The following is a 70,542-nucleotide window of genomic DNA, read 5'->3' as shown; positions in this document are numbered from 1 at the left end:
TCTATCTATCTATCTATCTCATATCTATCTATCTATCTATCTATCTCATATCTATCTATCTATCTATCTCACATCTATCTATCTGTCTATCTATCTCACATCTATCTGTCTATCTCATATCTATCTATCTATCTATCTCATATCTATATGTCTATCTATCTCCTATCTATCTATCTCATATCTATCTCTATCTATCTATCTATCTCATTTCTATCTATCTATCTCATATCTATCTATCTATCTATCTATCTCATATCTATCTATCTATCTATCTCATATCTATCTATCTATCTATCTCACATCTATCTGTCTATCTCATATCTATATGTCTATCTATCTCATATCTATCCTATTATCTCATATCTATCTATCTATCTATCTATCTATCTATCTATCTATCTATCTCATATCTATCTATCTATCTATCTCATATCTATCTATCTATCTCATATCTATCTATCTATCTCATATCTATCTATCTATCTCATATCTATCTATCTATCTATCTATCTATCTGTCTATCTATCTCATATCTATCTATCTATCTATCTCATATCTATCTATCTCATATCTATCTATTTATTGATGATCTTGCCAGCGAGGATTTGTAATTTTCAAGGGATCTATATCCACTTTATTGTGGCAGCTGATGACTAAAGACCCATTTACACGCAACAAATATCTCATCACAGGAAATTACAGAAATGTAGTTTCAGCGACATCCCAATGAAGAAACCTTTGTGTTGTTTGTGTTCGCGGCTTCTTGGGATTTATCTTCAGCTTTTCATTGGCCGTCATTACATGTATATTACAATATGTGTACATGGATACATTTATATGGACGGATGTCTTGATAAGCAGACCTGATGGAGAAAAACTGATGACATTTTCAGAATCTGTGACCCCAAAACGTTCTAACCTCTCAGTCACCAAATCTTGTGTTCCCCAGTGTTATTGACCAATGTGTGAATCCAGGATTTTGTTGGTAAGTTCCCTTTCATATTATTTAACCCCTTAATTCAGTTTTTCCTCACTACTTTCAAAAGATCATAACTCTTAGGCCACTTCCACACACACAGCTTTTTACCGCAATTAGCATGGCGTCCCGAGCGCCGCACTGATAGCGGTACAACGCCCCCATTGGTTATAATGATGGGGTGCATTAGAAAAGTGCTGTCCACACACTGTACCATGTGTTCAGATAGAGAGATTGGTAGATATGACCATTTTTTTCTTGCTCTTTAGTCCTTCTGTGCCATGTACATGTGGGTTTTTATAGACCTGGGTGAGGTTTATTATGTCTTTCTGTGTGTTTAGTGACCCCCGCTGTGCAGTCTGGTCTTTAGTGCCTCGAGGCTAGTTGGGGTCCATGGTCTATAATGGTCCTCTTGTGCCAACCGCAGTAAGGCTGGGCCTATTGAGCCACACAATGCTGATGAGGTCAGATCTGTGTTCATTACAGGCACTAATGACAATGACCCCTGGGAGATTTCACACCACAAGTCCCACGCCTCATTCATATGTACATCGGGGACTAGAGTCTGCAGAAGCAGCTGTGCTACCAATATCCTTACAACCCAACAGGCCAACTACATGGCGGGGGACAAGAGTTGGCACAGGTACCTTGTGAAGGGGACTCAGAGGGTCTATAACTGCTCTGTAGTGGAACCATAGAAGAGCCACAATTTGTGGGGAGTCAGAGATAATGCAATTACTTTGTGGGGTACAGAGGGGATATTACTAATTTGTGGGGGGGTGGTTGGCAAAAAGGCAAATTAGTAATTAGTATTAAATGATGGACGATGAGCTGATCGCTCAGTGTAAATAGCAGCTGTTCAGTACTGAACGGCTGCTATGTTAAGTGAATGGCGAGGGGTGGGCGAGAGCGAGGAGGGAAATCTCCTGCAGCCGCCCCGCTGTGAGCCAGCGATATAAGTTCCCGTGCAGCAGCACCACGGGGACAAGTGTCGGCCATCGTTTGCCTGACACTCAGACCGTCTAAATGGGCCCTAAGTGGGATACCAGCTTTGCTGCGGGGTCCCCAGGACCGCTTGTGTGGCTGCTGACGCTGCACTGGAGCAAGGCACAATATCTGAAGGTCTGAACTGACACAGAAAATAGACAAGCTAGAGTCAAGTGCATAAACAAGGTCCAGGCTATTAGTCAGGGCAGGCAGCAGACAAAGCAGAGTCCAATATACAAAGCAAAGGTCAGGGAGTACATAAGCCCGGATAGTCAGATACTGTCAAAGCGGATACTGGCATGGATATCACACAACTGAAAGAAGGAGTGAAAAACCGAAAAACATGGAGGGAGCTCGCCTTTAGGGTCACCGAGAGTCGTGAACAACTAAACGGCTAACAAGTCAAGGGTCAAAACCAGGAACACACTAACAGAGGCTTTATCACAAATGGCAGGATGAGACCAAATTGCTTAGGCACCCACCCTAGGGACTGGATGAATAATATACCAAGTGCAGAAAGCGGATTGGATGGAAGCGAGTAATGGGAGCGTGGACTGACTATTTAAGAAGCTGGGTGGGACCGTACACAACCCTATGGGTAGAAGCCTGGGAGCGAGTAGAGGAGGGGTGTGCTGAGTGCGAATGGCAGCGATGCCTGACCGCAGCCCCAGCAGCAGGTGAGCAGCGGCAGGGCACTGTGACACATCGTCTGTCTGGGGAAAGTTTCCTAGCCCCACCATGTTTATGGTGACTTTGCATGGGGCGATTATAATTAAATAATCGTTTGAAACAGCGAATTTGGGCAATAGTCGTCCTATGAACACACGGCCTCTGACAGGGCACTGAGCGAGGAGTTAGCAGAACTAAGAACCAAGCGACTGTCGGGCCGTCTAAATATTAGTCATTGACTTGTGAATAACGGCCCGTTCGCAGTAAATGGAGGCAGGTCATCGGAAGAGATCGCTGGCTGCCCCGTGTCCATCCTCTGAACAACAATCACTGCTGTATAGAAGCACAGGAACAATAGTCTGTGGGACGGCTGTCAGTTGCCTCCCATGTAAAGGTCCCTTTAGCAGCAGCCTCTTGACCTTGAGGACATCCAGCCCCTGACTTTGGTTGTTCGGTCTTGTGTGGCTCTGATAGTTGATTGGCTCATTGCTGTTTCTTGTATTCATCACACTGAGCTTCCTGGATTGCATGAGGAGATGCACAATGGTGTTGCATTACCACCATACTGGGTCCCCAATCCATGAAGCTACTGCTAATATTGTGCTTATCTTGTTTCCACTAGGGCACCTTTACTTTTCCCTCCTTCTAGGCATCCAGCATAAGATAACATAGACTTTATCTGAACTGAAAGGGGAAATCATTGCTAGGGGGTCATGATCAAAAAGGATCCAGACCGGGTCTGCTAGAATGAGTCCTGCCATCCTCAGACTGGTGGCAAAATGGGGCTAAGGGTCCTTTCACACGAGCTTGGCCCGATGTAGCAAGCGTCCATCGCCATGCATCTCAATCGCTGCTTGTTTCATTGTCTTCCACATGAAATGAGAACTAGCTCAGGGGAATAAACAATTGTAACTCTGATGACTTGTCCCCGTAGGCCGGCACCCTGTACCCTGATCCAGAGGCGTAACTTGAAGCTCCCGGGCCCCAATGCAAAACCTGTAACAGGGCCCCCAACTATAATGCTTTATTCATAGTATTGGGCTCCCTATATGGAGAAGAGAGGCCTTATGGGCCCCCTAAGGCTCCTGGGCCCGGGTGCAACCGCATCCCCTGCATCCTCTATAGTTACGCCCCTGCCCTGATCACACAGGCAGATGTACCGCCACCGATCAGCTGAAGCTATACCATTCGTCAACAGATGAGTGTTGGCTTGTTTGTTGGCCAGTTGTTGGTTCCTCTGCAGGACTGTTGGGTTTATGAATTTGGAGTAACATTTAGGCCTGATATCACTCATCTAACAAAACACAACTTTTTTCCTTTCACAAGAATATTTACCGGTGATTCTACTAATATTTCACCTCCTGAATTCAGATATGTTCTAAGGCCTCCCTCACACTGACCTTTTTGTACAGCGTTTAGTACTGCCTTTTCAGCACTGCGCTAAACGCAGTACAATGCTCCCATTCACTTCAATGCGGCTGTTTACACAAGCGTCTTCAGCACTGCGCTTCGACAGCGATGCATGTTCTATCTTTGGCAGTTTTCAGCCCTGCGTCACCCCTTGAAATGAATGGGCAGGGGTTTTAGCGCTGCTGAAAATGTGGCACAACTTGGTACCACGTTTTTGGCAGCGCTAAATGCAAGTGCTAGCTGCACTACCTAGAAAAAATCAATACGCCCTACCTGGCGCCGTCAGGGTCCCTGCGGCTGTTCTATGGAGCTCCAGGTAGGCTGATGACCACTTGTGAAGCCAACAAAGCATCTATTGCAAGTAAATTGAGATTGCTCTGATTGGTTCAGGACCGCTGGCTCCGCCAATCAGAGCCGGCGCTTGATGCACCAATCACTGCCACTCAATGAATGGCTGTGATTGGTGCATCCAGCGCTGGCTGTGATGCTGAGCCTACTGACACTCAGCGGGCTCAGCCAATCAGAGCAATCTCTTGCTGGAGGCGGGGTCTTCAAACCTTGTCACTATCAAAAGATCCTCTGTTGGCGATGACAACTGCCCGGAGCTCCAGAGAGCAGTGGCAGGGACCGGACAGCGCCAGCTAGGTGAGTATTGATTTTTTTTCTTTTTCAGCACTCTTGGCTGCGTTCCATCATAGATAACTGCTGATGGAGACGCTCGCCACGCCGGTCACCGACTGCCCAAAGACTTCTGGGAAGAAGTCCAGTTGGGAGTCCAAGAAGTGAAGTTTTAAGGACATATTGCGCCCAACTGCTCGGTATGATTCCACTAGAATCACTAGAAAAGACAATTCTGAATGACTACCAGGCGGGTTTTTGCAATGGATTTAACAGTCCCTGAAATTGTTCAGCATCCATCACTGATCTTATTTGTGGTCGACCAAAAATTCCTTCTTTCCGTTTTGCATCCCTAACTTTGGGAAATTTTGATTTCAAATGCAGAAATGCTGCAGGATTTCCATCAAGTGCTTTTACAGCTTGTTCCATCATCCCAGTTGTATACACAGCGGAGGCCGATACAGCCAGGAATCACTGAAGGGGCATCTGACACATGTGTTATCCAGGAATAAGAGATGCAAGCTTAGGCCATTGTTTTCGAATGTAGTGAGACTTCCTGTCCCTGCCGCCCCATTCACATGGGAACACCTAGGACACTCAATATAAAGGTAATTCATCCAATGGCAAAACATAAAAAACATCTAGACTAAAAGGGAAAGAGAAGTCACAAAACACCCGCCTGACCGAAACAATGTAACAAGATATTTAAATTCAGGAGGTGAAATACAAGTAGAATCACCGCTAAATGTTCTCGTGAAAAATCATGTTGACCGGCGTAATCAGTCTGCTTAACCCCTCAAGGACCAGGCTGTTTTGTACTTTAACCCCTTAATGACGCAGCCCCCTTTTTTTTTCCATTTTCGTATTTTCTCCCCCTTTAAAAAAAATCCTAACTCCTTTATTTATCCATCGACGTTGCTGTATGAGGGCTTGTTTTTTGCGGGACGAGTTGTATTTCAATGGTGCCGTTTACTGTACCATATAATGTACTGAAAAACTTTTAAAACATTCTAAGTGGAGTAAAATGAAAAAAAAATGACATTTCGCCATCTTCCGCTGCGTCTTGATTCTACGGCGCACAAACTGCAACAAAAACTACATGATAACTTTATTCTAGGGGGCAGTACGATTACTATGATACCGAACTTGTATAGCTTTTTTTTTTTTTTGCTGCACCACTTTTTTTTTTCAAAGACATTTAATTTTTTAAAATTATGTTCAGCCGCCATCTTCTGCGCAATAAGTTTTTTTTATTTTTCCGTAGACGTGGTTGAGTGAGGGGTCATTTTTTGCGGGAAGTCCTGTAGTTTACGTTAGTACAAATTCAGAATACATACGACTTATCGATCGCTTTTTATTGCATTTTTTTTCTGGGAGACAGGGTGACTAAAAAAGTGCATTTCTGGCGTTCTTTATTTTTTACCTTGTTTTTACCTTGCGGGGTAAGTAATGCGATACTTTGATAGATCGGAATTTTACGGACGCGGCGATAGCAAGTATGTCTTTTTCTTTTATGATTTAGATTTTTTTATTATAAAAATGGCAAAAGGGGGGATTTAAACTTTTATTACTTTTTTTTTTACAATTATTAGAACTTTATTGATCTTGTTTTCACATTTTGTAAAGGCCCCCCTCCCTGCTTTCATTGCTCCTGCAGTATGACGTAATGCTAAAGCCTGTCAATTCGCTACAGCATTACATCATACTGCGATTTGACAGACAGTCTATTGAGCCACCCCACGGGGATGGCTTGATAGGCAGTCTGCTAAGGCAGCCCTGGGGCCTTGCAGAAGGCTCCCTCAATCTCACTGTGGGGGGGGGGTGTACGGGACCACCGAACATCGTTCGGGGCATTTAAAGGGTTGATAGCCTCCATCGGCCGTGCGGCCGATTGCAGTTATTGCCCGCGGGTGTCAGTTGTAATAAACAGCTGATGCCCGCGCTGTATAAAAAGAGGTCACCACGCGACTTCTCTTCACACATACCCCGTCGCTCCAGGACGTAAATGTACATTTAGTATATTTACACAAAAATAAAGTATGGGAACGGGATCCTCATTTTGTTTCGGACGTTTTGATCTATAATATGTATGGTTTTGGATTACCGGGCGCAGACGGCGACGGTTTGGGTTATTTTCTTTTTTATGTATTTTTTTAAATTTTATTCTGTAATTCTTTTAACTTATTTATGTAATTATTTTTTTACCATCTCTGTCCCCCATGACATCATATAAGGCCGTATATGTATAGCGCTTGGTCCTTAAGGGGTTACAGACGGTCTAACAGGACTGGATTTGAATTGCGGATCCAAGATCGTGTGATCTGCAGTAATACGTGGTTCAATCAAATGCTTTGAATTATGCAGTTCGGATCACATTGGCATGTCAGAATTGCGTAATCCGTGAGCGGAAAATAAAACACAGCATGTGCTATTTCACAGCGTATATCCGCGACATAAAGCCCACTGCTCTCTATGGTGGCGGATATACACGCAGCCCATATGCAATTACATTGTGAATGGGCTGCAGGTATCCGCATCATCACTAAGCGACGGCGCAGGAAATATGAACAATAAAAAGTGTACTGCGTCTGACCATCTGGATGAGCATGCGGTCAAACGCAGTATATTACGTGCCCGTACGTAGGGTCATGGCCAGGCTCACAGCTGGATTCCGCTTACAGCCGTGTAAGCCCGACCTTAAAGGATCATGAAGGTTTTTTTTTACATGGGTTGATTATTGGGCAGGAACATTTGCCAAAACATTTGTTTCACCGATCGACCAAACTGATTGTGCAAACGATCAGCTGCCAAACAAGGAAATGCTCATTTATTGGCTGATCTGCAAAAACTGCTTCCTAATTGGCTGCACATGTGAAAGGATGGATGTGTAGCTGACCAATGACAGATGCCTGTTGACTAACGATTGTTCGTCCCCATGAAGCTGATCATCGGCGCTCGTCTACCTGACCTTTACGCTGTATTAAGAAGTGAGTCAGCAGAGGGAGAGAAAGTGCGGGAAACGACAGGTGAGGAGTTAGTCGGAGGAGGAGGTGGAGAGAGGCAGCAGGGTGAGGAGCTGCTGCACCTTATAAAGCTAACAGAAATCGGGAGTTGGAGGAGAGCATTGGGAACAAGGAGCAGTGAGGAGTAGTGAGCCGACAGCACCTGGAGTGTGAGCGGAGTCTTTTTCAACCCTGTTGGAAGGAACCAGAGTCAGGGCAGACCCGGCGGAAGGGAAGGTGTACTTTTCAGTCGTGAATGAAACTTGTCCCTGTGTAGGTAGCAGACAGAGGGAGTACAGACAACCCTGCACTCGTCCCTCCATATCTCCACCAATAACTATTCGGACAACCCCCAGATAACTTAGACTGGTGGGCGCATCTCCTCTAACAGAGAGAGAGAGGTTAAGAATCAACGCCTGTTAGACTTGTTACCAGATAATTTGCTAAAGTTACTGTTGATTATGAATCTTCAAAGTGTGAACAGTTCATTAATCTTTCAAGTACTGAGTAAACTGTGTGCCTTTTGTTTACCCTAAATTACATGGACTGGTCTCAATTATTTCACCACTGTAAACATGAGTCCACCCTCAAAGGTACTGGTGTCACGATCTGACATTACCCGAACTGCGTAGAAGTCCATTGCAATCCCCCCACTGCACGAGTGGCCATTCTTGTTGGAGTAGCCACCATCATGACCACACTACTGTTAGTTCACCCACTCAGGCTACCTCTGCCCCTTCTGCTTGTTGCAGTTTCACATCTTTATCGAACCTCCGACTAAAGGTTCTGTTGCAGATCTGGCTGCAAATGCCGTAAGAAAATTTTTTTTTTCTTTTTCTTCCATCCCCAAACTGGGCTGCTGGGCGGAAAGTGAGCGGACCCCGTTATAGTCAATGGGGTTCGCCTGGCGCTGTTCGGTACCGTCCAGAGACGGATCTGTTCACCTGCGTTTCTTGCTCCCCGAACGAAGCAGGAAGGCGGAATCCCCAGCGCAGGTGTCATCTACATACAGGTGTCATCTACATAGAGGTGTGATCTACATAGAGGTGTCTCCTCTCAGTGTAATCCTGCCTGTGATGATGATGTGATGATGGCTGAGAAGATTCCTCTACAGATCAGGAAGTGGCCGACTGTTATTACACTCAGTGTGAAAAATGCAGGATTTTAGGACTCTTTTTAAAATCTAGATTGTGACTGAAAGTTAATAATAAAATCATCAAAAATTCTTACAAAATAGGTTTAGCACAAAAGTGTGATTTATATATTATGTCATTTTCTGATGGCTTTTTCAATGTTTCTCTTAAAGTTACATTGTATCCATACTCCTTCAGTATAGGATAAGTCCTGCTATTTCTGTGTATTCTGTGAGGGAGGAAGGGAGAGGGTGACGGGTAACACTGGAGCTTCACAGGAGGAAGATATGTTGTCATGTAAATTTCCAGCTCATTCACATTTACAGCAGGTGAGGGGCGGCCGGCAGAGACAGCGCGAAATATATGCAAGAAGGTCACTGGCCACACATTCCAGATAGATAGATATGAGATAGATAGATAGGAGATAGATAGATAGATAGATAGATAGATAGATAGATAGATTAGGAGATAGATAGATAGATAGATTAGGAGATAGATAGATAGATAGATAGATAGATAGATAGACAGGAGATACATAGATATGAGATAGATAGATATGAGATAGATAGATAGATATGAGATAGATAGATAGATATGAGATAGATAGATAGATTAGATTAGGAGATAGATAGATAGACAGGAGATACATAGATATGAGATAGATAGATAGATATGAGATAGATAGGAGATAGATAGATAGATAGATAGATAGATAGATAGATAGATAGATAGATAGATAGATAGATAGATAGATAGATAGATTAGGAGATAGATGGATAGATAGATAGATAGATAGATAGATTAGGAGATAGATAGATAGATAGACAGGAGATACATAGATATGAGAGAGATAGATACATAGATATGAGATGGATATATTGATATAAGATAGATATGAGAGACATATGAGATAAATAGATATGAGATAGATAGATAGATAGATAGATAGGAGATAGATCAATAGATAGATAGATATGAGATGGATAGATATGAGGGATAGATATGAGATAGAAAGACAGATAGATAGATAGATAGATATGAGATAGATATGAGATAGATATGAGATAGATAGATAGAGATAGATAGATAGATATAAGATAGATAGATAGATAGATATGAGATAAATGATAGATAATGTAGTGAAATAAGGCCTCCTGCACACGGCAGAGCCCGATTCTACATTGGGCAGTGGCCTGACTGCGACCCTGCGTACCGGTGTTCTTTCTCCTTTTTCTGCATTGTGGATGGTCGCGGCGAGCCGCCGTCGGATTTGAGCAGTACAGATTTTTTTTGTTAAATGTTTATTTTTCCCATGCCGTTGCTCGGCGATGATGCTGAATCCTCGACCTGCGGATGGGCCGTGGGTCGCACGGTTTCCATTGACTGTAATGGCCGCTCTCCGTGCATGCTGCGATTTTTCCTCTGCTCACATTAAACTGCAATTGGTGGGCAGGAAAAGCCATTTCCCATAGTATGCTATGAGCGGTATTCACTGCGGATTCGCGGTTTAGACGTCCACCGTGGATTCCGCAGCAAAAATCCTTTCGTGTGCAGCCGGCCTGAAGTGGGGGTTACTGTTGCTAGACCATGAAGATCTCCATACACTGAATGGCGCTTTTTCAGGGCCTCCCTATAAGAAAAGTCTCCCCGTAACCCCGGAGTGCAGCATAAAATCATGCAACAAGTTTCAGTGTGAATCCACATTAGATGGAAAATCAAGGAATCTGAGTGACTTCCAACAAGGCCGGTCATCGGTGCTGGACTAGCCGGGGTCTCACTGCCAACCGTGGGGGTTTTACTCATGTAACGGTGTGAAGAGTATACAGAGAATGGCGCGATCGAGGAAAACATACAGTGACAGGGGATCCTGTGTAATCCATATAAACAACTCATCACTGAAAGGGGTCGGAGGAGGATGTCAGGAATCGTTCTGAGCAACAGCCACTGCACAGTCCGAAGCAGATGGATACAACTCGCCGTTCCTCCGCACGGATGGGCTATAACAGCAGACGACCAGTCCACACAGGATGGCCAATAGCTTGTCTATTTTTTTTGCCATTGCGGCCGCGCTCCTCTCTATGGGAGTGCTGTCTCCAACGAAAAGCATGTGGCCAAGCCACTCCAACACCCGCGCTTTCCCGGCAGAAATCTTGCTTTTTTTTCGCTGTGGCAAAACCGCGAGATTTCCAGACAGATACAGCTGCAATTAAAATTATTCCAGTCCCTGCATAGAACCCCTCATAAGAGCAGACATATGCAAATCAGCTACTGTCTCAAGGGCACCTGATGCTACTAATCAAGGGCTTCATTAGTTGCATCTAGAGGTGAGCGAGTATACTCGTTAAGGCAATTGCTCGAGTGAGACAAAAGGTTCGGGTGCCGGCGGCGGGCAGGGAGCTGCGGGGGTGAGCGGGCGGAACGGAGGGGAGATCTCTCTCTCCCCCTCCCCCCCCCCCCGCTCCCTCCTGCTGACTGCCGCTACTCACCGCTCCCCCGCGCCAGCACCCGAACCTTTCGTCTCGAGCAGGCAGGTACTCGCTAAAGGCAAAGCGCCGGCCCCGTGTCCACGAGCGGAGAATACTTGCGATTCTCCGCTCACGGACGGCAATTTGCAGCATGCTGCGGATTGCCCCAATTCTCCACTGTCGGCCTATCTGTCAGATAGGTTGACCTGCGGAGAACTGTGTGCGGCTCCTGCACCGCCCGTGGACAGGGGGCCTAAATATATACTGCAAGTATAGCTATATATCTCCAGAAGGTCGGTGGAGTTGTCCCCTCCGGCGGTTTATACCTGCTTCAGCCTAACATCCAGCAGCGTACACAACATTAGTGACCCATTGTCCCACAATACACATGTCCCCGGCCGGCCATTGATGTGAGGTGACGCTCACTTCCTGTCTCCTGCCCATTGTCTGAACACAGCAGGAAAAGCCCTGATAGGAAAGATCACAAACTGTGAATTGGAGGAACTGGAATCCCCTCTGCAGCGTGTCCAGCCTCACGCCCCATTACCTCCACATTCATTTCTTAATATATCTTTATAGCCAGGGGAGCTACCCGAAAAGGCCGGGCCCCATAGCAACATTTGGAAAGGGCCCTTTTTTGCTGGGAACACCCCTTTAACTCCTTAACCTCTTAGGAACGCGGCCCTTTTTTTCCCTCATTTTCGTTTTTTTTTTCTCCCCCCTTTTAAAAATCATACCTCTTTTATTTATCCATCGCCGTCGCTGTCAGAGGGGTTGTTGCTTTTTGCTGTCAGAGGGGTTGTTGCTTTTTGTATAGTTTTTTTTTGTTGTACTACTTTTTTTTTTTTTTCAAAGATATAAAGCTTTTGCAAAATTATTTCCTGTCGCCGTCTTCTGACCGCAATAACTTTTTCTTTTTCCGTCCACCTAGCCCTGCGGGGGGCTTATCTTTGGCGGGACGTCCTGTCGTTGCTATTGGCACCATTTTGGAGTACATACGACCTTTTGATCAGTTTTTATCACATTTTCTCTTGGAGATGGAGTGACCAAAAGAAGCGCAATTATGGTGTTTTTTAGGGTTTCGTTCTGACGACGTTCACCCTGCGGGGTGAATAATGCGTTACTCTGATAGATCGGACTTTCACAGATGCAGTGATACCAAACGTGTTTTTTTTTATTATCTGGATTCTTTTATTATAAATATGGAAACTTAATAACTGTTATTTTTTTAATAATTAGTAAAAGTTTTTAAAACTTATTTTTCCTTTTTTTTGTTAGACCTCAGAGGGAACAAGAACTTGCGATGCTTTGATCGCTCCTGCAGTATGATGTAATGACCATAGTATTATATCATACCGCGATCCTATAGGCATTCTATCAAGCCACCCCACAGGCATGGCTTAAAGGGCACTCTCCAACGACAGCCCTGAAGCCTTTCAGAAACCCCCCGGCTGCCATGACAACCGCATGGCAACCAACAATCTCATCGTGGAGGTCGTACGGCACCCCCGAAAATCAGTCGGGACATTTGAAGAGTTAATAGCTCCGATGAACAGTGCGGTTTATCAAATCTCTTGCGGGCGGGTGTCGGCTGTAAGAAACAGCCGGCAACCACATTGCATGGAGTGGGAAAAATTACCAATTCTGCCATTGTTATTTTTTATGTAGCATAAAGGACATCACAAACTTTTTCTGAAGGTTGGTACAATTAGGCCTCGTTCACACGGGCTAGAAAATCATTGCTATGGGAAAGGTCTGCGTCTTCCCCATTGGATAACGGCGATCACATGACCGTGGAATGCGAACTGCGCCCCATCCCCCCGGTGAAATCTCCAGAGATTTTAAATTTCCCCGGAAATCCGCGGCTTTAGCGAATGTATCCGCCATTTTGGCGACAGGCGCAGAAGCCAGGGTAAGGTCCACAGATAAATCCGGGGCTTTAGGTATGTAAATTCAACTCCCCTCATGGATATCTAAATAATTGAAAAAAAAAACACATATTTGGTATTCCCATACGTTAAAGTCCAAACTATTAAAATATCACAATATTAATTCTGGACGGTGAAGACCTTAAAAAAAGTGCGCAATGCCAGAACCCGCTAGAAAAAATTTTGAAAAGAGTTTTTGTACATTATACGGCGCATTAAATGGCACCATTAACCCCTTTTTTTTACATTTTCATCTTCTCCTCTCCACTTTTTGCGGGACGAGTTGTATTTTTCAGTGGTTCTATTTAATGTACCGTATAATGTACGGAAAAACTTGTAAAAAATTCTAAGAGTAAGGCCTCATGTCCACGGGCAAAAGAAGAATTAAAATCCGCAGCGGATTTTAACTCTTCTCCTGCCCGCGGATCCGCACCCCATAGGGATGCATTGACCACCCGCGGGTAGATAAATACCCACGGATGGTCAATAAAAGTGAATTTTAAAAAAAATGGAGCATGTAAAAAAACGCGACATGCTCCATTTTCGTGCGGGTCTCCCACGGGGACGGCTCCCGCAGGCTTCTATGGAAGCCTATGGAAGCCGTCCGGATCCGCGGGAGACCTAAAATAAGAATAACTTACCCGCAGCGGACCGGGCAGGTCTTCTCTTCCTCAAGGCCGGATCTTCTTGCTTCGGCTCGGCGGATGTGCCCGGCGCATGCGCGTGGCACGCCGCCGACGTGCCGAGTACATCCGCCGGCTGAAGAAAGAAGATCCGGCCGTGAGGAAGAGAAGACCTGCCCGGTCCGCTGCGGGTAAGTTAATTCTTATTAATTCTTCTTTTCAGCGCTCATGTCCGTGGGGCAGGAGGGACCCACTACAGATTCTCCATGGAGAATCCGTAGCGGGCCTGATTTTCCCCGTGGACATGAGGCCTAAAATGCAAAAAAAACTAAATTCCGCCATTTTTTGGGGGTGGGGTCTTGTTTCTACAGCGCACAAACTGCAGCAAAAACGACATGATAACTTTATTGTATGGGTCAGGACGATTACTGCCACACTGAACTTGTAGAGGTTTGTATGGGTCAGTACGATTACTGCCACACTGAACTTGTAGAGGTTTGTATGGGTCAGTACGATTACTGCCACACTGAACTTGTAGAGGTTTTGTTTTGCTGCACGACTTTTAAAAAATAAAATATCTTTAGAAAAAAATTCTTTTCTGCCGCCATCTACTGACCGCTAATAACTTTTGAGTTTTTTTATTGATAGAGCTGTGTAGGGCTCGTTTTTTGTGGGACGTCCTGTAGTTTCTTTTGCTACCATTTTGGAGTATGCGTAACTTTTTGATTGTTTTTTACCACATTTTTTCTTGGAGATCGGGCGACCAAAAAAGCTAAATTTTTGGCGTTGCAAATTTTTTTTCTGACAACGTTCAACATGCGGGATAAATAATGCGATACTTTGATAGATCGGACTTTTATGGACGCGGTGATACCAAATATATATATTTTTTTATATAGGGATTTCATTATAAATATGGCTAAGGCTGGGCTCACACCGCGGACCGGATTCTGCATCTGGGAGGCCCACAGTAAATTCCGGCTGTGAGCCCGGCCAGCGACCCTGTGCTTATTTTCCTGTATCGCAGATGGCTGCGGCGGCTCGATGTCAATCATGCACAGTATATATTTTTTCGTTTTCAATATCTGTATTTCCCGCAGCGATGACGAGGGTATCCGCAGCACATACGTAATGGTAATTGCGCATAGACTGCAGGTTAGAGGCCGTCTGAGTGTAGTCCGCGGCAAAATAGAGCATGCTGCGATTCTTCCTCTGCTCGTACAATACGCAATTTGTATCTGCGAGTGTGAGCAAAAAAGCTAAAGTACACGCTTTTCAATGGCCGCATTGTGCCGCGGCTCCTACCATAATATTCCATTATACCCTCATCTGACACGCCACAATCTACAATGGCCAAACGGATGAAGATAGATAAAAAAAAATACAGCCATGTCAAGAGAAAAAACTAAAAGCTTGTGGCTCCTGGAAGGTGGGGGATGAAAAAGAAAAAAATGGAAAATCTTTAGTCCTGAAGGGGTTAAGTCTTTTCTTTATCACTTGCAGTACCGCTCACCACCACTATTCTGTCCATAGGTAAAACTAATAGTGAGTACATCATAACATTTTGGCTTTCTGTCAGCAATTCCTGGAAATAGCAGAACCCTTGTAATAGTTGCATTATTAGTTTTAAAGCCAATATATGTGGGGTCGCCCTTTAATTTACACCGCCATAAAGCAAGCAGCTCGCTGTAAAGGGTTTTCAGCTACTTTTATATGAATGTATTGTTAATAGGCTCCCCAGACAGTTGCTGTGAATTCCTGCTGTGATAAGGGTGGAGGGAGGAGTCTTAGTAGTAAGTGTTCTGCTTCCCTACAGCGCCTCCACAGGACACATGCAGTTTTACACAGTTCTCATTGTAATCAATGGCTTGTCTCTGTAATGCCTGCGTATGCTGGGTCCTCCAGAGATACATTCTTTGTACTCCTCTGTTCTGAATAAGGGTGCTTTTAAACGGGACGACCTGTTGGGCGCAGATGCAAGACAGGTCCTGCCAGCGATAATCGTTTCACTGCTTTTATGGAATGATCATCGCTCGGTGCTTGGAGGTAGAGCGGGTCGTAAACAGGCAGTCATTCATTAGTGGACCTCTGCCTGTTAACACGGGACGATCCGTCAGTTAGTTTTCTGCATGCAGAAACTGAGCGACGAGCGAGTAGCAAATTAATTCTGGCACGCCGTGCAGCCGGGCACGCCCGCACCCTGAACAATGATCGTTCAGATTCTCGCTATATCCCGGCAATCCAAACAACAGGTCTGCAAAAAAAAACTTTTTAAAAAATTGTTTTGATTTTGTTAAATCATCTTTATGTAGTTTTTTGCACAGATTTCAAAAATGACATGGGTTTTTTTCTATCACGTAAGGCTTGCCTGCAAAATAAAGTTGAAGTATTTGGAAAAAATACAAAAAACGGAAATTTTTTATTTGTTTTTATTATTTTAACATGAAGTAAAAGCAAAAAAAACAACAATACCTAGCTACAATAAGCATAATAGTGATACACATGTGTTGCAAAGTTATTATAAGTCTTTGTAAAAACGTTTTCTTCTTCCATCAAAGCTTCTTTTGGTACTTTTTCGGCTGTGTTCTTGTGAATTTTCCCTTTTTAACATCCAACAGTAGTCTGCCATCATGTTGACATTCCATCGACCTTGGTATCTGCGCTCCATTTCTTTTAGATCTTGATGGAAACGTTCTCCTTGTTCCTCATTACAGCCCCAAGATTTTCTGGAAAGTAGTCCAGATGTGAGTGAAGGAAATGGACTTTGACACTCATGTTGCAGCCCAAGATTTTGTAGTTTTGTAACAATTCAGCAACCAAAGTTTTGTAGTTTGGGTCTTTTTTATTTCCAAGAAAGCCTGTTACAACACGTTTAAATGAATTCCAGGCATTTTTTTTCTTCCATTTCCATTTTAGTGACAAAGATTTCATCTTGTAAAGGTTTTCTTATGTCAGGCCCAACAAAGACTCCCTCTTCCAGCTTAGCATCTGATAGACCAGGAAACTGTTCACAGAGATACTTGAAACACTCTCCTTCTTTGTGTAATGCTTTCACAAACTGTTTCATTAGTCCCAATTTGATATGAAGTGGTGGAAGTAAGATCTTTTTAGGATCCACTAAACTTTGTCTTTCAACATTTTTAACTCCAGGAATAAGAGCCTTTCTGATTGGCCAGGTCTGCTTGACATAGTGCTGTTTCCTGTCACGGCTATCCCATTCACATGGAAACTTTGTGTAACCACTTTGTTGACCTAGTAACCTGGAAATAACTTTCAAATCCCCACAAATGGTCCATTTATGGTCAGAGTAGCTGAGCTTATTAAGAACAAACCCAAGATTTTCGTAGCTTTTTTCAAATGGACTGAGTGTCCAACAGGCACAGAAGCATATTGGTTACCATTGGGAAGAAGTGCGGCTTTCAAACTCCTCTTTGACGAATCTATGAAAAGTCTCCATTCCTCTGGGTCATACGTTATGTTGAACATTTCCATGATTCCAGGTACATTGTTGCAGAAAACTAGTTCACCCTCTTGTGTAAAAAAAGGGACAAATTCCTTTTCTCTAAGTCGGTACCATGAAAATGAAACACCGGAGGCTAACACATGTCTTTCTTTAAGTCTAGACCCTAACACTTCCGCTGAATCCTTTGGTAGGCCCAGATCTCGTACTAAATCGTTCAAGTCTGATTGAGAGAAAAGTTCAGGGTCATTGGTACCTGGATCATAGCTGTCATCATTATCGCTGCTACTATGTGACATTTGGTCTAAATCGTCTAAAATATTGTCCAGGGTATCCGGAGGTGAAGGAATAGGCAAGTCGGGTCCATGAGGAACAGGGCGAAGAGCCGGACGTATGTTGGTTGGGTATGAAATGTCCTTCCTGAACAAGAACAAAAATAACAGTCATCACTGTGATTTTTAGGCTCTCCCCAAGCCATGGGTACTCCAAAACGAAATGATTTCTTCTTACCTTGAAACTATTGTCTCACACAGAACACACTATATGGGGAGCCCAAGATTTATCTTGGTCCCCTAATTTCATACCAAAGTATGCAAAATGCACCTTCTAAACAAAATTAGAAATGTTCCTTTGTTGCTTCTTGACGGTATAAGACCCACAAATATAACAGAAGCAGTTAGGAGAGTTGACACATCTTCTAGTAGCCATTTCTTCTAAATACCGTATCACAAAACTGTTTGATGCGTCCACCACAGTGGCTGCTCCACACTGAGTCACTGACTGCAGTCAAGGTCACGCCTAGCAGACAGTTTAGATTTGTTGTCGTACGCGTACCGAACCTGAAAAACCCTGAAAATAAGAAAATTTCAGGTGAAATTTGTGACTTATCTAGGGGTGATGGAATTTTTTCACTATTTTTACCGTAATCAGCACAAAAAATACTGTTAAACCCACTAATTAAATATGCAACAATTTTTTCTTCGCAGACCTGTTGGACCGTGTGAAAGGCCCTTAACCCTTTCCAGTCCAATGTCGGGCCTGCCCCGACATCATCATTTTCCTCCACAGCTCCGATGTCGGGGCAGGCCCGACACTGCAGTGCAGGAGTGGATCTGCACCCGATCGTCAGGCACATCGGGTGCAGATGCACTCCTTTACTGGTCGTCATCGAGGACCCCCGAGGAGAAGGCAGAAAGGGTTTTTAACCCTTTCTGCCCACTCCTTTACACATTACATAGCGCTCAATTAGCGCTATGCAATGCATAGATTCCGGCCGGCGATCATGTGACCGCCGGTGTTACCTGACCCCCGGCGGTCACATGAACGCCGAGCCGGGAGCCTGCACCGTGCAAGGACCTGCTTACCTGACCGGCGTCTTGTGCATTCTCCTTCTGTCTCCCGACCCGGCGATCATGTGACCGCCAGGTGTCACCTGACCCCAGCGGTCACATGATCGCCGAGCCGGGAGGCAGAAGGAGAATGCACAAGACGCCGGTCAGGTAAGCAGGTCCCTCCCTGCACCCTCCTGAACTCTGTCAGATCAAGAGGGTGCAGGGAAAATGTATTTTTTCTCACCCATTCTCCCAGCTCCAATTTATTTGCAGCTGGGGAGAATGGGTGAGAAAAAATAAATGGATTGGAAAGGGTTAATATAGTGTTCTGAACAAAAGATGTCTTCACGCTGCGGCCATCACACCCAATCTGTAAAGATTGTCACCTCAGGTGAGAGCGATAGGGGGGGGGATGAGGAAACTCTTTCTGGCAGAGGTTCTCTGTAATGCACTATTGGAATGAGACAGGTAAATATTGTGTCCGTATAGACAGTGTCATCCCAGTGCCCAAAGAGTAACCAGACAGAGTGCTGAGCTATATGTGGTGTAAAGAGGAGCGAAACGTCCTTGTCACTGATGCCCTAATAACCTCTGATGTCTCATTATCAGGGGGGAACAAGGTGCTAAAAGGACGGAACAAACACAACTAATGGACAAAATCATCTGAGTATATAAGAGCCGGGAGCAGTCATGTTTGTATCCAATCTAATCTATCTCATATCTATCTGTTATCTATCTATCTCCTATCTATTTATCTCATATCTATCTATCTATCTATCTATCTATCTATCTATCTATCTATCTATCTATCTATCTATCTATCTCCTATCTATCTATCTTCTATCTATCTCATATCTATCTATCTCATATCTATCTATCTCATATCTATCTATCTATCTCATATCTATCTATCTCATATCTATCTATCTATCTATCTCATATCTATCTCCTATCTATCTATCTATCTATCACATATCTATCTATCTCATATCTATCTATCTCATATCTATCTATCTATCTATCTAACTCTGTCATATCTATCTATCTCATATCTATCTATCTATCTCCTATCTATCTATCTATCTATCTATCTATCTATCTATCTATCACATATCTATCTATCTCATATCTATCTATCTAGCTCTCTATCTATCTATCTCATATCTATCTATCTATCCCATATCTATCTATCACATATCTATCTCATATCTATCTATCTCCTATCTATCTATCTATCTATCTATCTATCTATCTATCTATCTATCTATCTCATATCTATCTATCACATATCTATCTCCTATCTATCTCATATCTATCTATCAAGCTCTCTATCTAGCTCATATCTATCTCATATCTATCTATCTATCTATCTATCTATCTATCTATCTATCTATCTATCTATCCCATATCTATCTATCTATCTCATATCTATCTATACCCCATATCTATCTATCTCATATTTATCTATCTATCTATCTCATATCTATCTATCTCATATCCATCTATCTATCTATCTATCTATCTATCTCATATCTATCTATTCTATATCTATCTATCTATCTCATATCTATCTATCCCATATCTATCCATCCCATATCTATCTATCTATCTATCTATCTATCTATCCCATATCTATCTATCCCATATCTATCTATCTCCTATCTATCTATCTCCTATCTATCTCATATCTATCTATCTATCTATCTCATATCTATCTATCTATCTATCTCATATCTATCTATCTATCTATCTATCTATCTATCTATCTATCTATCTATCACATATCTATCTATCTCATATCTATCTATCTATCTATCTATCTAACTCTGTCATATCTATCTATCTATCTATCTATCTATCTATCTCATATCTATCTATCTATCACATATCTATCTATCTCATATCTATCTATCTCCTATCTATCTCATATCTATCTATCTCATATCTATCTATCTATCCCATATCTATCTATCACATATCTATCTCATATCTATCTATCTCCTATCTATCTATCTATCTATCTATCTCCTATCTATCTATCACATATCTATCTCCTATCTATCTCATATCTATCTATCAAGCTCTCTATCTAGCTCATATCTATCTCATATCTATCTATCTATCTATCTATCTATCCCATATCTATCTATCTATCTCATATCTATCTATATCCCATATCTACAGTATCTATCTCATATTTATCTATCTATCTCATATCTATCTATCTCATATCTATCTATCTATCTCATATCTATCTCATATCCATCTATCTATCTATCTATCTATCTCCTATCTATCTATCTATCTATCTCCTATCTATCTATCTATCTATCTATCTATCTATCTATCTATCTATCTCATATCTATCTATCCCATATCTATCTATATATCTATCCCATATCTATCTATCTCATATCTATCTATCTATCTATCTATCTATCTATCTATCTATCTATCTCATATCTATCGCATATCTATCTATCTCCTATCTATCTATCCCATATCTATCTATCCCATATCTATCTATCCCATATCTATCTATCTCCTATCTATCTATCTATCTATCTATCTATCTCCTATCTATCTATCTATCTATCTATCTCATATCTATCTATCTATCTATCTATCTATCTATCTATCTATCTATCTATCTATCTCATATCTATCTATCTATCTCATATCTATCTATCTCATATCTATCTATCTATCTATCCCATATCTATCTATCTATCTCACATCTATCTATCTATTTCCTATCTATCTATCTATCTCCTATCTATCTATCTATCTATCTCATATCTATCTATATCTCATATCTATCTATCTATCTATCTATCTATCTATCTATCTATCTATCTATCCCATATCTATCTATCTATCTCACATCTATCTATCTATCTCCTATCTATCTATCTATCTATCTCATATCTATCTATCTCATATCTATCTATCTATCTCATATCTATCTCCTATCTATCTATCACATATCTATCTATCTCATATCTATCTATCTCATATCTATCTATCTATCTATCTATCTAACTCTGTCATATCTATCTATCTCATATCTATCTATCTCCTATCTATCTATCTATCTATCTATCTATCTATCTATCACATATCTATCTATCTCATATCTATCTATCTATCTATCTAGCTCTCTATCTATCTCATATCTATCTATCTATCCCATATCTATCTATCACATATCTATCTCATATCTATCTATCTCCTATCTATCTATCTATCTATCTATCTATCTATCTCATATCTATCTATCACATATCTATCTCCTATCTATCTCATATCTATCTATCAAGCTCTCTATCTAGCTCATATCTATCTCATATCTATCTATCTATCTATCTATCTATCTATCCCATATCTATCTATCTATCTCATATCTATCTATATCCCATATCTATCTATCTCATATTTATCTATCTATCTATCTCATATCTATCTATCTCATATCCATCTATCTATCTATCTATCTATCTCATATCTATCTATTCTATATCTATCTATCTATCTATCTATCTATCTCATATCTATCTATCCCATATCTATCCATCCCATATCTATCTATCTATCTATCTATCTATCTATCTATCTATCTATCTATCTATCTATCTATCTATCCCATATCTATCTATCCCATATCTATCTATCTCCTATCTATCTATCTCCTATCTATCTCATATCTATCTATCTATCTATCTATCTATCTATCACATATCTATCTATCTCATATCTATCTATCTATCACATATCTATCTATCTCATATCTATCTATCTCCTATCTATCTCATATCTATCTATCTCATATCTATCTATCTATCCCATATCTATCTATCACATATCTATCTCATATCTATCTATCTCCTATCTATCTATCTATCTATCTATCTCCTATCTATCTATCACATATCTATCTCCTATCTATCTCATATCTATCTATCAAGCTCTCTATCTAGCTCATATCTATCTCATATCTATCTATCTATCTATCCCATATCTATCTATCTATCTCATATCTATCTATATCCCATATCTACAGTATCTATCTCATATTTATCTATCTATCTCATATCTATCTATCTCATATCTATCTATCTATCTCATATCTATCTCATATCCATCTATCTATCTATCTATCTCCTATCTATCTATCTATCTATCTATCTATCTCCTATCTATCTATCTATCTATCTCATATCTATCTATCCCATATCTATCTATCTATCCCATATCTATCTATCTATCTCATATCTATCTATCTATCTATCTAACTCTGTCATATCTATCTATCTCATATCTATCTATCTCCTATCTATCTATCTATCTATCTATCACATATCTATCTATCTCATATCTATCTATCTATCTATCTATCTATCTCATATCTATCTATCCCATATCTATCTATCTATCCCATATCTATCTATCTATCTCATATCTATCTATCTATCTATCTATCTATCTATCTATCTATCTATCTATCTATCTATCTCATATCTATCCCATATCTATCTATCTCCTATCTATCTATCTATCCCATATCTATCTATCCCATATCTATCTATCCCATATCTATCTATCCCATATCTATCTATCTCCTATCTATCTATCTATCTATCTATCTATCTATCTATCTCCTATCTATCTATCTATCTGTCTCATATCTATCTATCTATCTATCTCATATCTATCTATCTATCTCATATCTATCTATCTCATATCTATCTATCTATCTATCCCATATCTATCTATCTATCTCACATCTATCTATCTATTTCCTATCTATCTATCTATCTCCTATCTATCTATCTATCTATCTATCTATCTATCTATCTCATATCTATCTATATCTCATATCTATCTATCTATCTATCTATCTATCTATCTATCTATCTATCCCATATCTATCTATCTATCTCACATCTATCTATCTATCTCCTATCTATCTATCTATCTATCTATCTCATATCTATCTATATCACATATCTATCAGTCTATCTTCTATCTATCTATCTCCTATCTATCTATATCACATATCTATCAGTCTATCTTCTATCTATCTATCTATATATCTATCTATCTATCTCATATCTATCTACCTCATATCTATCTATCTATCTATCTATCTATCTATCTATCTATCTATCTCATATCTATCTATCTATCTATCTATCTATCTATCTATCTATCTATCTATCTACAGATGTAGCAATCATTAACATGACTGGCACATTGCTATAACTTGATGTACAGCACTATGGTCATGTATTGATCATTTAAGAAAGGCTCCATAGTGAGTGCCGGAATATCACATTGTTACAGTTATGGTTGAATAAAGAACCGTCTGGACTACACTGGGACTGCTGTGATTTTACTGGACTTACTACTATTGTTCCACGATCAGGAACCGGACCGCTGGCACAGCGACATTTGTTGTTTGTGTGCATGCATCCAGTCACACACTGGGGCTTATTAACTAATACTGTCTACAAGTTAGTGCGAACTAAGACAGTCTTAAAAATGGGCCAGTTTTATCACTGAATGATAAGTCGATCTAATTTTAAGACCACCTATTAGTTAGCTTAGTTTACACCAAACATTGCAGCAAAATCTTGGTGTAATTTAGACCACACCTCTTTTCGGACAAATCGGAAAAATTATCTGAAAGTGTAATTTGCACCAGAAAACTTGTATTTTGAATAGTATATAAGCCACATGGTTCTGTATGTGTTTGCACTTGCACTTAATGAAGTAATGAGTCTAATCCATGGACCAACAGCAATTACCAAAGGAATGATTAGATGGGTACGTATAAAAAGCACAAAGCACACCCCTGAACTCAGCAGGGCCTGACCTCTATGCCCATAAACTTACTTTATCGTGCTCATAGGACCTGATAGAATCTGTATAAATCTGTATGCAGTGGGCTCCACCTAGTGGCAGCTGTTGGAAGTCAGATTTCTATCAATGAATTCCATGGCACCAGGCGTTCAGCTGGCAGCATTATACATCAGGGGGCACATTACTGGCATCAGAAGGAGGGAACACAATCTCTGCAAACTCCAAACTTCCCACATTCTTGGTAACCTTTGTTACGATGACGGTTGAAGCTTTTCCTCCATTTGTCCTTTAGTTTAGTTGACCATCATTACCATTTATAGACTCATCAGTGATAAGGCAACCTTCCATAGGCCACAAAGGGTGCATATATCTCCAGTGTCCTGTATCAGGAAGCTCAGGATGAACAAGCGCACTATCCCCCATCACACTCGTTAATTATGAACCTGTAGCCATAATCTGTGTTGGCCTCTTGCAAGTATAATGAACAATCCTGAATGTAAGTGACCTCCTAAATGTGATGACGAGTCATTAGTGCCCGTATATCTGGGTGTAGGGGGTATTTACTTTTGCATGATTGTTTCCGCCTGTAATGTACAATTCTTACACTGTTACAATGGAGGTCAGTGACGTTTATAGCGGCTCGACCTGTGTGCGCTACCGGCTGTGTTCAATGGGGATTAGAGTGTCAGATGACTTCAGTAACGGCACAAAGAGGAACGTTCTGTTATTGTATTGGTTGCTGCTTATGTCGTTCTGATACGTAAGGGAAGAAAGATCGGTAAATCCAGTGCAGTCGGTAAATAACCGTAGAGCGTAGTTGTAGATATGATGTATCATGCTGTTGCTTGTTGGGAAATGTTATAGACGCTCATGTTCATTGGAGTAAAATTAGTTGGACCTTATTCCCATTTTTCCATCTGGTGTTGGCCGCCTTTGGCTTCAATGACTGCAGTAATTCTCCATGGCCGCTTTCCCCCAAATCCCCATAGAAGGGTGGAGGGATTTGCCTCCATTCCTCGAGATCTTCAGATAGTGATGCAGGGATGATGGGTGTGTTGGGCGCGTGATACGGCATTCTAGTTCGTCACAAAGATGCTCGATAGGGTTGAGATATGGACTTTGGGTCGGCCAATGAAGTTTGCAGACGTTCTGCTCCTCAGACCGAGCTGTAACACTGCGTGCCGCATGGCATGGTGTTGGGTTATGTTGGTAGAAGCACATGTTGGTAATGCCACATTGTCTGGAATATCATTGTACCCATTGGTGTTGAAGGTGAACGTCACTATAACCAACGGCCCCAGTACTTCCCAGCAGAACCTCCTACCATAACAGAAACTTCTGCAAACCTCACTGTTGGGACGATGCAGTCACGTAGACACCGCTCTCCAGACAACCGCCACACCCAAGTGCTGCTATCCGATGTGAAGATGGTGTCCTGCGATTCATCTGTCCACAACACTTTCTTCCACTCATTTACAGTCTGTCGCTCCAAGACCCATCGCAGGTGCCGCTGTGCAGTCACTGCTGTGATGGGTGCAGCTGCTCATCCATGGTAACCCTTCACATGCTGTTCCCTACAAAGGGTTCTGGTGCTAACAGATGTCCCTATGTCCTGTGAGACCACCTAAGCGAGAGCAGACACTATGTGGGATGTCTTTACAGCTTCTACAAGGCTTCGTTGTCCACGTTCTGTCAGTTTACAGGGTCTTCCTGAACGTGACGGCACCGCATACACCGGATGGTCTACATCCCCAAATAACATGGTCAATAGTGGACTCTGGAAGGTCCATAAGCTGTGTTGTCCCGATTGGTTGGTGACATCCCACCCCCAGACCCCGTTGTCAGCTCTACACCCGATGACATCTCACCACCAGACCCCGTTGTCAGCTCTACACCTGGTGACATCCCACCACCAGACCGCGTTGTCAGCGCTACACCCGGTGACATCTCACCACCAGACCCCATTGTCAGCTCTACACCTGGTGACATCCCCCCTACCAGACCCCGTTGTCAGATCTACACCTGGTGACATCCCCCCTACCAGACCCCGTTGTCAGATCTACACCTGGTGACATCCCCCCTACCAGACCCCGTTGTCAGATCTACACCTGGTGACATCCTCCCTACCAGACCCCGTTGTCAGATCTACACCTGGTGACATCCTCCCTACCAGACCCCGTTGTCAGCTCTACACCTGGTGACATCCCCCCTACCAGACCCCGTTGTCAGATCTACACCTGGTGACACCCCCCGACCAGACCCTGTTGTCAGATCTACACCTGGTGACATCCCCCCACCAGACCCCATTGTCAGCACTACACCTGGTGACATCCCCCCACCAGACCCCGTTGTCAGCTCTACACCTGGTGACATCCCCCTACCAGACCTTGTCGTCAGCTCTACACCTGGTGACATCCCACCACCAGACCCCGTTGTCAGCTCTACACCCGGTGACATCCCACCCCCAGACCCCGTTGTCAGCTCTACACCCGATGACATCTCACCACCAGACCCCGTTGTCAGCTCTACACCTGGTGACATCCCACCACCAGACCGCGTTGTCAGCGCTACACCCGGTGACATCTCACCACCAGACCCCATTGTCAGCTCTACACCTGGTGACATCCCCCCTACCAGACCCCGTTGTCAGATCTACACCTGGTGACATCCCCCCTACCAGACCCCTTTGTCAGATCTACACCTGGTGACATCCTCCCTACCAGACCCCGTTGTCAGATCTACACCTGGTGACATCCTCCCTACCAGACCCCGTTGTCAGCTCTACACCTGGTGACATCCCCCCTACCAGACCCCGTTGTCAGATCTACACCTGGTGACACCCCCCGACCAGACCCTGTTGTCAGATCTACACCTGGTGACATCCCCCCACCAGACCCCATTGTCAGCACTACACCTGGTGATATCCCCCCACCAGACCCCGTTGTCAGCTCTACACCTGGTGACATGCCCCTACCAGACCTTGTCGTCAGCTCTACACCTGGTGACATCCCACCACCAGACCCCGTTGTCAGCTCTACACCTGGTGACATCCCACCACCAGACCCCGTTGTCAGCTCTACACCTGGGGGCATCTGATGGTTTCTGCACTGGGATATGCTTGTGTGATCCTCTCCTTTTACACCGGACTCTCACACATCCGATTTGCAGATCCCCCTCGCCTGACAGCACAGGATTGGTGGGGGTCCCAATCAGACAGAATCATGTCAGGGTCTGTGGCTACTGCTATCACTAGACCTTATAGCTGCAGACTTACCTGTGGGGCTATATAGAGGGTAAGGTGTTCAATAAGCCGCACACCTGTTCGAGCATTGAACAACCACCTTAGACATGAAGTTGCCACAATTGATGTAGCCATGTTACAGCACACATAGAGCTCAGGGATTGCAGGGCACCTGGCACCAGCTATGAACACCAAAAACCGTCGATCTCTACAGAAGTCCGCGCACCAGCTTTCAGGGATGACGCCGTGGGAACTGGGTACATAAATTAAAAGAAAAAAAACCCTCTCCGGTCTCCGGCCCTGTGAGCGCCATAACTTACAACAAGCGATGAAGTCCACGGCAGCAAAGATGGCTGCAGTAAAAGCTTGAAACGTCATTCCTCCATACAGAGAGCCGCTACGCTTAGACCGATGGATAGATGTTTGTCAAGAATTATTCATAAGTCGAAGCGTAGCGGCTCTCTGTATGGAGGAATGAAGTTTCAAACTTTTACTGCAGCCATCTCTGCTGCCGTGGACTTCATCGCTTGCTGCAGGTTCTTTGGTGGAGCCAAGCTCCGGCTTCCTATTTCCGTGGCCTTGCATTTGGCTGGTGGTCCGGCCCTTGTGGCTCTTGAGTGAGTGCTGCCTGTACACCCTCTTCTCTTATCACGTCTATAACACCATACCTTAGTTTATGATGCTCGTAACCGGTAACAGGTTTCCTTTAACCCCTTAGTGACGGCCCCATAGTGTTTTTACGTCCTGCCCTTGCAGGACGTTTATGGAGGGAGATCGCGCCGCTATCTCCCTCCATACAGTGCAGGCGTCAGCTGTTTATTACAGCTGACACCTGCAGGCAATAGCTACAATCGGCTGCATGACCAATCGCAGTTATTAACCCTTTAAATGTCGCTGTCAATTCTGACACGGGGCATTTAAATCCCCCGACCGATGTTCGGGGGTCATGTACGGTGCCCCTGCGGTGAGAGCGTGGGAGCCATCCAGGTGTCATGGCCGCCGGGAGCCTTCTGAAAGGCCCCATGGCTGTCTTGGCACCCTGCCCATCAAGCCGTCCCTGTGGGGTGGCTTAATAGGCTGCCTGTCAGATTGCAGTATGACGTAATGCTATAGCATTACATCATACTGCAGGAGCGATTAAAGCATCGCTGGTTGTGGTCCCCCCCTGGGGACTAAAAGAAAGTGTAAAAATAAAAACAATAGGGTTTTATTAATTATATATTTTTTTTAAAGTAATAAAAGTAAAAAAAAAAACCTTTTGCCATATTTGCAATAAAAAAACCTAAATAATTAAGCAAAAATATGTATTTGGTATCACTACATCCGTAAAAGTCTGATCTATCAAAATAACTGCAGCTGCCATTAAGAAGTGATGACAAAAAACAAGACATGTCCCGGTCAGCGATGGCCAAAACTGCAAGGAAAAGAGATCTAATGGGTGCTGGCTCCCCCTAGTGGAACAATGCAGAACTGCATTCCATGATTTAATTAACAGGTGTGCGTTTTCTGATCCAATAGGTGGCGCTGCCGCGGTATTGTTCCATTTGCCTTATTTGCATTTTACCCAGGGGAGCATGAATGGCCTTATAAAGCTCCTCCTTTACTCACCTTCTAGGCGCTCGCCCTAAGGAGAAAAAAATAGGGTTCCTGACCCACCTCACAGGCTTCTCGCTAGCCAAGCCAGAAACCTACTGCACACTGATGTGGAGGAAACACCCTGAAACAGTGGTCTGTGTATGGATTTTGGCTTTCAATATCTAGTCATTGTTACAAGGCTTGTATAAAGAGTCTAACATTGACTTGCAGGCATGCTGCCTTCCAATAGGTGGCACTGCAGAGGTATTGTTCCATCTTATTTGCATATTAGCCAGAAGAGTATGAATGGCCTCATAAGTCTCCTCCCTCATTTACCTTCTAGGTGTTCTACCTAAGGAGAAAGGATAGTGTTCCTGACCCTTCTGATCATCTTTCACAAACTGTTATAGCGATAGAGGCGTAAGGACTTACGACCCATTTCTACGGGTCGACAAATCTTCAGATTCCCACAAACCACAAGAATCTGAATGATTGTCATTCAATGTAAGAACATGCACACAGCGAGAAATGAATGATAATTCATTTATCATTCAGTTTACGCATGCCTAAAAAATGAACAAATCAGCCCATGCAAACAGGCAGTCATTCATCTATGACTGTTTACTGTAAATGGAGGCAGGCTGTCAGGACCGATCCCTGGCCCACTGCACCTCCATTCACTGCACCATCATAGAATGGTAGAGTTGGAAGGGACCTCCAGGGTCATCGGGTCCGGCCCCCTGCTCAGTGCAAGAATCACTAAATCATCCCAGACAGAAGTCTGTTCAGCCTCTGAAGAACTCCCCACCTTCCATGGCAACCTGTTCCACTCATGAGCCTCGTGAGGTGCAGAGTGTAAGCTCTTGCCTACGACCTGAAAGTTGCAAGTTCAATTCCTGATGACTCAGTCTTCCATCCTTCCGAGGTCAGTAGAATGAGAACCCAGATTGGTGGGGAGTAATAAATAAATTACCTGAAAGAGCTGCGGAATAAGTTGGTGCTATACAAATAAGATTTATTGATCCCCCTCACGGTCTAATATCAAATCTGTGTCTCCTCCCTTTCAGTTTCATCCCATTGCTTCTAGTCTTTCCTTGTGCAGATGAGAATAGGGCTGATCCCTCTGCACTGTGACAACCCTTCAGATACTTGTAGACAGCTATTAAAGGGGTTGTCCCGCGCCGAAACGGGTTTGTTTTTTTTTTCAAACCCCCCCCCCCCCCCCCCCCCCCGTTCGGCGCGAGACAACCCCGATGCAGGGACCTAAAGAAAAATCCTCACAGCGCTTACCTAAATCCCCGCGCTCTGGTGACTTCTTACTTACCGGCTGAAGATGGCCGCCGGCATCTTCTCCCTCGGTGGACCGCAGGGCTTCTGTGCGGTCCATTGCCGATTCCAGCCTCCTGATTGGCTGGAATCGGCACGTGACGGGGCAGAGCTACACGGAGCCCCATTGAGATAAGAAGAAGACCCGGACTGCGCAAGCGCGGCTAATTTGGCCATTAGACAGCGAAAATTAGTCGGCTCCATGGAGACGAGGACGCCAGCAGCGGAGCAGGTAAGTGAAAAACTTTTTATAACTTCTGTATGGCTCATAATTAATGCACAATGTACATTACAAAGTGCATTAATATGGCCATACAGAAGTGTATAGACCCACTTGCTGCCGCGGGACAACCCCTTTAAGCCTCCTCTCAGCCTTGCTTTTTGCAAGCTAAAGTTGACCTTTTGATGAAAAATGGTGGAGGATCCCATAGACTCCTATGGGAGTTTACCTGCATATTAGAGACAGCTGGCTCTAATAAAGCATTAGAAGTCATTTCGAGGATTTCTGTCGACCGGCGGAATTCTGCTCTTCATCGTGTTTTTCCCACGATACGCCAAAACGAATGGACAAGGAAACGCTGATTAATTGCGAGACTCAATCACAACTATTCTTCACGAATGCGATTTTCGGCCCCGATGAGACCAGTGTAAGATGGCAATGCTCGTGTGAATGAGGCCTAACGAACAGTAGAGGGAGGGCATTACCTAGATCTAGATTCTATACTTCTCTTAATACATCACAGAATTGTGTTTGCTTTTTTGGCTGCTGCATCACATTGTTGACGCATGTTCAGTCTATGATCTATTAGTATACCCAAGTCTTTTTCACATATGCTGCGGCTTAGCCCAAGTCCTCCCATTCTGTATGTGCTTTTTTCATTCTTCCACTTCGATGTGCAGCCATTTATGACCACTCTTTGAGTACGATCACTCAGCCAGTTGTGAATTCACTCAACAGTTGTCTTGTCAATCCCATACTTGGTCATATTTTCAATAGGAATAGTATGAGATACTTTGTCAAATGCTCTTCTAAAGTGAAGATATTCTATATCCACCCATTTCCCTGATCAACCCAGTCAGTGATTCTGCCATAGAAGGAAATTAGTCTGACATGATTGGTTTGTAAAGGGCCATTTACACAGGGCGAGTGTTGGGCAAACAATGCCGGCCACTCAACTCTGTGTCTCCGCGCTCCTGCACGGGAACTAGCAGAGCTGGCTCGCACATTGAGCAGCCAGCAGGGGGGCCAGGGCAGTGCCTGAGCTTTCTCTCCTCTCACTCCCCCCAACCCTCCCCATTGACATACACAGCGGCCATTTGCTATTGAACAGCCCCTTGTTAAACCGCGCGATGAGCTTCATCGCTCATCTTTTATGCAGCATAAAAGATGAGCGATGAAGCTCATCGCTCATGGTGCAGTTTAAACAGTCGCCGTTCCATAGCAAACAGACGCTGTATATCTCAGTGGAGAGGGGCGGGGGAGTGAGAGGAGAGAAATCTCCTGCACTGCCCCCACCCCCCCTGCTGGACGTTCCATGTGTGAGCCAGCTCTGCTAGTTCCTGTTCCTGTGCAGGAGCACAGGGATACAGGTACGAGTGTCAGGCAGCGTTTGCCCAACACTCGTCCTGTGTAAATGGACCTTTACAACCCCATGCTGGCTCTGGTTAATTACTGCATTTTTCCTGATCTTTCCCAAAATAGAAGTCAGGCTCACAGGGCTGTAGTTTCCTGGGCCTATCTTCTTCGTTTTTTTTGTGAAGCTAGAAACATTTACTCTTCTACAATCGTCTGGGACTTCTCCTGTCTCCAGGAATTTTCAAAGATTCTGGTGAGTGGTTCAGCAATTACTTCCACTGCTTCCTTCGATAGCCTAAGATAGCACAGGCACAATCATTGCGGGGTTGCCCTGTTAGGCATCTCCTCCCAGGCACGTCATCTTGTGTTTTAAAAAAAAAAAAAAAAACTTCGATAGACTCATACTTAGAGCAATTCAGATAAAAAATTAAGGGCCCTTTTAGACGAGCAGATTTCTCAGTTGCACGAGCGAGTATTGTCACTCCATTCACAGGCAGATACATCGTTGGCTCGTTCGAACAAGAAATCATTCACATTCGCTGTATAAATGACTGAGGAGGACTGAATGAGCGCTGCTTAAACCAAATATGAGTGAAGACAACAATTTTTACGCCTACATAAAATTAATGGCGAACGGAAAGTGTTCAGTCTAAACGCAAACTCACAATTCAAAGATTGTTCATTCTAAAAGTACCTTAAGTGGTAGACGACCGCAGCAGCCTCAGGAAAATACACCTCCTCAAAGGGAAAGGGGGGGGGGGGGGGGAGCAGCAGATTAGAAAAACATGGCTGATTTCTTTCAGAAACACAACCATTCTTACCCATGGGGGTGTATGTGGTACTGCAGCTGAGGATCATGTGTTTGAATGGGGCTGAGTTGTTGCTATGTCTAACAAACTCATCAGAAAAGCGTTACACAGTAGCTTTGGTAACATGAACAGAGTAGTGAGTGCAGCTCTGGAGTATAATACAGGATGTAACTCAGGATCAGTACAGGATAAGTAATGTATGTACACAGTGACTCCACCAGCAGAATAGTGAGTGCAGCTCTGGAGTAAAATACAGGATGTAACTCAGGATCAGTACAGGATAAGTAATGTATATACAATGACTCCACCAGCAGAATAGTGAGTGCAGCTCTGGAGTATAATACAGGATGTAACTCAGGATCAGTACAGGATAAGTAATGTATGTACACAGTGACTCCACCAGCAGAATAGTGAGTGCAGCTCTGGAGTATAATACATGATGTAACTCAGGATCAGTAATGTATGTACATAGTGACTCCACCAGCAGAATAGTGAGTGCAGCTCTGGAGTATAATACAGGATGTAACTCAGGATCAGTACAGGATTAGTAATGTATAGAGAAACCGACAGTTTATGTCCAATAATTCTACCTGTAAGGTGTAACATGGCGCTCCGAAGTAGCACTACACTCTGGAAACAAGCCCACAATGCCCAGTGTGTATTGTCTCTCTAACCATATGCTGCTTTATTAAAATATAAACCCCTCATGAGTCCGCACACACAACACATCAGCCCTCCTGTAGTGATGGTCGAACACGTGAAAGAAAATACAAAAGTACACCAGAACTCTTAGAATATTTTTTTTCTTTTTAAACTATACACGCGCCCCCGGCTGAGCCCCGGGGCGTCTCTGCTCTGTACAATACCATAAAATACTTCATTATTTGTGGGCTCTAAAATATCAGGGAACATTTTACCTACATCTAGCTCTTAAAACAAATGTGATTGGTTCACCTCTAGCAAACAACCCAATACACAAGTCTGTACAAGATAAACATCTGGGGACACACTGCAACCTTGCTGGAGATTACGGCTTTAGGCCAAATGATAAATTGCATCCACTACACGACCGATGCCGCAATCCTCATCTGGGCGGGTGACGTCTGCTGGGGCCACAGCTACAAATATGGACCGTCCGTGACCATGAAAGTCCACAGACTACGGAAGAATGCTGGAGATCATATACTATTTCTTAAAAGGGTTTCCACATTTTTAAAAGGGATCCCGTCACCAGGTTCATTACGTCCGACTGTGCTGAGCTCCGTCTCATGGAGGCGGGCCCTACTGGGTTCTCCCTGCCCACATCATGCACACCGATGTCCCTTTCTCCTTTTGCGTATAGGCAGAGAGCGGTAAGTGTGCATGATGCAGGCGGGGAGAGGCCAGTAGCGCCCGCCGCTGTGAAATGGAGCTCGGGACAGTGTCAAGCTCCATGAACCTGGTGATAGAATCCCTGTAGAAAACAATGAGGTCCATTTACCTAAATGAGGTGTTTTACACATCAGCTGGCGTAAGATGTGCCAAATATATTGAAAGGGTGCAAGCACCATAATATATGTGCCACATCTTAGGCCACCCGTGCGCCGCCTCCTGATGTCTACACATGGTAACCCCTTGTGTACATTACCACTATAAACGGTATACAAGCTTCAGGCCTAAAATTATAGTGGATTTAATGGGCAGCACTTTACAAAAGTGACTAGGAAGGCAGAAAATTCCAAAAAGTTGCATGTTTTTGCAAAATAGATGTGCAAAAATATGCAACCTTTTTTTTTTAATGCAGAATAGCTGTTTTTATGAATTACCCCCAAAAAGCTTAGTGAAATCATAAAGACAGAAGACCTGACAAGTCATAGAAACTTGTCAACAGTTTTGCTCAGTTGGGGGTGCAGGAGCTGAGACCACCACTGATCGCGGTAACGAAAGGGCTGCAGAGCGTGGCTCTTCTCGGCAGCTGTGAACTTGTCATCGGAAGTCTAAAGACATCTTCAAGTCCGTCTTCAACTGCTAAAAACTAATGGACACAGTTGAAGCGGTACAGAGTCTGGGTGAGCACTGCAGCCTCTTCACGTTACCGATCAGTGGGACTCAGCACCCAGAACAGAAACATGGACATGCTTCTATGACCAGTCAAAAGTTTTAGGAAAGTGCAGATACCCTTTAAGTGTATCAAAACTGCAAAACCCCTTTAAGTGAATTTGAAATAAAAAAAAACAAGGTGTGAGGGGCGCCGCTCCTCTTTCTCCTCCTCTTCTTGCAAGTCCTTTGATTTGTCATGCTTTTCTCTCACTTCCCCAATCGCTCTAAAGCCGCAGCTACAGCTCCACCTACATAACCGAGAAACTCAAGCGGGATAATACAGATCAGCACGATGGTGGGCCGCCTGCAGGGATCAGTGGGCATTACATTTCCTCTCCACTTGCTCCATTTTGAAGGCGGGTCAGCGATGCTAACAGCTCCGCGGTGCAGTTGTGTATCCATAGGACAAAAAGGTAAATAAAACAGGTGATGTCCGTAATGCTGGTTCACTTTTTTTTTTGTCATTTTCTTTTTTTTTTTTTTCTTCTTTCAAACAAACAAAAAGTTTGTCATCTGCAAATTATAGACAAGTCCGGGCTGGAAGGAGAAAAAAAAAAATTTAAACAAGGGCGGATTATCAGTCCCTGTTTGTGTTATTGGCGGAGAAGGCGTGCAGGTTTCCCATCTGACTCAGTCCGCTCTGAATGTGCGCCACGTGGATCTCGACGTTGTTCTGAAAACAGCTGCAAGAAGAGAAACATATTGGTTTAAAAGATTCCAGAAGGGTTCCGTTCACCGACAGCAAGCAACGAGCTTTGAAAAAAGAAAAAAAAAAAAAAAAGCGCTGACATTAGCAACCAACAACCCCTTTGCTTCTCAGAATCAACACCAGGGGTCCCCATAGTCCATTAGGCGCTCCTTTTACAGCCTGTTCCGGAAAACAGCCTCATCATCGTTCACCGAAGGGCCTTCCCTTTGAGGCCCAGACTGCCCTTCCTTCTATCTGCCCCACGAGGGGGCGCTCACTGCCTCTTTCCACAAGGTCACATGGGAGGCCCAATGTTTTGCATTATTTTGGGGGTATGCACACTGCAAAAAATTCTCATGAACACTTAAGCATCAGCGTTGGGGCGCCACTACATGAGCATTTCTCAGCTGGAGAACATAGGTGGACCTACGCCAATCGCAGCCGGCACCTGGACTTGTCAGTTAAATCGCTATGATGAGCCGAGCTGCCGGCTGCAATTGTCGCTTCTCCACCTGCGTTTTACAGGGAAAAAAGGCCACAGTGTAGTAGGCTTAGACAGCCATTGCGCCGATAACGCTCGTGTAATAGCACCAATTGTTACGGTGTAACAGCATTTGCAGTTTCAGCCTGGCAATTGTCGGGACAATGTGAGCGTTAGCCGCCTTCTGATATCACACAGCAGCGTTTCTTCCCTGCAAACGCTGGAGGAGCTATGCAGATTGCAACCGGCACCTGGACCTCTCCGTTTTAGGACTATGGAGGAATTCAGCTGGCGGCATAAATTAGCGTTTCTTACTCTGCATTTTGCAGGGGAGCAATGTTGCTGTGTAATAGCAGGTTTAAGAGTCAGAAGTGATTGTGAATCCATTTCACCCGCTTTAGTGCAAATGAGTGACAAGAGGCCCGGAGAGGTGGCAGCAGGCCACCCCCAAAAAGGAAGGCAATTTCTTTTGCTTTCCTAACCGATTCTTCCCTAATTCGGCATTGTGCTGGGGTCCTTGTCACTAGTGGTACATCAGGCCCCATCAGGTTGTACAGGTGGTCCTGCTCCTCCATACAAGGTGGTTTGCCATTTTCCAGCACAGGAGCATGGAGCAGATATCAGCTCACGGCCATTACACAAGCAGAACTGGACAGACCCTTAGATGGGAATGAACCCAGCATCAGGATCGGAGGAGAGCTGCCAAAACCCTATAAAATGACCTCCCAGTGGCTACTGAGCAAACAGTCAGACTCCATAAGGGCAGGGCATCCTGTAGCGGGACCCGTGCTCACAGCCCGGCACCCTGAAGCTCAATTGGCATTTGCCCAAGGCCACCACAATTGGCAGGGCAGTCACTGGCACCATATAAAAGCAGATTTGCACATGTGAAAGTCTGGAGACGCCGTGGGGAGCGTTATGCGATGTGTAATCCAAGTGGTCCCCACATTTTTTTGAGCAGTGTATGTTCGCATGCGAAGTACAAGTAAGGGGGGGTAAATAAAATTGCTATTCCTGGGTAGTGTGATAAATCCTAAAGCAGTCCTTCATACAAAGTCCCGGTTTGACGGGGCAGGTGTCGCACTGGTAGATGGTGTCCTTCCTCACCCCCCTCTTGGAGCACACGCGGCACCTTTTCTGGTTCCTTCCCTTCTTTCTAGTTCGGGGAACTTCGCTGGGAAAATGCTGCCCGGGCACCACTCGGGCACCCTGAACTCCAGAAGATGTCCCCTCCCTTTCCTGGTACGCATACACCGGGGATGTGTGATATATTCTAAAACAGTCTTTCATACAAAGTCCAGGTTTTAAGGGGCAGGTGTCGCACTGGTAGATGGTGTCCTTCCTCACCCCCAGCTTGGAGCACACTCGGCACCTTTTCTGGGACCTTCCTTTCTTTCTAGTTGGGGGAACTTCGCTGGGAAAATGCTGCCCTGCTACGATACAGCTGACCTCGCTGCTGGCAGCAGACGTGCTTGGGACCTTCTTTTGCCGGTCCCCGAATATTAGGGTCATTATCACCACCTCTTGGAATTCCAGGAAGGTTCCTCCGTATCCCGCACATCGGGATAGCACGTAAGCGTTATACAGCGCCATCTGTACGATGTGCACGCCCAGCTTCTTGTACCACACCCTCGATTGCCCCATGGCGCTGTAGGGCTTCAGCACTTGATCTGACAGACCGGCCCCTCCCATGTACTTATCGCACTCCTGGATGCATACTGGCGTGGGGGTCTCTGCACTGGTACTTTGTACTGGCACGGGGGTGCTGTTATGATTGTGTATTGTGCTCAATATAAGCATATCCTTCTCATGCTTATACTTGACGCACAATACATTATCGCTGTAGAATGCCCTGCTTTCACCATGTTTAAGCTTTTGCCCAAGCAGCGTCTTAGGGAGGCCGTTCTGATTTTTTCGTACGGTGCCACAGACCACAGTACTTCTGGAACCGAGGTACTTACATAATGGGATGCTGGTATATAGGTTACCCAGGTAGAGGTGGTAGCCCTGGTCCAGTAGCGGGTGCACTAAATCACACACTATCTGCCCACCAATCCCCAGACCGGGGGGACATTCTGGGGGCTCAATTCTGGCGTCCTTCCGGTCATAGATTTTAAAGCTGTGGATATACCCCGACGTACTCTCGCACAGCTTATGTACCTTCACGCCATACCTTGGAAGGTACTGGCAGAATTGAGGCTTCCCCTTAAAACGTACCAGGGACTCGTCAATAGCAATGCGCTGCTCAGGGGTGTACGCCTGGGCAAACTTGGCACTGAAATGATCTACGAGGGGTCTTATTTTATACAAACGGTCAAAACCAGGGTCATCTTGGGATGGGCACTGCTTGTCATCGTTATAATGGAGGAACCTCAGTATTGCCTCAAAACGCATCCTAGACATGGTCATGTGGAAGAGCAGGATGTGGTACAATGTGTCTGAGCTCCAATAATCCCCAATGGATGGCTTCTTCAATAGCCCCATATTCAATAAGAGGCCCCAAAATTTCTCCATCTCCATTGTGTTTACGGGGGTCCACCCCCGGTGCTGGGCATAAACAGATGTGGGGTTTTGGGCGAGAAACTGCTTGGCATACAAGTTGGTCTGCGCCACCATTAACTCAATAAAGTCATCAGTGAAATAGAACTTGAAAAAGTCTATCTTTCTGAGCCCTGATGTGTCAAACTTGATCCCCGAGCGGCCCGTGAACTTAGGATTCTGAGACTCATAATTTTCAGGTGGGGGGATCCATGTGCCGTCACTAGTGTCAGAAGCTGCCTTGACGGTTGTCCTGGGGTGCCTTCTCAGGAGTTCCTCCTCCTCTTCCTCGCTGGATGAGGAGGATGACAGGATGAATGGGGTGTCATCCTCACTTGCAGACTCCGAGTCGGAGGCAAGAAATGCATATGCCTCTTCAGCAGAAAATGACCTGTGGGACATTTTCATTATATGTATTTTGTGCTTTAACACGAGGAAGTTTTGTACAATAAATTCTATTTATTTTTGTACTAGAAGTTCTGAAAAAAGTTTAGATATAGGTATTGTACACATCAAAAAAAATGCAAAAAAAATGATGTCTAAATATAGCTATATGTAGAAAGAGATAAAGTAGTACGGTATATAGAAGTATTTAACTTATTTTTGTTTGCAAACTTTTGTAACTACCCAACACTTACAATTCCCAACTCTACTAGTTCCAGCTTCCCTGAGCTATGACTTATCTACGGTTTTGGACATCAACTAAGACCATTGCAGCAGACACCTACCTGAACTAACTAGTATAAACGTCAAGCAAGACTGACTGTGAAAACTGATCAAAAATGTGGGGTCACAAAGAAATGGATGGGGAGGGTAAGAGGTTATGGGAAGGGAGTGGGAGGAGCAATATGGCACAAAAAAAAAAAAAATGTGGTTGAACCACAATTGCAAGTTGTTCCGTATCCACAGTATAGGGAATAACTTGATCAGAAGGGGGCTCACCATGAAGACCTCCACTAATCTGCAGAATGCAACTCCTGTGTCCCGTTCTGCCTGTCAATGAAGGGCTGCATGAAGAAAGTGCTGGCTGATCATACGCAGTGAGCGCTCCATTCATAATGCAGAAATGGGCAACCAAGCACCAGTCTATTTGGGCTTAGTAGACGCCCCAATGGTTGGATTCTCCACATTTGTGAAGTCTCAGAAAGCTATAATTAATATTCGCGGCAATTCTATTCGTTCCTTTTATTTTTTGTGCCAAAGTTGAATAAACAATTTCAATGAGGAGGTGGATCATGCATGGGGAACCAAATATATCCATGTTTTCCAATTACTCACCTGATATTAGAAGGGTTTATTGAATTCTTTATGTCATTAATCGAATCTGTTAAAGACTTGAACTCAAAAGAATTCAGGTCTCCTCCTTCCGCGAGGCACTACGAGAGAAGGTTACACAGTGGTTACAAGAGCCTGTAGGAAGGAAGTACAGCAATGACGTCTGTGGCTAAAGTGCGGACATCGTACTTTTATCTGTAGTAGGATAGCTGTGAGCCTTGATATGAGGTCTGTCAAACTCTCGTTCTGCACACATGGCTGCCCGCTGGACGTGTTTGCTTGACGGACCATCTCCTGAGCCTCTTCCTCGCAGCGCCGTCTCATGTCGGTTGGCTGGTTCGCTGGCTGAAGTCCCTGATCTTGAGCAAGCTGTAAGTATGAAAATAAAAACAAAAATTAAGATATCCTGTGAAACAAAACAGGTCTTCCCCCGACACAATGGAAGCAAGAGAAAAGTGCGCAGACATTTAGATTACAAAAGCGTCACCAAAGTATTAAAAAGGACAGAGCGGAGTCTTGGATTTTTTTTTCTCCACGCCCTTTACTTATTTTAGGTTTCAAAACCCAGGCAGCTTACACCAAAGAATCGTTACCTTGTGGGAGTAGCAGTAATGCCCTGCACAACACCACCACCATCACTGCATCCTGAGGCCTGTGCTATACACAGAGACTATGTCTGCCAAGCATTATCACAGCTCTGAGGCGGTGATTCTTAAGCAAAACTCTTATGACTAGTGCAGGTTCTGAGGCGGTGGTGCAGGAGACAGGGGTTGCCCTTTTGGTATTCTTTGAATCCCTGTGACATGCACCATCCCTACAGGGTTTGCACTAGGCATAATACAGTAGTTTACCCAGAATGTCCATTTAAGTCAGCCCTGTACCACATTGTGTAAATCACACACTAAAGAACTTCTGATGGCAGCCAAGATTTTGTAAATGATAAGATTTTTTAAAGTTTTGCTGTAATTTGCAACTAGCATCGCTGATGCACTTTAAGAGGTGAAGTAAAAAACCCTTGCAATCTAGCTGACTTGCTGCATGCTGGACGAGTGAGCTAGAAGACCTGCCTCTAATGCACACTGTGCCACCAGAGAGGAGCAGAAGACAGCCAGTGGGCGGAAGTCCAGCTACATGCTCTAAAGCAACCATCTGGTCCTCGGACAAAATGCTATCTCGGGACCGGAATCGGTATATTACCTGCACTCAATCTTCTCTGTCTCTCAGTTGCACTGGTTCTGTTCCTCTTTTTTGGGTGGCCCATACAGCCGCTGCCATTTTCAAACTAGACTATGCATGACTGAGATTGGCCAGCGCTGATCACAAAAGCAGAAGGTCAGTCACAGATCAGGTATACTGCATTTGTATTGTTACACTAATAATGCACTATAGATTATTAGACAGCCGACGCCATCTTTAAACTATCTTGGCCACCCGAAAACTAGACTGCAACTGGTGCAACAGAGGGACAGAGAAGATTGAGTACAGATAATATACCTCCCTCAGGTCCATGGACAGAATTTTGTCCCTGAGCCAGGTGGTCACTTTAAGGCAACCCTCCAGTCTGGGGACAACACACTGTAATCAACGCCAGACAATCAGAGCTAGGTGAAGTGCCGCCTTGGATTAACGATGCACAGGGTGCATTAGGTAATTAGAAGGTCAAGGTGGCCATCTTGAAAGACAAAAACAAAAAAAGGAGCTAGTGGTTGGATGGACAGCAGATAATATAAGGGTGCACTGACATCTGTGCTGTGGATTCTTCCTTCCTCTGTTTGGGGAGCAGGAAAAGGGAATCCCCAAGACAGAACTGAACAGCAGCAGGGGGAACCCCGTTTGCTATAATGGAGTCCACCCGCTTTTGGACGAAAGAAATAGCACGACATGCAGCGACTTTTCTTCCGGTATTGGCAGCCGCATCTGTGATGGAACCTCCGGCCAGAGGTTCCGACGCAGATGTGAAGCCACGCTCACTCCTCCACTCCGGAGGAGAGGTTCACATTTATGTCTCTTCAAAGTACCATAGGATGTAAAGTAAATCCAGAAAAGGGGCTTTGTTACCTCATAGCAAAACTGCTGGACCTTATGAAGAACTTTGTTGAGATCCTTGTTGAGCTGCTCCAGTTCTAGAACAGTTGTAGCGTATCGCCTCTGGAACTCAATGCTGATCGGTGCAGAGTAGGATTTCTAGGAAGAAAAGAGTACAAATTATAGACGAATGAGGAAAGCCAGCAGCACAATATTAGATGTACATTTAGGTGATAACCGTTATCAAGACAATGAACATCCAAGTCCGTGTCAGAGCTTAAAGAGGTCGTCCGAGAAAAAGGCTAAAAAGGGCTTGCCAGTGGCAAAACAAAAGCGCTTGTACTGACCTCTCCCCGCCGGCGGCTCCGAGTCTCCCTGGTAACGTAACGTTAATCCATTGGAGGGCCAAGCACCATAAATATACGGTACTTGATCCTGGGCTTTAATTCTGGCCGATAGTAAATATACAGCGTGGGATTAAAGCTCCTGCAATCAAGCAGGAGTAGGTGAGATCCTCAGCTGTCATAGACAGGAGAGAACCTGAAGGAAAAGACCAAAGTGTAACTGCTTCTGCCTTCTCCTTCACTAGCTATAAAGCTCTCAGTGACCGTTAGGCCTCATCTCCACGGGGAAAATCAGATCCGCTGCGGATTTGTAACGCGGATTTGGGCTGCGGATGCACTGTAATTGTCTTTTATTTTTCATGCGGGAGATCAATTGAGCTATGTGCTCTATGAGCTCCCGCACGCGTGATCCGCACCTAAATGGAGCATGTCCATTTTTTTTCATGCTTTAGAAATTTTTTAATTCACTTTTAAATACCATCTGCGGGTATTTATCTACCCGCGGGCGGTCAATGCATTCCTATGGGGCGCGGTTCCGCATGCGGGAAAAACGCTGCAGATTTTAATTCTTATTTTCCCCGTGGACATGAGGCCTTATGTAGAGAATACAGGAAGCAGCAATGTCATTTCCTGCAAGGGACCTGTCAATCACGTTATTACCAGTGGCCCCCAGGATGTCAGTGCTACAGGGTCTTAGTAGATCCCTGACTGGGTCTGACAGTGACTACTGTCATATTACGGGATGGTTTTCCCCTGTGACTAGGGCTCCTAAAAAAACCAGTTACAGTGGAAAAGTGTGAAACAAAAAAAATAAAATAAAGTGGGCATGTCCCCCAGAGGTCGTATATAACGTCAAGGGGGCACAGAAGTTTAAAAAAATTAAATTAAAAAAAATATATATAAATGATATCTCAAGTGTCCAAAACCAAAAACGCCGAGCCCATTCCTGTACTTTATTTGAAAGTAAATGTAATTTTTTAAAAGTAAAAAAATACACATTTAAAAATTTTTTTTTAAACTTTGTACACTGGTCTTTAAGGCCTCCCTCACACAGAAATTTGTAGAAACGCAGCTTTTTCAACGCTGCGTCTACTGTGCTTTCAGCAGCGTTGTCATGCATTTTTGACAAGGTTTTGGTTGCATTTTCAGCAAGACTGAAAATGCAGCCAAGGAAGCTGAAAAATAAAAATACTCGCCTAGCTGGCACCGTTCGGGTCCCTGCCACTGCTTTCCGGAGCTCCGGGCACTTGTCATCGCCAGCGAAGCATCTGTTGCTAGTGACGGGGTTTGAAGACCCCGCCTCTAGGAAGAGATTGCTCTGACTGGTTCATCAAGCGCTGGCTCAACCAATCACAGCAATCTCTTGCTGGAGGTGGGGTCTTCAAACCACGGCTAGTGCAGCTAGAGCTTGCGTTTAGCGCTGTCACAAACGTACCAAGCTGTGCCACGTTTTTAGCAGCACTGAAACTGCTTCCTATTCATGTACATGGGCGACGTACGTATCAAAACAGACAAAGATAGAACATGAATAGTTATCAAAGCGCAGAGTTGAAGATGCTGTGCGTTTTGACGCTCATGTGAGCAGCCGTATTGAAATGAATGGGAGCGTTGTACAGCATTTAGCGCAGCACTGAAAAGGCAGTGCTAAACGCTGTACAAAAACGCCTGTGTGAGGGAGGCCTAAGATTAAAGTCTGTAGTCGGCCTGTACCGTCCCGTAACTTGCCACTGCAGCCAATGACAAAGCTCAGCCGATTGCCGGCAGCCCCCTGCACATTCTAAAATGTGTTCTGCATGCTGGCACAACCCCTTTAAGCTCAGCCCCTTTAATACAGAGGCTCTATATGTAGTAGGAAACAAGAAAAAAACAAAAAAACAACGCTGCCCACAATCTAGAGTCTCACCAGCTTTTCAGCTTCTGTGTTCATGTCTTTTAGCTTTTTGATTTGTTCTTTCTTGATCATCAGGATCTTTGATAATCTGGTCTGAAAAAAAATGAAATCATGAATTTTGTGATGGGAAACAAACTTGATAAATAGTTGTTAAAGGGGTTGTCCAGGTATGACAAAACAGATGCTCCAGTGCAGCCTGCGTAAACCCATCCTAGGATGGGAGAATTTGTAAGTAGAGGGACAACTGGGGTGATGGCAGAGCCCAATGCCAAGTTCTGCGCAGTGTTAGGCTCCACCCCCTGCCACACCCCTCTAGTCTACACACATTCTTACATTCTAGAATGGATTTCCACAGGCTGCACGGCCAGCAGCTATTTTATGCTGTTTCTAGACAACCCCTTTAAGAATAGAGATTATATAAAGACATGAATTAAGGCCCTTTAACACGGGCTGAGAAATTATACAGATTCCCCTAGTCAGCAAGAATGTGAACGCTTATTGCCCAATCTAAATGCAGGCAGGACTGAACAACAAAGGATAAATTGTTAGTTGTGTCTGCATTTAGAAGCGCAGGAAGGATCATCGCTGGGACGACCTGTCGGGGGGGGGGGGGGGGCTATTGAAAAAAAAAAACCCGTTTCGGCGCGGGACAACCCCTTTAACTGTACAAGGTGATTCAAAAGTCAGGTCCACCCAAAAGATCTTCTGAATGAAAAGATAGGTAGGAAACTTTGTAGGACACTTGGATGGCTGAGGAAAACATTTAGGCACGGTGGCTGTGCAGTCTTGGAAAATGGTTGCAGATACTGAAGATATAACGGCACCTATCAGTTTCTGATGTAATGCTATCCTTAAATCCTATATCCCTTGACCCCCTTTACATTGACGTTTCTATGGGTGAATCTAAGTTGGCCAACAGACACCATCATCAGTGCCAAGACGTTTTCCCCACTCATCTAAGTGTTCTACAAAGTTTCCTCCTCGTATCTTTTTTTCGTTCAGAAGATATTCTGGGTGGCCCTGACTTTTGAATCACTCTGTACATTATAATACACTGACAGTCCGGATTTCCCGTCATACAGGGCACTTTACATGTGGTTCTGTTTATGAACTCCCCCCCCCACTAACTGCGATAGTTCCACTTACCACTTGAATAAGGAATTCAACAGGAAAACCGCCTATAGTGTCACTATCTGAACTAGAAGATTTTGTTTTCCACGTTGATTGCGCCAACAAGGGATCCATTTCCTGAAATAGGTAATAAAATAGGAAAAAGTGAAGAAAAAACACAAAATTTCTGTCCTAACAAAATAGGAAATAGTAAAAGCTATTGTACAAGATTCCAGAAAAGATAAAAGGTTTATTTTTCTAAATAGCGCCTCACTTGTCCATTGGGCTGTGAGTGGTATTGCAACTCAGTGACATCCGAGTGAACACAAGACACAACCCTTGGACGTGAGTGCTACCGCTTCTTTTTAATGCCCAAGATGTAAGCGCTCTCACCAGGATGGGCGACTGGACGTGAGGTGGATGATGTAACCGTGGCGGAGTCATGTACGTTCGAGAAGGCCGCTGTTTTTGACCAAAGGCAGCAATGGGCATGGTCTCGTGGGGCTCATTACTCTGCAAAACAAAGCAAAACCCACCTTCAGCAGTAGTTACAGGTGCAACACAGGATGCATCACTTTACTGAAGCTTGAGTTGTACAGGGAAGGATCTCACAGATGGAAGTTGGAGGGTGCGTTCACACACAGCCAATTTACTGCAGCTAAAGACGGGAGTTCTTTGTTACTCACTGTAAAAAAAAATTCTTTTCTCGAATGGTCATTGGGGTCTAGTTCCTGCCACTTGGAGGTGGACACTAAGGTAAGGAAGTGTTGACTCCTCCCTATCAGCTATACCCCTCTGGAGAAGCGATCAGGGTACTGCCACCTGCAAAATCCTGCGACCAAGAGCAGCGTCAGAAGATCCAGAAGTACGCACTTCGTGAACATGTGAAGCGCAGACTAGGTCGCAGCCGTGCAAACCTGGAGAGCAGAAACATCATGGGATACTGCCCACAATGCACCCACCACACGTTATCTGAAGTGGCGGAGTCCTGCCCTTGGCACAGTAGGCCTCAGTGATCACTAACCGGATTTAGCAGGAGATGGTGGACGTGGAGGCCACCAGACCTCAACGAGGACCGTCGGGGATGAGGAATAAAGAATCAGAGTGACAGAAGGATTCTGTACGGGAAAGAAAGATCCGTAGCGTATGGACGACGTCAAGCTTGTGCAGATGATGTCCCGGAGGGTATGAAGGCTCCGGACAGGAGGAGCGCAGCACAATGTCCTCAGTAAGGTGGGAGGACAGAGGACCGCCCTGTCCTGATGAAGTCCCAGATAGGAACATTTGCATGGTAACATGTCATGCTCGGCGACGCATCAGATGCAAGTGACAGCTACCTGGAAGGCGAACTTCCAAGACAGAAGATGGAAGGAAATGGCATGTACTGGCTCCAAGGGAGACAATTGTAACGCATCTAAAACCAAATTGAGGTCTCAAAGTGCTGAAGGGAGATGGTAAAGAGGGGCAGAATGTGCCAATTCCTAAATTAAAGTATAAAATGCGGATCTGGAAGCCAAGGGCCATTGGAAAGGGACCGACCGAGTGGAGACTTTACCCTTTAAGGAACTGAGGTTCAAGCCCATACCCATGCTTGCAAACAGAAAAATGCATGGGTTCAAGTGGATGCTGTTCATCTACCTAAAGAAGGCTTTGCCTCTCTCTTGCGGCCATCCAAGGGTGCGAGTTTACCGGCCCTAAGCATAGTTCGGGTGAGCGAACGGGCAAGCCAGAAGGGCTTCAGGATCTTGAAGACCAACAGCAGGGAAGATCTGCTTCTTATGGACACCACGGTAAAACAGATTTAGCCGAGTGGCTAATAAAGGGGTCTAGCTGGTAGAAGTCAACTCCTCCTTTGCTTGGGGTCCATGTTCGCCTCCTAGTGGCAGAAGCTATACCCAACGTCTTCACATTGATCCCCAATGACACAACCAAGAAAAATCTGCAGCAAATCTGCGCCAAACTCCACACCACTTGGTGGAGGTATTGTTGTGGACCTGAAGCAGATCTCACCCCTTCAATTTAAATGCAATTAAAGTAGCGCAATCCGCAACAAAATCTGCAGCAAATCAGCTATGTGTGAAAGCAACCTATAAGGAGTTTTTAATGGGTTTTCTCTCATTTCCACATTTACAAGATTATGGCTCGCAATCTGTGAACAGAAATGTTCCTGCTTCCATCCAGAGGCTAAACTAATACTTGTAAAGCAGACGCTCTGCTACAACTATATGCAGTCTACGTATCTTCACAAACACCACAGCCAGCACTGCAGACGGATATATTCTGCCGCTTGCAGTCGAGAACATGTGCTCAGCTATCTCCAGCAGTGCCACCGAAATGAATGAAGCCAAAGCATGCACATGTGACCACCATTTATTCTGAGACACTAGGGACCCTTGAACTCATTATCGATGGGATCCCAGTAGAGAGACCCCCACTAGTCAGATACTTTTTCCCCTAACCTGGGGACAGAGGATAAGTTAGTTCCTGTGACATAACCCCTTTAGCCTTTAAAGACCAGAGTGTTTAGGTCCTAAAAGACCAGAAATGTTTGTGATTTTACACACGTGGTGGTTTTATGGCCCCATATTTTCCCCCACTATGACATAGATTGACATTTTAATACCTTTTTTTAATGGAATGTGTTTCCATTTTTTTGTTTAATTATGGTAATGTGCAGAAAACCAGATTTTTTGAGGTTTGTAGCTCTATATTTTCAAATTACATTTATGTTAAAATAAAGAACAGGAATGGGTTCATCATTTTGTTTCAGGACATGCGTGTACCATAGGTCTGTGGTGGGTGTAAATATTCCCCGCGGGGAGTCTCCTCATCACTGAACACTGACAGCACTGTCACAGTGTTCAGTAATGATGGCTCTCCCCACGTGAGTAAGAAACCCGTGCCGCAGCTGTGACAGAGGATCACGATGTTCTCCTATTGCTTGCAATGGGGCCGCCACTGCTTCCAGCAACAGCCCCATTGAAGGCAATGGGCTGCCGGCAACCCCTGCAGCGATTTTCAGGGGAGGGCTTTAAATATAAGCCCTTCCCTGAAAATCATCCCTACCAAGTGTTAAAAAATATGGTCACCTCTCCGCCACTGTCGGGGCTCAGGTGCGTCTAGCCGCTTGTCCCTCTGTACTGCTCTGAAACTCTTTCAGCAGGCAGAGATTTAAAATCCCCGCCTGCTGAAAGGGCTGTGTCTGATTGGCTGAGCGCTCAGCCAACCACAGGCAGCACTCAGCCATTCATTGAATTATGGCCTCATTGAGCGCTATGTAACCTGTAAAAGAAAAGGCAGCAGCGGTTAAGAACCACTTCTGTCCTCTTATTCAGGTCTTGTTAGTAAAAATACAGCATGGGACAAAAGCTCCTGCAATCTATGTGCGGATTTAAAGCCCCAGACTAAGTGCCGTATATTTATGGTGCTTAACCTTAACGAGTTAATCACCCAGAAAGCATTCCAATCAACATACAAAAATAAAAATTTAATGGGATGCCAGCAGAAGGTCAGTGCAATGTCAGGATTTTCAATGTGGCAGAAGCCTGAATGTGTAGCCAGGGCCCTAAACAGCTGCAGAGGTATTATTAGAGGTCTTCTATTCCCTTGTATTGCTCCTATAAAAGTATTACTTTTCTTTGCTTGCATAGAGAATGGTCAGGGCCTCCCAGGTGTGATATTTGCCTTTAAATTGGTGTAATTTCCTGCTGCCTAGTTTTCATAGAGCTACACGCAGCCCTCGGTCAGAAGTCTCCTCCAGTTGCTCCGCTTTCATGGTATACAGCTTCATGCAGGCTGCAGCCCCATCCCCCTCCACTACACGCTTGCTACATTACTCCAAATAGAAGTGACGAGCCTGCATGCAGCGCTAGGCAAAAACTAAAAGCTGCTAGAAGAGATGAAGACGCCACTTTACCCCAACATATTGCAAAAAAGAAATTATTTATGGAATTTATTCCAACAGCACGAGTACAAGTGTTTGGTTATCTCCCATTGAAATGAACGGAGTGGTAGTGCACATGTATCACCAGCCTTCCATTCATTTAGGAAGACTAGGGTTAGGGTGCTTGTGATTGGTCAGAACCCAATCAATCAATTAGATACTCATTCTCCATACTATGAATAGGTTGGGGGAAAATGGGATCAGTTTTGTTTTTTTTTGTGGCACAACCCCTCTATGGCAAGCAATGAACGAGATATCAATGTACAGGTTTGTGCGAAAACAAGATATTACACGGAGCCATTACACTTACCAGGACTTCATAATCTGGGATGGTATGAGTGCCAAGACCATTTCTATCGAAGGTGACCCTGTAAGTGAAATTCTGGGTATCTACAGCATCTATCTGGCCAGTGAACAGGCCGTCATGCATACCACGCAACCGGGCTGTGGAGAAACACAGGACATAGATTACTGGATTACGCATGCTTCAAGGAAAGGCCCATTACTTACTGCTTAAAAGGAGGGATCCAAGGAAATATTGTAATATTCAGTGTAATAGGTGTTGGCATCAACTTTAACCCCTTCCCGCTCCATGACGTACCGGTACGTCATGGGAGCCTGGTACTTCGCGCAAAATGACGTACCGGTACGTCATCGCGATAGCGCAAGATCATGACTGACCTCGCGCTATCCCGCAGCGGGAGTCGGCTGTCAGTCACAGCCGGCGTCCCGCTGCAACAGCGGGGGGGGGGGGGGGGGGGGGGGGGGAAATCAGAGATACGCCCCCCGCTGTTAACCCCTTCCCTGCCACGACCTAAGTAGATGGCGGCAGGGAAAGAGTTCACAGAGGGAGCGCTGTGTCATCGCGAGAGCCCGGCGTCTCACCATGGCAACAGGACGCCAGACACTGGCGTCCTGTATTGCCTATGATCGCTGTACAAGCGATAAGGCATGGCAGGGCAGTAGCTCTGCCATGCCTTATGACAGCGATCATCGGTACAGTGATGTAAGTCCCTCAGAGGGACTCAAATACTGTAAAAAAAAAAAAAAAAAGAAAAATGTAAAAAAAAAAAAACCTTAAAAAACCCCTTTCTTATGCTTTTTCTAATATTAGCATAAAAAAAGGTTAAAAAAAAATTAAAACCCCACATATTGGGTATTGACACGTCGGTAACAACGTGTACAAAAAGTTGAACACGCTTTTTATTTTGTACAACAAAAAGTGTTTAAAAAAAGGCTAAAAAACAGGCAAAATGCTAATTTTTAGCATTTTAACTCACAAAAAAATGCAATAAAAGTGATTAAAAAGGCCGCACATTCCCCAAATGGTACCAATAAAAACTACAGCTCGTCTCGCAAAAAATAAGCCCTCACAGAGCTCCGTACATAGAAAAATAAAAAAAAGTTACAGGACTTTGAATGCAGCTATAGAGAAAAAAAAAAAGATTTCCAAAAAAAAAGGCTTTTTATTGCAAAAAAAAGTGTAAAAACCTTAAAAAAAAATAAAAAATAAGAATTTTGGTATCGCTGTAACCGTACCGACCCGCAGAAAAAATTTAGTGTGTCATTTATGCTGCATGATTAACGCTGTAAAAAAAAAAAAAAAAAAATCTGTCAGAATTGATGCATTTTCTCTCCCTGTTATCATAAAAAAAATTAAAAAGTTTTACGATATAGTCTATGTACCCAAAAGTGGCACCGATAAAAACTACAGCTCGCCACGCAAAAAACAAGCCCTTATATGGCCGCATCGACGGAAAAATAAAAAGGTATGGCTTTTGAAAAATGGAGATGGAAAAATACCAAAAATCGCTTGGTCCTCAACGCCAAAATAGGCCGTGTCATTAAGGGGTTAATATGTTTATAATTCATTTAATTAAAAACCTACTTAGGTCAAGATCTATCAGGAAACAGCCTTAAACTAGCTGCATGGCATGAGTGTGTGCAAAGCAATGCATGCACTGTACATACAAGGCCAGCCCCTGCTTCTGTGAGGCAGGACAAAGGTTGTATCCCTAATGAATTTAACTACCTGTAACTTTCGTTCCTATTACTAAAGAAAGAGGGATTTCATCGGGGAGATCTTTGAACTGCGACACATCTGCAACCTTCCTCTGCTGCAGCAGCCGGATCTTTTGTCGCTTCTGCTCTAAGGCCGACCTCTCCTCTTCAAAGAAAGCAGCGGAGCACCTAGAAATAATACAGAATCTAACCATTACACACATTATATCCTCTTAGGACACTATGTAAAAGGGCACATTTTATACAACTGGAATATCTAAACCTACAAAACTATAACTACTATAATACTGCCCCCTATGTACAAGAATAAAACTACTATAATACTGCCTCCTATGTACAAGAATATAACTACTATAATACTGCCCCCTATGTACAAGAATATAACTACTATAATACTGCCCCCTATGTACAAGAATATAACTACTATAATACTGCCCCCTATGTAAAAGAATATAACTACTATAATACTGCCCCCTATGTACAAGAATATAACTACTATAATACTGCCCCCTATGTATAAGAATATAACTACTATAATACTGCCTCCTATGTACAAGAATATAACTACTATAATACTGCCTCCTATGTACAAGAATATAACTACTATAATACTGCCTCCTATGTACAAGAATATAACTACTATAATACTGCCTCCTATGTACAAGAATATAACTACTATAATACTGCCCCCTATGTACAAGAATATAACTACTATAATACTGCCCCGTATGTACAAGAATATAACTACTATAATACTGCCCCGTATGTACAAGAATATAACTACTATAATACTGCCCCGTATGTACAAGAATATAACTACTATAATACTGCCCCCTATGTACAAGAATATAACTACTATAATACTGCCTCCTATGTACAAGAATATAACTACTATAATACTGCCTCCTATGTACAAGAATATAACTACTATAATACTGCCTCCTATGTACAAGAATATAACTACTATAATACTGCCCCGTATGTACAAGAATATAACTACTATAATACTGCTCCTATGTACAAGAATATAACTACTATAATACTGCCCCCTATGTACAAGAATATAACTACTATAATACTGCCTCCTATGTACAAGAATATAACTACTATAATACTGCCTCCTATGTACAAGAATATAACTACTATAATACTGCCCCCTATGTACAAGAATATAACTACTATAATACCGCCCCTATGTACAAGAATATAACTACTATAATACTGCTCTTATGTACAAGAATATAACTACTATAATACTGCCCCCTATGTACAAGAATATTACTACTATAATACTGCTCCCTATGTACAAGAATATGACTACTATAATACTGCCCCCTATGTACAAGAATATAACTACTATAATACTGCCTCCTATGTACAAGAATATAACTACTATAATACTGCCCCCTATGTACAAGAATATAACTACTATAATACTGCCCCCTATGTACAAGAATATAACCACGATAATACAGCGTATCAATTACCTTCTTGGTTTACCCATTAGTCGCCGTATTTTCCCCCATTCCACTCTGGTTAGTTTTCTTGTCTTCAGATTTGGAAAAGATTCTTTTAGGCAAACACAAAAATCATTATCTCCTTCGAAAAGGGGCCTGAAAAAGGAAAGAAAAAAAACACCACATTTATTAATGAATATTCAGGAATTCTTTCCCCCCTCTCCCCCGAGGTAAACCAGACACTTTCACAAAATAAAACCTACTGACTTCTACAGCTATAAAATGAAGGTTCAGTAAAAGCTACTACGGCCGGCGTCACAGGGGCCAATGTGCGTGCAAAACGCGGAAAACAGAACCCAATAATTTCAATGGGTTTGTTCACATACGTGTAAATATTTCCTGTGCATTTCGGTCGTGTAATCCCCCCACAATCCACCAAAAAAAAACAAAAACACACTACTGTTCTGCGCACAAAAAGTTTCCATGGAAGTCAATAGGGGCGCTTAATACGTTGCATAATTCCGCTGGAAAACACACATCTGGAACTCATTAGAATATTCGTCTAGACTGTTCTGTGCGCAAATTAATATGCCTTGCGGGCGCAAAAAGTACAGTAACATGCGCCAATGTGCGTGCAAAAGAGCGTAGTCTGTTCGGTAAATACGCATGCGCTCGTGTGACGCCGGCCCAAATCTTGTAGCTTCTTGTGATAGTCACCGTGTTGTGGTACTCACTTGTCAATGTTTGAATAGAACCACTCATATATACACCATTTATGCGCCTTGGGAAGTTTTAAGAGATTCCGGAGTCTGTAGCCAATTTTCTGGGAGGATTTTTTCACCGGCGTGGTTGTGGTGGTTGTAAACTTCTGAAACATAAGAGGTCATGTCTAATGTGTATCAACAAAAGCCCAAATACATAAACCCCCTGTGTTCTCAATGTGCCGTTCACAGCTCTATGCTTCACGTGAAAACTACTGAAATCACTCGTTCTCCACAGAAAGTCAATAGATGTCGGAATATGTGTTCTTCATAGTCATGGCTCCGTAAATAACAGAAAATGCTGCTGTGGAGGACAGTGATGGCGCAGATGCATGGGCCGGGCTAAATGGAGATAAACGTAGGCCGCCTCAAGCCCAGAATTTTAAATAGTTCCACGTTCAGAGCTTTAGGGTGTGTTCGGAAATCAACAAATCACTGAAGTGTGAACGCACCCCAAGGCTAATTTACACAGGGAGTGGGATATCAAGCTGTGAAACTCATCCCAATATTGCACTCGGCAACGTGCGATTTCCTCACGGATGAGAGGCGTCTGTCAAAAACGACTCACATCGCTTCAGGGAAGTAGCTGGCCCCACTGAAAACAATGGGCAATGTGTTTCTAAGGGAATGCCCAAAGATAGGACATGCTGCAAAGAACAAAAGAACGGGGTTCATATTTGTGCGTCTCGCGATTTTCTCCGCCGATTGAAAGCGGCCTTGAAAAAGGAGGAATCTGAAGGAGTGTATTGCTGGGCAATGCGCATAGAAGGGCTACTTAACATTGGCGTTAAGGTCTCCATGGCAACTAAAAATTTCATTTGGCTTTTAATTTTTTCTTTTTGGTTAATTTTTTAGTCTGGAGCCATGGGACTTTACTATTGATGACCAGGGGCCCATCCCTCCGGATTCCCACCAATCAGCTGTTCACTGGGGGATCATTGCAGACAGAGGTGAAAGACGACTCGGTCTACAGCGCAGCGACCCGAGTTGGTATTTCAAAGTCCCACTGAAATTCTGGCTCTGTCCGCAATGACAGCTGTCCTGATATCAGCTGACTGGCGGGGATCTCCAGCAGTGGACCCTCGCCGATCAACTATTGATGACTTGTCCCAAGGATAGGTCATCAATAGTAAGGTCCCTAGAAACCCCTTTAACACAAACTTCACAGTTAGCACTTTGTGGATGTGTTACCTGTGGTGTCATGGTAGTTTTCTGGTTCCTTTTTGGCGATCTGGTATTTATCTGGCGATCCTCTTCATCACTTATAAGTCTGCTCCTTTTAGAGCTCCGGTGCGGCTACAGAAACGACAGCATGTCAGGTTTGACAGCAGTAAACATCAGTGACTCAAGGCTGAGATGCCCATCAATCTCTATAACTAACGGCCCCTGGGTGCTCTCGAGAGTCGCACCCTTCAGATTTTAGCTTTGACATCCGACAATTGAAGATTCGAGTTGCTGCTATTAAAGGTACTCGGATTAATGAAAACTGATCTCTGACTGAATGTTCTAGGCAAAAAGTTTTATTTCCCTGTTAGAAAGTTTTTTCTGTACTTTTTTGATCCGACTCGCCCAGGACGTCCGCTACTCACCAGCTCCATGCCCGGGTTGTTTGCACCCTTCCAGCTCAGGGTTTTTTGGGGTGAGAACTTTTCATTCCACGTAGTTGATAAACTTCCTTCTGTACAAATAGGAAACAAAGATGGGGGTTAATTTTTCAGTCATCGACTCAAGCAAGCAACAATACCGCAATGTCGTCACTGCGTGTGCAACGGTCCGTGCTTTATAGTGAGACTCTGCTTATAAACTTCATTTTATAGTATGAGTCTACACTGAAACACTTAAGGCCCCGCAGAGTTTAGTCATCCGAGCCTGCCAACAGTGGGGCAGGATGACGTGTATGGGGGGCAGCATAACCTACCCTCCCTCTCTACCCCCGACAGATGATGTTTGGGAAAAAAGGATCGAGGATCAATTTTGATGCCTGATCCTTTTTCTCCCTGGGATATAAGCTGGGAGCAGAGCCGCCTGGATGGGGCTTACTTCCCTAAATACACACTCGATTGAGCCAAACGATGGTGCGTATGGGCGAGCCGGGGAAACCGCTGCTAGAGGAGCGAACATTCATCCGACGGCTGTAGCATCGAGTTAGTTAAAATCTTTACGATAGGGTCCCCCTCCATGAGCCATAGGGTTCACTGGAGGACTCAAGAGTGGGAGCCGGGATGATCAGCTGATTATACTACATTCGGCCAGGGATGAGACGACCCCTTTAACCCCTTAAGGATGGTGCTTATTTTTGGGCTTAAGGACGCAACGATTTTTGGTGGATTTTCATCTCCATTTTTCAAAAGCCATAACTTTATTTTCCATGGATGCGGCCGTATGAGGCTTGTGTTTTGCGTGGCAAACTGTACGTTTTATTGGTACCGTCTTTGGCTACACAGACTATATTGTAAAACTTATATATTTTTTTTTTTAACAGGGATAGAAAACACAAATTCTGCCATTTTCCACTTTTTCGCAGAAAAACCCTTTTGTTGGAAATAATTTTTTTTAAGTTGCTGCATTCAAAGTCCTGTAATTTTTTATTTTTCCATGGGCGAGGCTCTGTGAGGGCTTATTTTTTGCGAGACGAGCTGTAGCTTTTTTTTGTACCATTTTGGGGTACATACAAATTTTTAAAAATCACTTTTATTGCGTTTTTATTTTTAAAAAATTTTGCCTCCGTTTTTCAGGGGTTTCTTTTACGTGCAGGATAAAAAGCGCGTTCAACTTATTGTACGCGTTGTTACAGACATGACGATACCAAATATGTGGGGTTTTAATTTGAAAAAAAATAAAGATTTTATGTCAATATGTGAAAAAGCACAAAATAAATTTGTTTTTTTTTTTAGATTTTTTTTATGTTCCTGTAGGGGACTCATACAATAGCAGCTTTGATCGCTATGATAAGGCATTGCAGGGCTTCGGTCCTGCAATGCCTTATCGCTTGTATTAACAATCATAGGCAATGCAGGACGCCTGTAGCTGCCAACCCGTCGCGATTACAACACAGGGGTCCGCTGATGTCACAGAGCGAGCGCGAACCCTCTGAGAACCCTTTAACATGCTGCGCTCTACATCGCAGCAGAGAAGGGGTTAACAGCGGGGCTCGCTGTCCCAATGCATCCCCGCTGTTCCATGGGGCTGCCGGATAACGCGGGATCTATTCTGACCTCGCACTATCCCCAAGGTGTAACTGTACGTCCTGTTGCGTTAAGTACCCCTTTGCCAGGACGTACACTTATGCCCTGTGGCAGGAAGGGGTTAAAAATGAACCTGTTAACTAAGTTATGCTGCTTCTAGTTTAGCTGACGTGGAGTCCAGGCAGCCTCTTCATACTCACCCGCTACACCGGCAAAGTAAGCGCACACAGCCAAGCCGACTCTTTTCAGAAGACGGTGGGCATGCATTTGCATCCATCTACCGGGGGACACCGCAGGACCGGGCGAGTATGAGAGGAGGCTCCCTGGGACGCCGTATCACCTAAACTACAAGCACTATTAACTCAGTTCATGCTGTTACATGGTTGATGACAGGTCCCCTTTAACCTTCCATTACTTCTTGCTCTCCAGTCACAGCAAGAACAGCCGCCATAATTCTGGTTCACTTGAAAACGGTATATCAGGGATGAAGAATCTGAATTATGGAGATTCGTACCTTTCAGACTGACGAGCGCTTTAGCAGAAGAATCTAAGGAGACAAAAAGCACAGAAGATCATACAGTGAAGGGATATCTGGAGGAGAGCTAACTGGCAAGAGGATTCTACAGGGGATATGTCATAAGAGGGCGAGGGGCAATTCATGAATGGAGTAACCCTTCATAGCAAAGAGGTTTTCCTGAACTTCACTACTGATTACTATCCTCTGGATAGATCATCAACCGTTGGGGATCCGCCGCTCAGTATCCAGACCAATCAGCCAATTGCTGTGGGCAGCGCAGACAGCTCTGTCCACATTGCAGTGGCCCTGGCTGGTATTACAGGTGCAGCGCCCATTGAATTTAGTACCAACCCGGGCTGCAGCACTATGGCCTGGGCCATCTGCAACTACAGTGGATGGAGAACAGCCGACTGGTGGACATGGCAAGTGGCGGGACCCCTGCAAATCAACTAATGACCTATCCTGAGGAATAGTAAAGTCTTAGACAACCCCTTACATTGCACACGCGAGCCTATTTTTAAACAGATTGTATTAATAGGACCTGTAAGCCGGTTTTCTCCCCTATCAAACTGTTCTCCGCAAACCTCCTTTCCAAATGTATCTCTATTACTGCTGAGCAGTCCTGCGCACCTCTGGTAAAGCGGTATCTATAAGCTCTGCGCCATAGTGCTCATTCACCATTAACCGCCTAGTGGATGTTTTCAGACCAGAGCTGTTCGCCAGTGTGCTTTGGCATGGAGCCGATTTCCACAGGAGTCAGACAGCTCTGTTGCCACTGCAGTAGCCCGGCCTTCACTTCAACGGGAACTTGGCTTGCAATACCAAAACTGTCCACTACAGTTGGAATGACGCTGTAGGCAACCTGTAGAAATCCGCGAATGGGTGGGTGGCAGACCCCCGCTGATCTGCCAATGAGGGCTGTCATTCAGCTTCAGCAGGACTAAAAATTATTGTTATTTGGTATCGCCACATCTAAAAAGGCAGATCTTTCACATTAAAAAATTTGTCCGCAGGATGAACGCAGAGAGAACAAAAAAGGATACACAATGCCAGAACTGCACTTTTTTGGTCACCACGTCTCCAAGAGAAAAAAAAAAAAGTTATATGAACCACAAAACTGAACCAAGAGCAACTATAGAATGTCCTGAAAAATACACGCCCTCAGACAACAAAACCGCCGGAAACAAATAAAGTTAGAACAGGTAGAAGACGTCGGCCGAAAATAATTTTATATTATTCCAAAGAATTTTTCAAAAGTAGTAAAAGCAGAAAAAAAATCAGAATGTGATATCGTCAGTCGTACCGACCCGCAGAACAAAGCCGTGTTACTTTTGTCGCAGTGTGTGCGCTGTAAGAACCGGATCCCCTCAAAATGGTGGAATTTAGTTTTTTGTTAGTATTTTTTAATTCCACTTGTAATTTTTTTAAAGGTTCTGTTTAATGTACTGAAACTTTTTAAAATTTCCAACTCATCTCGCAAAAAAATGCTGATAGAACAATAAGTTATGATTTCTTGAAAAAGTGCAGAGGAAAACCCAAAAATGTAAAAAGCAAAAGAAGTCCTGAAGATAAACCGCAGTAAACGAGCTCCAGAAGCGATGTGTGTGGAGCGTCACAATAACATCCCACACCGCTTAGAACATAGCGGCCCGCCATCAGGAGTATACACCCTACTAGGAGTCCGGTCTGGGATATACAGCAAGAAAACTTCAGAAAAGTAGAGAAATACTGCAACAAAGTTTTCGGGACGCTTAATGGCGGCCAGTGAGCGAGGAAGGGAGCTGCGGCAGGAAACAGCAGGAACGGACCGCTAGAATGCAGACGTCTCCCAAGCAGTACGATGGGAGTCAAGCTCTTTGGTCAGGTGACTGACAGCGGGTGCAACTAAACCGCTGTCCGTTTCCAAGGGCGACGAGTGGAACTGCAGAAGCGGCTCCGGATGTGGCGAAAAACACTTAAACCATCTGACAATAAATGCAGAAACGGTAATAAAGTATCTGTGAAGTTCCTTAACATTTCATGCAGATTAATATTGAGAAGCGATGCTTTCCAAAAACTTTTGACACACAAGTTTTGATCGCTAGGGTCTGACAAGAGCCCCACTGATCGCTAAACCGAGCCAGCTGAAGCGCCGTCACTGATCGCTAGCTGAAGCCGGGCCCACACGCTTTGTAGTCAGTTCGCCTTCAGCTAGCGAGTCGCGACGGCACTTTTGCTGGCTTGTTCTAGCGATCAATGGGGGTCCCAGCAACCGGATCCCTAGTGATCAAAACGTAAGACATGTCAAAGATCTTTAGAAAGTGCAGATGTGTCAGGTTTGGCGTTAGGTTCCTTCCCGGAGGATGTATTGTACATCGCAGGAGCGGATACAGAGCTGGCACTACTCTTCATCAGCGCTGCCAGAAGCAGGACTGACAGGCTGCCAACGTAAGTGTGAGAGTTCACACCAGGAAGAAGAAAGGTCACAAGAACTAAAGGTCTCCTGAGGCGACGAGAAGAATACAAAGGATCCAGAGTCTTGGGCTTTGTTCACATCTGCAATGTGGCCATAATGCTCTGCTGGATCCGTCACACGATGGAGTCCATTCACTTACAGCAAGGCCCAACCCCACAAAGCAGTAACGGTGGGCTTACAACAGCAACTGGTAAACTTCCCTGCTAGTATGAGACCATGGAGCGCCACCTCCCTAGAATCCAGCATGGAAAGTGCCCACAAGGGCATCCAGATAGTCCATAAATCCACTTTCTGATCAAGATGCAGCAACAAAGTGTCTCGTTTCAACAGAATTAAGTACCTTTTTCAAGTTTAAATGGAACCTATAAACTATTCTCCATGTTGGACTATCCACTGACAGCATGAAGTCTAGAAGGCGCTCACATTGTGTGTGAGGAAGGAGGAGGTCTCTCCATACACACAAGGAAACCTGACATTCTAGCCAATCCAGGCGTGGAGATGCCAGCGGAGAGCCGCCCGTTTCCCAAAGGCTCTGACGTGCCCTCTGGTATCGGCACAAGCCGGCAGCAGCCGATCCTGGAAGTTGCTCGGTGTGACCTCCGTGGATCAGACTTGTTACTCCCGATCGGATGAGGTCTGGGGTTTGGAGAAGTCATCACCTCCATCTCTTTGTCCTGTTCCTCCTCCGTTCCTGCAGTGCGTCCGGCAGATTACCGTCCTGATAGGGGCGCTGACATTATGGAACCCCGCTGCCATGAAGTGGGGACTTGTCTGTACAATGTTAGCTAGGTGGTACGTGTCACATCACACGATGCCAGGACCCAAGTACCCAGCAGAACATTGCCCCTTGCACTGCCCCGCTGGCATGTCCTCTCCCCATCCTGGTGCCATCTCCTCCCCTGGTCAGTGATGCACCGGGCCGTCCACATAATGTAACATGTGATCCGTCACACCGGGCGCTGTCTTCCATCTCTCCAGTTGTGATGCCAATTGTAGGCATTATCAGTGGTGGATGGGTCACATTGGCGCTCTGACCGGTCTGCGGCCCCCGTACACAGCGAGCCGCGATCTCCTGTGTGATCAGACACCTTTCCATCATCACCAGCAGGAACCTCATCAGTGATTTGTCCTACAGTCGCTCTTCTGTGGGATCGGACCAGACGGGGGTCTTCACCCCCCACACATCGGTGAGCCTCGGGCGCCGATCACCCTGTCCACTGGTTGTCCTTCCTCGGCACTAATCACTACTTACTGGAACTTCCCACAAAACCGGCCGTTCTGGAGACACTCTGACCTCACCGTCTACACATGGTCGCTCACATCCATAGACTTCTCCATTTTCCTGCTTCTAACACATCAATGTCAGGAACTGAGATGGGAACAGTCGGGGATGTCAGTCTGGATCACCGAGTCTTCATGGTGCTGAAAGGACAGCAACCGAACAAAACCCGTCCACAGCGGAGCCGGCACACGATACAATGTATCCGCGCCGCCGGCAGCACCACAACACATGCGGCTCGCCCTCCAACCGCCTCCACAGACCCAAACAGACTACAGACAGCAACAAACTGTGGCAATGACAGCCGGCTGACCCCAGGAAGGGTATTTTAGGTTCAGCAGGTGGGAGGAGAAGTCATATCGGGGGAGGGGAACAGCTGAGAAAGGGGGGAGGCGATGCCTTGCAGACCCCTGTGCCAGGAATGACAGCTCTGAGGGTCCGTATACTACAATCCGTGACGACGGCAGAGGATTTCTGTGTATCACTCATTCTGGCAACGACGCCTCCGTCCGGTCTGACAGCAGAGGGGGTTACAGGTCAGTGACGGCGGCCGTCAAAGAAAACGAATCATTTTTAGGATTTTTTGCACATTTTTACTCTCAATTACACAAAAAGCGAGAAATAAAAATATAAAACAGTCCAATACGTCAGGAACAAACAAGCAAAAATCCCTGATATTCGTGCGGACCCCCTAACCATAAGGGCTGATAGAGTCATGTATCCACAAGACCCCGCTGATCCTGAGAGCGGGGGTCCAGGGCATCGGTCACACTTGTGTGCTGCAGCTCCATTCATTGCATCGGCCCCAGCGGGGAAGGTGGAGGAGCGCTACAACACGGCCGGCCACTAACTTAATAACATGGCAACGCACTTGTGCAGCCACCATGTTGGTCGTATCTGGACTCATTGGACCCCCATTCCCAGGATCGGTGGGGGGTTCCAGAGGTCAAACGGCCACCGATCAGCAAGTTACAGGATAACGTGGGACAACCCCTTCAGAAAATGAAAAAAGCCGTTAAAGGGGTTGTCCAGGTGTAAGCCATCAGCAGGATAGGCCCCCATTAGTAGAGTGACGGGGGTCCCCAGATCACTTCTCAGAGACTGCTGTCACTACAGGGAATGTTTTTCAGGGGAAAAAAAAGAGTGAAATTTAGAAGAAAAAAGTGATAAATGTGAACGATCCCCAGAGGTCTTACATGACGTCACAGGAGACGGAGGAGTAAAAAAAAAGTTAAAAAATGAGCAAAAAAAAAAAAAAAAGAAAGAAATTTAGATTTTAAGAAGTTATATAAAGAAACTGACCCGACATCAACCAAAACCGTCCTGTACGCGCCCCGTAATCCGAGACTATACAAATTATAATTCACAGCAGCTGAAACAAAATGAGCAGCCCATTTTAAAAATACATTAAGATTTTTTTATTTTTTTTTTACAGCTTTACATCTATAATAAAACTAAAAAACATTATCTGTGGAGAAAAAACTCTAAACAAAAAAAAAAAATAAAAAAAAATCAAAACATACATTTTTCGTGGTTGAAGGAAATAAAAGCCACTATATGGGTAAAAATACCCAAAAGCTGTGATGCTTTTCAAACGAAACCCCCTGGCCTTTAAGAGGTTAAATAAGTGCTCTCATTACACCAGTTGCACGATCCTTGATAGCCAGTGCCCCCCTGGCACACCAGAAGACTGCCAACTATTGCCATCACTGAAGAGGAAGGGGCTTATTCACAGCGCTGCAGATGTGTCGGGCCGCCGTGCGAACGTAATGGGCTATTCTCCAGGGAATGGGACCAGAATGGCGCTCACTGGGACGGCTCCTCTACAGGTCACTGGATGTGAACATACCGCAAGCGGCCGCTGGACACGAGTCTGAAGAAGCCCTGACAACTATTACTACTGGCCCGGTGCGGTCCGAGGCGAAGACAGACTAAACAGTAGTGGTCAATGCGCCAATTCACACAGACACGGCCTGTACAAAAAAAAGATAAAATCCCAGCATGCACTATTCTTGTCCGAATCACAGGCAAGACTCTGCCATTCAAGTCAACGAGATGCAACCCCCCCCCCCCCCCCAACTAAAAAAAAAAAATAGCGCAGACATCCTTAACTTGCGAGTACATTGTAGAGAGGGGAACAAAAAACGATCCTGAAAGTTTCTTCCCCTCGCTGGGCGAACGTGAAAAATTAAGATACCGAAGTAAAAAAAAAACAACAGACATCCGGACGCGATACGGAACTCCGCGCTCCATCTCTGTGGGCGAGTAGTTAAATGGGCCGTGAATTTGGCATAAAACAAAAAAAATTGGGGGTCGTCCTACAAGTGGGGTCAGCGGGGTTCGCTCACTCGCTGGATATTGGAGCTGAATGCTGGTCAACATCCGCTTACAACATGCGTCTCCTTCCCAGCAGCAGGTATTACCCAATCTGGGGGGATTAAAGGGGCTTCCTGGGACTCCAACAACTGGGCATCAGCATCAGGTTGGTGGTGGGAGTTGGCTGATCAGCTGTTTGATGGTACTGCGACTCGTCCCTGCATACCAAGCACAGCGCTGTACACTGTATAGTGGTTGCACTCGGAATGAACCGCTCTCATTAGCTGGACAAAGGCCGCTGCGTCGGCCGACACGTAGGGATTGCCATTTTATCTGTGGATGTCCCAATAAGGATGAGGTCTATAGCGTGAGATCCGTATTCCTGCTGCTTCTTGGATGTCCTTGGATTGCTAGTTCCGCTCCCGTTGAGTCCGGCTCCCTACTGCACAGGGTTTCACTCGCTCCCCACTACTGTGGTGATTTGGATGCTTGTGCTGCTGACCCTCCTGATTGCTTATTACCCCACTCATCCGATACCCACGGCCGGCCGCAGACTTCATCAGCCGTGGACGGATCCCATGTGGCCGGCTGCCCAGTGCTCGGTGACCGCCCGCCGCTCCTCCCGGGCCCCATGCGGCGGGCACTGCAGCGCTGAACGGGGGCCGCTGGCAGTTTACAATTTCGCTTCATTCTAATCCTCTGAATTTTTTTTTAAGCCCTGGAAAATCCCCTTAAAGGGGCGTCCGAGGACAACGTTTACTTTAAGTGGCCAGGCCTGCTATAAAGCAGAGCAGCTTCTCCCCCCGCCGGGAAGCAGCGGCGGCTCGAGTAATTCCCCCGCTGTCAGCGGGCCGCGGCGTCACCACCCACTGTCCTGGCATCAGCACAACAAGCTGGGCACCATGATGCCAGGAGGTCCCAGCGGGCGGCTGACTGGCTGCAGCGCTCACCGGGCGTCCAGCGCCGACAGACGGAGATTTAACGGAGCCGCTCTGCTGCGGTAACTACGCTTCCCTTATAGCGCGATCGGCCAATTATTATCAGGGTCTCTATAGCCACGCCCCCAGGGTGCTGCTTGTGGGAGGAGCTTAGTACCTATTAGAGGGTCCCTCTGTACAGACGCTCATTAATGGGGGGTCTCACACAAACGGATTTGCGTTGCGTATTCCACGATCGCCATCCGCAGTAAAATGCGGGCATGGATGGCATGCCGTTTTGATTTTTCGCCCGCACCCGTGGGCACAAAGTGCGTATTCCGCAAGCTGAAGAAATGGCGGCATGCTGCATTTTAGCGCGGACGGCTCCCACTGAAGTCAACGGCGTTCCATCGCCCGTAGGTATGAGCGGCGGAAATACTCGCAACGTTAAAGGTAGAGACGGCTGGAAGGCGGAGAGGTCGGTCTTCGGCGCAGGCGATACGCTGCGCTTACATCTGCACGGAAAACCGCTCCCATCCGCCATCTTCCACGATCATTCGCAATCCCTTTCCGCGGATGACCGCGACTCTCTGCACGCAGTCGGATCTGTCCGTGTGAGCCGGCCGTACGGGGGCTCCGGGCTAGTTTTTGGGCGCCAATCGCCCCATTTACTCCTGATAGTAAATCACAGAATGGCGCGTCTTCGCCTCCCGATTATATCCTCAGCCGGCTCCTCGTCCGCGGGGCAGCTCCGCCGTGCAGGTGGGTGACGGCGGTTACACCGGACGGCGCCCCTATATGCTGTTAGATCGGTCGTCGGGGAAGCGGACGGCGACATCGGGGTGCTAGCGGCAGCCATATTGGTTATCAGCGGGCCAGTTACTATCCCCGTGACGACGCCTCACGCTGATCTGCGCGGGGGAAGGGGGTATTTCAGGGGCTGCTGGGGGTTTGGGGGTGCAGTTTTTGCCCCTTTAGGTTTGAGGGTGCAGGACCCCCTAGAGTGAGCTGCGCTCTATTGTTCACGCCTGCAGCGCCCCCTACCGCCCGTCGCTGAGGTGACAGAAGAGCTCCGGCGCCGGCAGTGAGCAGAGCCGGGTGCGTCCTCCCCCGGCGGCGGCTCCGGCTTCTCTCCCGCTTACCCTCCACGTCCGCCAGGTCCGGGCCCTGCACGTCATCGTCGTCCTCCCCCTCAGCTAGGGTAGCCGCGGGGGGCCGAGCCGCCTTCATCCGCTTCATGTTGCCGAGTCACGGGCAGGACGAGCCTCCGTTGGGTTTGAACTCCCCTCTCTGCGCCGCCATTCGCGATCCCGCTCGCGTTGCTGGGCGAGAACGTGACGTCACCACAAAACACACGACGCGGCGTTACGTGCTCGTGCGCGGGGAGGCGCGGCCACGTGAGGTGGGGAGAAGTGCGCGCCAAAAAGGGGCGGCTCGCGCATGCGCGTCAGGCATAATGTGTGATGTGGACAGGGAATGGGGGGGGGGCTGTGAGGAGAGAAGGGCCGCCTCACACAGAAATAGTGTACTGACTGAGTACAGACATGACAGGGACCCATTAAAGGAAATTAGAGTATTGTCAATTATGTTGCACGTTAAAAGTATGAGCTACTTTGGTCTGTATTCACACATGCGGTAAAAGAAACAGCGATGTAACATGGCTGCACGCTGCGTTATTTACAGCGAACACGGATGTAACATGGCTACCCACTGCGTTATTTACAGCGAACACGGATGTAACATGGCTGCCCGCTGCGTTATTTACAGCGAACACGGATGTTACATGGCTGCCCGCTGCGTTATTTACAGCGAACACGGATGGAACATGGCTGCCCGCTGCGTTATTTACAGCGAACACGGATGTTACACGGCTGCACGCTGCGTTATTTACAGCGAACACGGATTGAACATGGCTGCATGCTGCGTTATTTACAGCGAACACGGATGTTACATGGCTGCACGCTGCGTTATTTACACATGTTGCCAGGAGACGGTTAAAATGAAGCGGCATCCATTGCGCCTTCTTGTTTCTGTTTTTTTTTTGCACGCATGAAAACCGGAAGGCACAAGGACGCAATAAAAACGCGTCGTGTAGTGAAATTGGTCGTTTTTGCATACGCTTGTGTGAATGCGCCTGAGGCTACCATCACAAGAGCGTGCGCGATATCGACCCGTTAAACCCGGCCTGATATCGCGCTTGGCAATGTGCGTATTACCCGCGGATGCGAGGCGCTTTTTATACAAGACCGCCTCACTTCACTTCTCTGGTATTCCGAGAGGGCAGCGTATCAATACGTATGAAACGCGGAGGAATAGAGAGCGCTGCGTTTTATACGGACGTCCCCGCGCAGCTCCAACGCAGGTGTGAATGGAGGAAGGAAAGGCCATAGGCTCTCATTGCCTCCATTCTCCGCGTGTTGCGCACGGGAAATTAGCCCTAAGGCCGCCTTCACACGGGCGAGTGCGGTATCAGGCCATGACACTTGGCACAATGTCGCGCTCGTCCACATGCGATTTCCCCGCGGTTGCAAGACATTTTTATGTCCAATTAAAGTGTTTTTAATGGGGAAATCGTATTGCGCTCGTGTCCGCCTCTCACGCCGTGCAATATTTTTGCCGGCCCCATTGAAAGCAATTGGTGATGCGTTCCGAGGGAACGCCCGAAGATAGGACGAGCCGCGATGAGATGTGAGGAAAAAATGCTCATGTGTATGACCCTATTCAAAAGAACAGCATTCGCATTCGTGCAAGATTCGTGCGTCTCGCAACGCTCAAATCTCGCTTGCTTTTCTTGCCCGTGTGAAAGCGGCCTAACCATCAGCTTTACTGTTTTACACATCAGTCTACGTTTCCTCAAAAACATATGGTGAGCGGAAAATAAGGTTTCCGGTTTTTTACGTTCACACCTTTTACGCTTTGTTACAGGAGCTAACACTGAATATAGCCAAAGCACCAGATATGGCGCACGCCAGGCGCACACAGGACCGCCCGGACCTCATGGACTGCGTTAGGATCCGTCTGGCCTGAAATGGTCAGCGAAGAAATAGCGCAGTCCGGGATTTTGTGATGGATTGGTGCGGATGTGAATGTGGCCTCAGGCTGATCCATCAGGAACCGTCTCCGGTTGCGTCAGTTTGGCATCTGTTCTATCCAACCCAGAGTAAATTTTTTTTCGACTTTCCTTCTGAGCGCAGAAGAAAAACGGATCGCGTGAACAGAACAAACGACAGAACAAATAGAAGGATTTAACATAAGAAAGAAAAAAAAGCGCGCCCAGAGCCACGGGATCTAGTGTGAAGAATTTTCGGCATTTGGAATTCTTCCTCCCTGTGACTAAGTCTATCTGTGGTAGACCCCAATGGTCTGTAGGGTGATGGAATACTTCCGTGTTGAGAGCCCAATTTCCTGGGTCCAGCTTTTCCCTGTTTAGGAAGTCCGCTACGTAGTTTAAGGACCCTTTCAGATGGACTGCGGACAATGATGCAGCGTTGTCTTCTGCCCAGGATAGTATTTTTTGCGCCATACATCGTAGGTGAGAATACCGAGTGCCTCCCTGGTGACGAATAAAAGATACAGCTGTTACATTATCTGACAACACTTTTATGCGTTTCCCTTGTAACATATCTTCGAAATGGATTAAAGCTTCCCAGACTGTTCTGAGCTCTCGATAATTAGACGACCGGGCTCTGATTTAGCCTGACCAGGAGCCTTGTAGAGCTCTACCTGCTACCTGGGCTCCCCGACCGGATCCACTTGCATCTGCGCTGATAGTAATGCATGGAGATAGAGACCATTGTACTCCCTTCCTGAGCCTAAAGGGCGATAGCCACCAGTTTAAAGGGGTGGTCTCGCGAAACCAAGTGGGGTTATACACTTCCGTATGGCCATATTAATGCACTTTGTAATGTACATTGTGCATTAAATATGAGCCATACAGAAGTTATTCACTTACCTGCTCCGTTGCTAGCGTCCTCGTCTCCATGGTTCCGTCTAAATTCGCTGGCAGCTTGCTTTTTTAGACGCGCTTGCGCAGTCCGGTCTTCTCCATTCAGCACGAGCCGCTTCAGTGTGCTCCCCGCTACAGCTCTTCTGCGCATGCGCAGACGAGCTGTCACTGCTCGGGAGCGCGCTGAAGCGGCCATTCTGCACCATCCTCTGTTAGAGGAAGGTGCAGAAACTGGAGCTGCCCAGCGGAGAAGACCAGCCCAGCCCAGCCCAGCAGCCCCGAGAAGCCTCCCAGGTAAGTGATGGGTCGGGGGGGGGCTGCCGCTGCGCCGGGCTGCGCCGGGGGGGGCTGCCGCTGCGCCGGGGGGGGGCTGCCGCTGCGCCGGGCTGCGCCGGGGGGGCTGCCGCTGCGCCGGGGGAGCTAGCGCTAGGCCGGGGGGGCTGTCGCTAGGCCGGGGGAGCTAGCGCTAGGCCGGGGGGGCTGTCGCTGCGATGGGGAGGGCTGTCGCTAGGCCGGGGGGGCTGTCGCTAGGCCGGGGGAGCTAGCGCTAGGCCGGGGGGGCTGTCGCTAGGCCGGGGGAGCTAGCGCTAGGCCGGGGGGGCTGTCGCTAGGCCGGGGGAGCTAGCGCTAGGCCGGGGGGGCTGTCGCTAGGCCGGGGGAGCTAGCGCTAGGCCGGGGGGGCTGTCGCTGCGATGGGGGGGGGCTGTCGCTAGGCCGGGGGGGCTGTCGCTAGGCCGGGGGAGCTAGCGCTAGGCCGGGGGGGCTGTCGCTAGGCCGGGGGAGCTAGCGCTAGGCCGGGGGGGCTGTCGCTGCGATGGGGGGGGGCTGTCGCTAGGCCGGGGGGGCTGTCGCTGCGATGGGGGGGGCTGTCGCTAGGCCGGGGGGGCTGTCGCTAGGCCGGGGGAGCTAGCGCTAGGCCGGGGGGGCTGTCGCTAGGCCGGGGGAGCTAGCGCTAGGCCGGGGGGGCTGTCGCTGCGATGGGGAGGGCTGTCGCTAGGCCGGGGGGGCTGTCGCTGCGCCGGGGGAACTAGCGCTGGGGAGCCGGGGGCTAGCGCCGGTTACCTGCTGTCTGGTCGGCGGCTGCGTGGGGCGTCTGGTCGGCGGCTGCGATGCGTCCGGTTGCCATGGAGACACAGCTGGCGGCGTCTCGGGAGCGCGCACGTCGGGCTGCAGCGAGCGACTGGGAAAGAGCCGGCGGCCATCTTGAGGAAACTTTTATAACTTGCTGAAACGCTGGAACGGTAAGTACGAACCAGCTAGAAATGTCATTTACAGGGGGGCTTAGTAATGTGTGTTTAATGGGGGGGACTGGGCAAAAAAAAAAATTAACTGCTTCCTCGAGACATCTCCTTTAAGGATCTTTTCACCCAGTTTGACAATTTACATTTTTCATCCAGGGAGGACTGATTTCGATCCCATGTTGATAGGATTTTTTGTTGTAGGGCTCTACAATGAAATTGTGCCCACTGCACCGTAGGAAGGCAGGCTGTCATCTGCCCAAAGACCCTCATTGCCTCTCTAACGGAGACATCATTTTTCCTGTTAAATCTGAATTGAAAGAATAATATCCGAGATCTTCGGTTCTGGAAGGAATACATAGCCCCTTACGGAATCTAAGAGGATCCCCAGAAAAACTCTTCTGGTATCAGGATTAAGACTGGATTTCTCATGGTTAATGATCCAACCCAGATATGTAAGGAGATTAAGCGTCTGCTCTACATGGGACTGCATAGAATCTACATTCTAAGCAAATAAAAAGAATATCACCCAAATATGGAATAATATTAATGCCCCTTTCTCACAAGAAACAAATTGGTTCAATCATAACTTTCGAAAATGTCCTAGGGACGGAAGAAATGCCAAAAGATAAACAAAGTAATTGAAAATGCGAAATAATCCCCTTTAACCGAACAGCAAACCTGGGATACTTTTGGGATGCGGGGTGGATAGGTATGTGATGATACAAGCTACATATTGGATATTACAACTAATGCACTCTATTAAATAAACAGTATTAGTAGACTTGCCATTCATAAACTTCTAATACCATATGATGAGGTTTTCTGTTTATTTGTGAATGTTAGTGTCTTCACTCCGCTTAAACACGCACCTCATCTATAGTAACTAGAGATGAGCGAGCACCAAAATGCTCGGGTGCTCGTTACTTGGGGCGAAAATTTCGCGATGCTCGAGGGTTCGTTTCGAATGACGAACCCCATTGAAGTCAATGGGCGACCCGAGCATTTTTGTATATCGCCGATGCTCGCTAAGGTTTCCATTTGTGAAAATCTGGGCAATTCAAGAAAGTGATGGGAACGACAC

General features: G+C 45.5%; 1 protein-coding gene across 8 annotated transcripts; it reads right to left on the bottom strand.

Annotated features, from left to right (window-relative positions):
• Positions 1–33,778: 33,778 nt before the first annotated feature.
• On the bottom strand, positions 33,779–65,613 carry LIN9 (lin-9 DREAM MuvB core complex component). 8 transcript variants are annotated; one of them, XM_066595142.1, is made up of 15 exons: positions 65,417–65,613; positions 57,305–57,337; positions 55,195–55,283; positions 54,797–54,901; positions 53,579–53,712; positions 52,875–53,000; positions 51,398–51,555; positions 49,676–49,809; positions 45,816–45,935; positions 45,459–45,560; positions 44,325–44,405; positions 42,111–42,236; positions 40,242–40,421; positions 40,056–40,153; positions 33,779–35,753 (listed from the first exon to the last, which is right to left on the bottom strand). In XM_066595142.1, exons 1-15 carry the CDS (start codon positions 65,511–65,513, stop codon positions 35,648–35,650), a joined length of 1,689 nt encoding a protein of 562 aa, XP_066451239.1. In that variant the 5' UTR covers positions 65,514–65,613; the 3' UTR covers positions 33,779–35,647. The 8 variants fall into 8 exon arrangements, with proteins under 8 accessions (XP_066451239.1, XP_066451240.1, XP_066451241.1 ...); XM_066595143.1 differs by having other exon boundaries at positions 53,579–53,709; XM_066595137.1 differs by lacking the exon at positions 33,779–35,753 and adding an exon at positions 35,782–39,168.
• Positions 65,614–70,542: the final 4,929 nt, after the last annotated feature.

The sequence above is a fragment of the Eleutherodactylus coqui genome, chromosome 3 (assembly GCF_035609145.1).
Source record: "Eleutherodactylus coqui strain aEleCoq1 chromosome 3, aEleCoq1.hap1, whole genome shotgun sequence".
Taxonomy (NCBI): Eukaryota; Metazoa; Chordata; class Amphibia; order Anura; family Eleutherodactylidae; genus Eleutherodactylus; species Eleutherodactylus coqui.
The sequence above is the reverse complement of the archived record's forward strand: the minus strand, read 5'-3'. Positions and strand labels throughout refer to the sequence as shown.

Excerpts from the sequence above, each read along its gene's own strand:
- LIN9 (XM_066595137.1), bottom strand. The coding sequence starts at position 65,513 with ATGAAGCGGATGAAGGCGGCTCGGCCCCCCGCGGCTACCCTAGCTGAG. Across the intron at positions 57,338-65,416 it reads GGACCTGGCGGACGTGGAGG|ATTCTTCTGCTAAAGCGCTC; the intron begins GTAAGCGGGAGA and ends TTGTCTCCTTAG. Across the intron at positions 40,154-40,241 it reads CTATCCTACTACAGATAAAA|TGCCTCGCGGAAGGAGGAGA; the intron begins GTACGATGTCCG and ends CTTCTCTCGTAG.